Source organism: Lynx rufus, unplaced genomic scaffold (genome assembly GCF_022079265.1).
Source record: "Lynx rufus isolate CCGP_SWC_20201006 ecotype Redwood Valley unplaced genomic scaffold, mLynRuf1.p SCAF_36, whole genome shotgun sequence".
Lineage (NCBI taxonomy): Eukaryota > Metazoa > Chordata > Mammalia > Carnivora > Felidae > Lynx > Lynx rufus.
The window spans coordinates 1,168,407-1,229,430 of record NW_025814852.1 but is presented as its reverse complement, the minus strand read 5'-3'; the positions used below and the strand labels follow the sequence as shown (position 1 = coordinate 1,229,430).

The 61,024-nt window shown below is 60.9% G+C and overlaps 2 protein-coding genes across 2 annotated transcripts; both read right to left on the bottom strand.

The window, feature by feature from the left end:
* Nucleotides 1-441: 441 nt before the first annotated feature.
* On the bottom strand, nt 442-3,887 carry LOC124522412 (beta-lactoglobulin-1). The gene is made up of 7 exons (XM_047093852.1): nt 3,792-3,887; nt 3,354-3,493; nt 2,982-3,055; nt 2,022-2,132; nt 1,336-1,440; nt 1,092-1,108; nt 442-611 (listed from the first exon to the last, which is right to left on the bottom strand). The coding sequence occupies exons 1-6, from the start codon at nt 3,885-3,887 to the stop codon at nt 1,092-1,094; spliced, it is 543 nt and encodes a 180-aa protein (XP_046949808.1). The 3' UTR covers nt 442-611.
* Nucleotides 3,888-7,860: 3,973 nt separating this feature from the next.
* On the bottom strand, nt 7,861-22,345 carry LOC124522321 (major allergen Can f 1-like). Its single transcript, XM_047093692.1, has 7 exons — nt 22,256-22,345; nt 21,840-21,970; nt 21,335-21,405; nt 20,747-20,857; nt 19,926-20,024; nt 19,718-19,744; nt 7,861-8,047 (listed from the first exon to the last, which is right to left on the bottom strand). Exons 1-7 carry the CDS (start codon nt 22,343-22,345, stop codon nt 8,034-8,036), a joined length of 543 nt encoding a protein of 180 aa, XP_046949648.1. The 3' UTR covers nt 7,861-8,033.
* Nucleotides 22,346-61,024: the final 38,679 nt, after the last annotated feature.

The window sequence follows — 61,024 nt, the reverse complement described above, 5'->3', positions numbered from 1 at the left end:
AGACAAATCTCTTACGATTCTTTTAATAAAATTTCTCTTGATCTGTGGTGGTCATTGATTGTTCTGGAGTTTGTGGGTTTTCCCAGCTGTTTCTGACAGGTGAGCTAACTGAACGGGTGCAGCCTCACCCCGCCCTCACCGTGGGGCACAGGCACCTTTATTTTCCTCACTTTAATGCTTTCTTTCTAACTTGAGTTGATTGTAGATTCATTTATTTTAGCTTCTTTTACCTAACTACCGTAAGGATTAAGGACGCCTCCTGGCCCATCGATTCTGATACTTTGCGCGTATTTGACAAATTTTGCACAAGCAGGTTCTCCTGTTTTGTTGGTGAGAAACCTGGGCCCCCCCCCAGATGCTGCCCGGGTCCCACCCGGGGCCCCCAGAAGTGCCAGCAGAGCCCGTGTCCCCACACACTCCCAATGACACACTTCGAGGAGCAGAGGTCATGCGGCTTTATTTAGAATCCTCAGAGAGCAGGTGCCCGGCCCCCAAGCACAGGGACCAGGAAGGAGGAAGGGGACGGGCGGGACCAGGTCTCTGGCTTCCTCTTTGAGAGGACAAGGAGACGTCTGCCTTCTGGAGGAGGGGACCGAAAGGTCTGCTTGCTCCTGTGTGGGAGGTGAGCAACGAGGTCACGAGCACAGACGAAGGCAGAGCAGCGTGCTGTTGGGGACAGGGGACCGGGTGGGGCCAAGGACATCCCCCTTAGTAATGTGGCACCAGGCCTGCAACTTCTCAGCCTTCAATGCCACCCAGCCACGACCCAACCCCCTCCCTGCCCAGTTCCCCCCCACCTCCTTCAAACAACAACCTGATCCCCAAAGAAAGCACGAGGTCCCAGAGTGGGGCACATGCCTGGACCTAAGAGGCTCTAGGACAGAGCCGGGCACTTGACTGGCATTGCCAGCCCGGCCCCCGCGGTCAGCAGGAGAGACGCCGGGTTCCAGCCATTCCCGCAGAGGGGCCAGGGCCCGACGGAGGGGAGCTGGGGGTCCCCCGGGACGCCCCCCACCCGTGCACGTGCCCAGGACGTGGGGGCAGGGCTGCTACGTTACCCCAGGAGGCGGGTCGGGCAGGAGCTCACCTACCTAGACGCGGCACTGCTCTGCGGGAGGAGAGAGAGCCGGGGGGAGAGGTCACAGGTCGCCGGGGCAGCCCTGGGCCCAGAGGGGTGGGAGGGGGGCCCCGCCCCAGGGGCTCTGCACCCCCTCCCCCGGGGGCCCGGGGAATGGGGGCCACCGTGGGAGACGGACGCGCCCCGGGCTCATGGCTGTCCGACGGGTGAGCCGCACGCAGGGTGAGAGCAGGGACGCGGGGTGTGGAGGCGGTCACCTGCCACCTGGGTCGGGTCAAAGAAGAGGTGGACGTGCACGGGCAGAGTCTGGAGGGCTCTGTCGAATTTCTCCATGACCTCGTTGTCGGCCTTCAGGGTCCTGGCTGTGGGGGGCGGTGGGTCAGTCCCTGGGCCGCGGGGCTTTGACGGCCTCGGGGAGCCCCGTCCAGGGAGCCAGAGCAGGAAGGACACACTGGCGTCCTGAGGTCAGCCCCGGGGGTGGCCTCCGGGGCTCAGCCCCCCTGCCCTCCAGGGTCCCCGCCCCGCCCTCCCAGGACGGCGCCGGGGGCCCTGCAGGGACACGAGGCCAGGACCCACGTCCCCGGGCGGCTGGGGCTCGCCCGCAGGGCTGATGTGCTGGCCAAGGACGCGTCTCTAACCGCACACAAAGCGCTTCATTCAGGCAAAGCGGCCACGTCTCAGCCTCCTGCTACCAGATCTTACCGGCTTGCGTTCCGGTCAGAACTTGACAGTTTTAATGGTGCTTTTGTGGAACATCACCCCCAACCAAAGCTTCTACCTAGCAGTCATCCTCGGGCCGAGGCAGGAACACTAAGCCCAGCCCCTCGGCCTGGATCCTGGATCCCCGATTCCCGAGGCAATGTCAGGGGACTTGGCCCCCACCGGGGGTCCTCAGCCTCCCCCCCCCCACGCAGGGGGACCCCGGGCCTGCTCAGTGACGTACTCAGGCACTGGCACACGAGGTTCTGCCCGGGGGCGTCGGTGTTCTCCAGGCAGAAGAACAGGTAGTTCTCATAGTCGGTGTCCAGCACGATGACCTCGTTCTCATCCAGATCTGGGGAGAGGAGAAGAGCCAAAAGGGAGACAGAGTCCTGTCCAGCAGGAGCCCCCTACGGGTGTGGTTCCTTGTCCTGCAGCCCCCAGGGTGCTGCCCACGTGCAAGCGTGGCCATCGGCAGCAGGAAGTGGAAAGTGGGGAGCACAGAGCCGGGTGTGTCCCCTAGGCCAGGCGTGTCATGGGTCAGGTGGCGGGGACAGAACAGTCAGATGCGCACATAGCGGTCGGAGCTGTGCCCGGGGCTGTGAGCAGGAGAGCTCCTGACCAAGCACTCAGGCTTGGCAGGGAGGGGCCGGAGGTCGGGGTGAGGTGGGGGTGAGGCATGAAGGAAGGAGAGAGAGGAGGAGGGTCAGGGTGGCCCAGAGCAAATCTTCAGCGTGAGAAAAATAGAATTTGCTGACCGAAAACCCACAAGAAGTTTCTGTGCCTCCTTTGTTTAAATTTTAGCACTTAGCTCTCCATTTGTGGCTTTTTACAATTCACAAAGGCCTCTAAATGTTGCAGTTAGTAATAAAGAATTCGGTAGAAGATCCTTAAACCTGCCCTCCCCCCCCCGCCCCCCACTCCAGCGGAGTCCAGGAACTCAGCTGTGCACTGACCGCAGTCGTGGGGCCGGAAACTCCCTGCCCCGGTTCTGTGGTCAGGCTGGGTAACCAGGCCTGAAAGGCTCATGGCTCGGGGCGTGGACAGGCCCACGGGTCAGCACCCCACCGGCCACTCCAGGCAGCCCCGAGAGTGGGACGGGACCGGCACTCTCCCACCTCATCCCCGCCTGCAAGGACAGGCACCACCCAGGGACAGTTGTGACCAGCCTTGCAACTCGCACCCGGCCCTCGGGGACACTTACAGTTGATGTTGAACTTGGCCGCACACTCCGTTTTCTCTGCTAAGACCTTCTTCTCAACACACCTGTTGTCCTCCCTAAAAGGTGGTAACACTGAACTTGAGTTGTCCTCTCTGTGATCCCTCATGGCAGGAACCGCCCAGGCCCCCAGGGCCCCAGCCCCCAGCTGACCGGCCGGCCTCCACGCGGGCCTCTCTGCGCACTGACCTGCGGCCACCCTGTGTGGTCGGCCCGTCGGCCCGGAGCCCTGGGCGGGGGCTCCGAGGCCACCGGGAACCACCCACACGGAGCCAGCTCCCGTCAGGACCCTGCCCGCCCGCCCGCCCTGGGCCCAGGCCCTCGCCGGCCCCCAGCCCGGGGGCCTCGGTCACCCACCATTTGCGCAGAATGATCTCCAGGTTGTCCCGGGGCGTGGGTCTCAGCTCCTGGATGTACACTCTCAGAGGGGCGGTCTCCGAGTCCAGGAGGGAGATGTCGCTGGCCGCCATGGCCATGGAGTGCCACGTCCCAGCCACCTGGGGAGGGGGCCTGAGCTGCCATCGGGAGCGGGGAGGCGGCCCCGGCCCCACAGCGGGCTCTCCCTCCCACCCCGGCCGGGGCCCGGTCTAAGTGGGGTGGCAGCCAGTGAGCTCTGGGCGACCCCCCCCCCCCGCCACCGACCAGACGCCCCGCTGGGAGAGGGGGTGGGGGGGGAGAGGGGGAGGAGAAGGGGCTCCCAGCCTCCTGGCTTCCACCCACACTCTTAAGAGGCCGAGGCCCCGCCCCCCGCCCACCCTGCAGCTCACCGCCCCACCCCCCCAGCCGTCCTCAGACCTTCTGCAGGTCTAGGCCTTCCATGGTCAGGGGGACGGTGGCGGCCTGGAGGCCACACACGAGGGCCAGGCCCAGGGCGAGCGGGAGGCACTTCATGGCTGCGGCTGTGGTGGCGCTGAGCTCCCGGGACTGAGGAAGGCCAGGCCGCGGGCTCGGGCCCTTATACGGGGGCCGGGGGCCTGCGAGCCATGTGGTTCCCCGAATCCCCCGTGGCTCATCCCCAGGCCCTCAGGGGGCTTCCTCCACCTGCACAATGGGAGGCCTTCTTCCTGCGGAGCGAGCGGGAACGGGACGGTCCCTGTGTCCCTGGAGGGTTCCTGGTAGGCCCCCGAGGGGGGAGGGTCCGGGGTGTGGGTCCAGGCTGGTCGCCAGTATCGCGAACACTTCCTGGGTCGTGCTCTCTGAGGACAGCTGAGCCTGCCGCCTCTGTGCTCCCCAGCTCTGTGCCATTTGGCAGCCGGGACCCAGGCAGCACCCCCATTGGGAACCCGGGGTCACCACGCTGTGTCCAAACGACCTTGACAACTTCACCCTGGAACGACCTCCCTTTTGTGTCCCCAGCAGCATCTGGGTGACTGTAGCCCGCACAGAGGCTTGTCAGTGGGCACAACCACGGAGACGGGTCTCCCTGCCCCCGGTCACCCACTCAGCTACCAGGAAGGAGATTCTAATGCAGATACGACCCCAGTGTCTTCTCTGTAAGACAGAAGGATGACCCTAGAGCTTGTGCATTTTGGGGGAAGCAGTTCTGGACCTAGAGGGGGCTCCCTGAAATCTCTTGGAGAACTTTTCAAGACGGTGCTAGTCCTGGGCCCATCCAGACCCACTGAAGCAGGGACGGCCCCGCCTTGCCCGTGTGCGGGACGACCCCCAGATGTGGATACGGGTTTGGACGGCCACTGAGGCGTGCTCACGCGTGGTAACTGCCACGTGTGGTCACAGCACATTGCTTTGTTTATAATACCATGCTAGCAGAGTGCAGACTCTTCTCATTACAGAGGCCAAGGAGGCATGTCTGGGGTTGGCCCTGGAATGTTCCGCCAGAGACAGAAGGAAAGTGACAGGTCTGTCTGTGGAGCCCGGACAGCTGTGAAGCTGAGTGTAGGGTCCAAGGGGCTCACCCGCCACCCAGTCTTCGCACACGTGAGTGTTTGCAACATTTTAAATAAAAACGCAACCCACGATCACTCCTACGTGACCGGCGGGTGAGTATTCACTGCAAGGACGGAGTCCCCAGATCAAAATGGATTCCGGTCCCCAGGGTCCTGTCACTTCTCACTCTGGTCCCTGAGCTCTGGCAGCTCCAAACCCCTTCCCTGATCCCTGGTTCTGGCCAACCCCATCTCCGCACAGCCACCCCGGCCCCCGTGTCCCCACCCGGTGGCTCAGCTCACGCAGGAGGGTGCCCTCTGCACACCAGACAAGGCGGCTCAGGAGGCGACTCTGTGCGCAGGGACCTGGGCCAGCCCGGGGACCCGAGGCAGGAGCTGTTCTCAAGTTTAAAGGGGGGGCTTTGCCAAGGGCGACAATTCAGCCCGAGATGCAGCCCTGGGCCTCTGGGGGGGTGTGTGCCCGTGTGTGTGTGTGCCTGCCGGGAGCCAGAGCAGTGGGTAGCTCACCTCAGTGACCCCTGTGGCCACAGTCCAGCGTCCGGAGGCCCAGGGCAGCCTGCTGACCGGGCTCTTGCGAGGGTGGGGCTGGGGGCGTCCCCGCCTGCCCGCCGCCCCCGTTCCCGCACATTCTCAAGCCTGATTATCCGGATCCAGTGAATTCTGTGAGCTGCAGTCATCTGATTGAATTTAACTTCCGCCTCGGTTACCTGGCTTGTTCCTGGCGTCTGTGCTCAATCACCCCGATCGGCCCAGATACAGGACGAACGTGGCCCCCACGGCGGCTGCACCCCACGGTCTGTACCAGAGCCGGCGTCCGGGGCCGGGGCTGTCAGGACACAGGGAAATAAAACGTGAAGGGCGACGGAAAGCCTGCAAACCTCACCTGACCCAGAACAACCGCCCGCAGGGGCTCCCACGAGTCCACACACGCGCGTGGTCACAGCAGCGCCGGCCACACCCGCGGACACACGCCACGGCGGGGGGAGCCTCGGAAACGTCACGGTGCGCCACGTGCGAGAAGCCAGACAAGAGAGGCCGCCCGCGGAATGATTCCTCTCCTACGAAGGTCGGGGACAGAGCGCAGATCCAGGGTGTCGGGGCTCGGGGAGGGGGGCTGGGGCCTCCTTCGGGGCGATGAACACATTCTGTGACCAGAGACAGGTGGTGGCTGCACAGCATCGTGAGTGTCCCAAATGCCACTGGATTGTTCATTTCCATGGCTCATTTTACGTTGTGTGACTGTCACCTCAATAAAAGACCAAGGACGAAATCCATCTGTCTGGACTTGCGAGATGGAGTGGCAGGTGCACTGGGGCAGTGATGGAGAATTTTCCAGAATTCTCCAGAATTTTCCAGAACGGAGCGCAGACATCAGTGCTCAGGCCAGGTGTAAGAGGAGGACTCTGCCTCCGAGCAGCCGCTGCTGAGGACCAGCAGGAGGAGCCGTAGGTGCAGGGCGTCTGCCGGGGGCTGGAGGGAAGGAGTGGGTCAGGGAACAGGCGGGCCCCACAGGAAGTGCAGTTTACAGGACTCAGTGAAGATCTCACTGTTCCGCCCCCTCTCACCGGTGACTGTCCTCCCCGGGACACTCCTGGGTCTGGGCCTCCCTGCAAACCACTGTCCAGCCTTCAGGCAGGGCCGGGTCATTGGGGAGGGAATGGTGCTCGGGCAGGTGCCGGGCTTGGCTTTCCAGAAAGGAAAATGCCTCCAACGGGGTGTCTGCCTCCTCCCCCACCGGGGACCCAGAGACCAGGCTACCGGGCTCCACCGGGGCCCCCCAGGAGCTGGGCACGGGCCCCCCACCTCCTTGTTCTCCAGCTAGAGGGAGGCCTCCTGGGACTGTCACCTGTCAGACCTTACACCGCCACCCTGAGTCTCAGCCCCAGACCATTACAGACACTGGGCCCCCGGCCCCGGCTCCCTGGAGCCCCTTCTCTGGGCCTTGGTGCAGCCACGTCAGAAGGACCAGCTGCTTAGGGACAGGTCAGCACCAGGTAGATAAATGGTGACAGGCCTGGAACCCCAGGACAGGAGCGTGTGGCTGGGGCGGCATCCAAGGGGTCTCCCTGCCAGGTACCCAGCTTGAGGGCCTCGTGTCTTTGCAGGGAAAGCAGGGTAAGGAGCATTGTCATGACAGAAAGCCAGACATGCGAGGCCAAGGCCAGTGAGGCCGGGCCCTCAGGCACTGCTTCTGGACGCAGCAGGGACCCCTGCCCCGTGTTTCCTGCCTGGGCCCCCGCAGTCTGCATTTGGGGCCGGCTGTGTCCCGGAGAGGCCCAGGGATGCCCGCGACGTAGGAAGCTGCACTGACCCTGCGTGGACGGAGCTGCCCTCATCTCCCCACCTCCAGGGGAGCCGGGCCGGCTTCACCCTCCCGCCAGGAGAAGGGAGACGCTGACCCCCACGGCTGTGTGTCAGGCCTCTGGATGCAAAGCTGCCCAGTGACTTTGGGAGCCCGCAGGGTTGGCTCCAGGGCGTTCAGACAGCGGCTCCCTCCCGGCCAGCCGCGTCCAGCCAGGCCGGAGGGAGGGGGCAGGAGCAGAGGGGGCCCCGGCTGGGCTTCCAGTGTCCGGCTGCCCCCATCTGTGGCCCGGGGCAAACTCCTGCCCGCCCTCACTCCTGCCCGGTCTCCAACCAGTGGGGAGCTGGGGGGCCAGGAGATCCCCCCTGCGTGTGTCCCCGCATCTGAAGCCTGTCACCCTCACACCCCTGTCCCCCAACCTCAGGACCACCCAGGACCTGAGCTTTGTGGCGTCGGCCCCGCGGGAAGCCCCCACAGGACCCTTGGGCAGAGCCGCACCCCCACCCCTCCGCCCACACCCCCACGCCCCTTGGGCCGCCGCACCACCGCCGAGAACCAGGACGTCCGGTGCCCTCCCGTCCTCCCTGGCCTGGCTTGGCCGCCCTCCCTGACCCCAGCCCACGCGAGGGGCCCCACACACAGGCACGGTCAGCAGTGATTGCAGAAGCTCTTTATGTGGGGACAGGAGAGGGGTGGGACAGGGAGGGGGGAGGGGAGGGCGGCAGGGGGGCGGGGCGAGCCCAGGCCCGGTGGGCAGGGGTTCCTTCCATGTCCTGCAGGACAGAGGGTCCTGGTGGTGCCGCCCCGGGACTGCAGTGGATACGTTCCTCACGCCTCCGGCTCTGGAAGGAGGGGGTGTCAGTGAGGCCGGGGGGGGGGAAAGGCCTGGGGGGGCACTGTGGGGTGCAGGTGTGGGCCCATGGCGGGGGCCTCTGTGGGGTACAGGTGCAGGTTTGGGGGGGGGCCACTGTGGGGTACAAGTGTGGGTTCACAGGGGCGCCGCTGCAGAGCCAGTCTGAGCAGAGGGGGAGGGTCCTTCTGCCATCTGCCCCCAGCCAAAGCTCTGTGTGCACGAGGGGCTGGGCCACGGTGGGACCTCAAAAGTAGCCCCATTTCGTCCTCATCCGGCTGTGCTCCCGGCAGATCTGGGGGCCTCGGGCGGGTCACGGCACCTCTGGCTCCAGTATTAGTGAGCCGTGTGACAGAGATCCTGGTGACAGGGCAGCAGAGGGGATGCGGGAGGAGGGGAAAGCGACAGCTTGCCCTGGATCAGGGTGGCCTGGCAGCTGTCTCTGGGTGGGCCGGGTGTGATCAGACCCTGGGCCCCTGGCCTCGACTGCCGCATATGAAGCCAGTGGACAGAGAAAGAGAAGGAGTCCCTCAGTGTCCCTGAGTGACACCTGGGGACAGATATCCGAGGCGACGAGCAGGTCCCAGAGGGGGCTCTCAGGGCAGAGAAGGCTCTGCCCATACCGGGTCCCTCTTGTCTTCAGGTTGGGGTGCCCCTGGGGTACCCGACATCCCATCGAATACAGGATTTTCTCCAGGGGTCACTCACCCCAATCACAAGTGGGGGCGCAGCTCTCTGTGGAAACGAAGGAGACCGAATGGGAAGGTGCCCTGGCCGAGGGCCCCGACCCCAGCACCGCTCACGCTCACGCAACAAAGACCCAAGAGCGGGGCCCCTGGCGCCCCTGAGACACGTCACTGCACTGATGTCTCCCCCAAGGAGCGGTCCGGGTGGGGACCCAGGGGACACGGGCCGGGCCATCCTCTCACCCGTCTGGACGGGCTTGAAGACGCTCTCCTGCGGCAATCCCTTGCGCTGTGAGAATTTCTTAAATGCTTCCAGAACTTCCGGGGGGACGCCAGGACTTCTACCTGCGGTGGGGTGAGCGGGCGAGCCGAGGTGTCAGGGGGCACAACCCGGGAGCAGTCGGGGTGGGGGTGGCGGGAAACATACCCACGAGCTTGGCTGTGCTGAACCTCTGCCCCTGGAAACGCCCTTCGCTGTAAAACATGAGGTGGCCCTTCACGGGTGTCCCCTCGGGCGTCCCTCCACGTGCAGGTGGCTCACGCCCCACACCGCGAAAGGTCGCAGGGTGGGGCACGTTGGCGGAGGCCCCCTGGGCTCCACCCCAGACCTGAGCCCCAGGAGTGGGGTCCCCAGCACCAGGGACTCAAGTCCCAAGTCCTGGGCACAGGACTTGACCCAGGGCCACGGGGGAGGGGGAAGGCCTGGAGGGCGTGAGGCACCGCCTCCCCCCTACACCCTGCAGGTTCTGTATTCGCCGGGCACAGCGGTTTTCTCCAGGACAGACTCCACTGTGTGGCACCGGCCGCTGGTCTTGGAGGGCAGGAGTCAGGTGGGCAAGGGCTCGATGTCCACTCCTGTTTGGGGGGACGCACCAGTCCTCTACTCCTGCCCTGCCTGGGGCCCTTCTACCTCCAGACTTAGGTGGGCGTTAGTGTCACCCGACGCGCACAGCAGGGCAGGAGGGCCCCGAGTGGGGACTAAGGCCACGGGAAGGAGAGGCCACTCGCTTGTGCGTCAAGGAGACGTCACGTAGCCGCTGCCCAGCACCGAGAACGGCACAGGGGTCACCTCGGCCATTGGGAAGCCCGCCTCCGACACGAGAGCGTTAAAGTACCACTTTCCCGAGGTCTGAAAGACGTGTGCCCTCTGCAGGCGCTGCCGCACGCGTGGCCAGCCCCCCCCCCGACGGCGACACCCCCATAATTCCACCTACGGGCCCCAGCAGACACAAAACCAGCACCCGGCCGCTCGTCCCCCGGCCCATCTGAGGCCGCCCAGGGGTCCCCTGCCCACCACCCCCCCCCGGGGCTCCCAGTCCCTTCCAGATTCTAGCGCGTCTCCTCGGCCACACCCTCATCTCCGAGGGTGCTGAGGACGAAACGGAGGTCCTTTTGGCCCTGACACTTCCTGCTCCTCTGACCATAGCCTGGGGAGGGTCACGGCTGCCAGACAAGCCTGTCTCTGGGGCTCGGGGAGGGCCGGGGTGTAGAGGCTGGGTCCCGGGGACTTGGCGCAGACCCCCTGCGACCCACCGCCAGCTGGCAGGGAGAGCCTATCGTCTGGGATGACAGCTCATTAAGTCTTCAGGCCCCCGTGTTCTCCCGGGTCACCTATTCCCAGTGGCGGTCGGTAGCAGGGGGTCTGTACTTCAGAGCAGGAGGTCCCTGAATGGGCGGGGACCCACTGTCAGTATCGGAGCCTCCGGTGGGACATGAGTGGGGCGGCTCCTCATCCCCAGGCCCCCTCCCCACGGCTCACCTGGCTCCGCCCGGGCCTGCCCGCGCCACCTTGGTGGTCCCCTGGACCTGCTGTTCCTGGATCCGCCACATCCCTCCCTGGTCGTCCCATAAGGGCCCTGTTCTGGGCCTCAGGCTCAGCTTCAACGACGCCTCCTTGGGGAGGCCCCCAGACACGCTCTGGGAACGCCCCCCTCCCTCCCCGCACATCATGTTCCTGCTTGATCTGCTGTAGGACACTTGTTCGTTTCCTGGGTTCTCAGGAGCGACAGAAACGTGGTCACCAAGCCTGGGTGGCCAGAAGTCTGAGATCGAGGTGTGGCAGGGCTGAGCCCCCACCCCCACCCCGCCTCGTCCTGTCCCCCGAGGCTCCGGGGGTGGGGGGTCGTCCCTGCCGCCTCTCCCGGCTCCCGGACGCCCCAGCTGTGTGCCCTTCGTTCCATGTCTTCTGTCCCCAGTCCCCGTCTTCTCTCCTCTGGACGCCAGCCCTCGGTGCGCAGCCCTCGGTCCAGGATGACCTCGTCTCACGGTCTGTGACATAATCGATCGCATCTGCAAAGACCCTGCGTCTGAATCAGCCCCCAGGCGGGCGTATCTGCTGGGGCCCCATCCAGAATGCGTGCGCCCCCCTCTCCAGAATGACCCTGCACGCCTTCTCATTTGTTGCCAGCTTCTCCTGGAAGGAGTAGGCTGCCTGAGAGCGGGGCCTCGGTTCCCCTGCTCACGGCCACCTGCCCAGAGTGGCCCTGCCCTTCCCCCGGCAGCCTCAGCCTTGCCTGCTGCCCACCGTCTCCGTTTCACACTGGCCGGGTGGGAGGCGCGGGCCCCAGAGCCCGCACCCAGCGGCCGAGCCCCCGCTTCCCTCTGAGTAAGGACCCCCGTGCTCTTTTTCCAGGACCACAGCAGGTCCTGGGCGGGAGCGTCTGTCCTGGGGCCCGGAGCTGGCCTCGGCAGGAGGCCAGGGCCGCAGCGGGTATAGCGGACCCCACAGAGGAGACCTTGTGCCTTTGTGCACGAGCTGCGCCTCCCCCACACGTCCTCAGTGACCCCTGGGTGATGGAACTGAACGTGTCACTTGTCATTCCCCCAGTAATTACCCCGGAAAGGTGCTCTTGAGCAGAGCGCTGCCTTCCAGGGGTGGGGAAGGGGCGGGCCCAGTGCCCTTTTAGACCAGAGACCCGGAGGCAGGTCCAGGCCTTGAGAAAGGCTCCCCTGTTCCCTGCTGTGCTGACCTTCTTCCAGGGGCGGGCCCTTCCAGGTCTCAGAGAAGACAGGGCTCCCCGGACCTCTTGACGCCCCAGCTCTGTGGAGACGCTGGTGCTGTCCATCCTGACAAGGAGCCAGGACACCGGGGCACCGGTGGGGGGGCGTGGGGCGGCCTGTGTCCACAGCCCTGCTGAGGCTTGCAGACTCCGGGGTGCTGAGGGGCGCCGGCAGGCCACGGCAGGGTGTGGACCCAGCCCTCAAGGCAGATAAGATGTCACCTGATGCCACGTTCCATTTGCAGGTGTCATGTGGGTGTGAGAAGGGACACACACCAACGGAGCAAAACAGAGAACCAGGCACAGGGCCACACCTCAGGGCCTGTGGGCTGTTCGACAAAGGTGCTGAACAATGGAACATCCACAGGCAAACAAAGGAGCCTTGACGTCAGCCTCACGCCCTCCTTTGCAAAACCAGCTCAGTTGTCATGGGCCTCATGTAGCAATTTAGGAGAAATTTGCATGATTTGGAGTCAGGTGAATCGGCCTGAAGCATGTCAGAAAGGCAGATTAGCGAACTGGAGGTCATCAAAATGCAAGATTTCTGCTCTGCAAATTCCACTGTCAAGAGAATTCTTTATTTTTTTTATTAAAAAAAAATTTTTTAATGTTTATTTATTTTTGAGAGAGACAGAGACAGAATGCGAGTGGGTTAGGGTCAGAGAGAGAGGGAGACACAGAATCTGAAACGGGCTCCAGGCTCCGAGCTGTCAGCACAGAGCCCGACGCGGGGCTCCAACTCACGGACCGCGAGATCATGACCTGAGCCGAAGTCGGACGCTCAACCGACTGAGCCACCCAGGCGCCCCTCAAGAGAATTCTTTAAAATAAAGCTGCACCCTGGGAGAAGTGTTTGCAGATTTCATAATCCCCGCCCCCCAAAAAACCCACATGGAGCACTCCAAGCCTCAACAGTAACAAAGTGAATGACCCAATAAAAATGAGCAAAACGCTGGAACAGACGCTTCCCCAAAGAGGACATCCAGACGGCAAAGGGCCGTGGGAGTGAAGGTGAGGGTTGCCGGCCCTGAGGTGACAGCAACTCATACCGTCCGCAGCACGGGATGCCGAGTGGCAGAGAGGATGGCCGAGAGCAGGACCCTGGTCCACAGCTGCTCCGGGGAACAGCTCGGCGATTTCTCACAGATCGGAATGTACCCTTAGCCTTACGTACGACCCGGTGACCTCTCCCAGGTCTGCACGTAAAAGAGAAGAGAACACAGAGTCACACGTCTGCGGATGCGCATGACAGCTCCAGCCATAATTGCTAAGAACCAGACACGCCCCACAGGCCTTCACCTTGAGCGGCTCGAACAGACCCCGGGCCGCCCGTGCGATGGACTGGCACGACGAACTGAGTCATGTGTGGACCAAGTGGACAGCTCTGTGGGTGGCAACGGCAGCCAGGCTCACGGGCGCCGTGCCGTGTGGTTCCGTTTCCGTGACATTCTAGAAAAGGCAAAGCTCCTGGTGTGGAGGAGGGGTGAGTGGTTGCAGGGGTCGGGGACCCAGCAGGAGGGAGGTTTTGCGGGGAGTTTCAGGGGACAGAGCTGCTCTACGTCCTGAACTTGGCTACGCGGGTCTCCACGTGAGTTAATGTTCACAGAACCGTACTTAAAAATGCTACGGGTTGAGGTGGGGAGCAAACACCCACCCGCCCCCGGCCCCGCCGGGGAGCGCGCTCCCTTACCGCTTTCTGGGCCAACACCCGAAGGCACAGCATTTCCAGCTGGTTTTCTTCCTCCAGCCCCTTGGGAGGTGAGTCCTCTGGAATCGGTTTTCCCAGGGTCTCCGCGTGTGTGCGTGTGCTTGCCCAGAAGACAGGTGGGGCCACCTTGTCAGTAGAAGACGGGGCACCGGTGTCTCGGCACCGAGTGACACAGTCCCTCGGATGACTCTGCTTGCTTGTTGGGACACAGCACCCGTCGGAAGCTAGGTTTTGGGAACCCAGCTTGACCGGAAATGTGGGACCGGCGGCCGTCTGGCTGCAGCTTTCAGAAAGGGGACGTCGAACTTTGGAGCTCTGGTTCCGTGAGGGCCTTGGCCTCATGTTCATTCTCAAAGCGTCCGGGTGGAGGTGCAGGAAAACCGGACCCCCGTGCGACAGCGTGGGCTGCGGGATTGCATCAGCAGCTGAATTCAGACCCTGCCAAGTCCTGTGCAAGGGGGGGCATAAGGAGGGGACGGGCCCTCGACCCCCGATTGGGACACCGATGAAGTCCAGTTAGCGTGAGGACCGCGGCCCTCCCTCCCGCCCCCTGGTCCTCCCCGAGCACGATCAGCCCCTCTGCCCTTGCCCGGGGGCACCCGACTTCCTGCCCTTGGACACCCTCTGCCGAGGCGCCGTGCAGGAATGGACTCGGAAGGGGTCACCCCGAGAGAGCTGCCTTCTGTGCTGAATGGAGCGGAACTCATCGGTCTGCGTGCACGGGCCAGGGTCAGGACTTCGCGGGGCGGCTCGGGCAGCTGGGGGCAGCTTCAAAGCCCGGCTGGGAACTGCTTCGTGCTCTCGTTCGGAGAGGCTGAGATCCCAGAACTGCTCTGAGCGTGAAAGAGAGAAAGGGTCCTGTGCCTGTCACTCGGGGTGATCGGGAGACAGAGACTACACGGCCGTTTGAACAAAGCGTCACGTGAGGAGTTAGTGACTGGTGGCAGGGCTCGGGCACTAACGGCAGCAAGAACCACACAGACATCAGAGAGGAGGCCCGGGACCCTGCCCGGGGCCGACTTCGCTGGAGGGGAAAGACATTCGTGGGGCTTGGGGCCGGCGGGCCAGGGTCCCCGTGGAATCCCTGTAAAGCCGCCAGTGGGTGAACTCCACTGGGCATCCTGCTTACGGGCCAAGCATCTCGAGACAGAAGAGGAGCGGGGAGAAGGCAGCCCCCCAAGCTGGGCGCCCCCTCCCCCGCCCTCTGCCCACGGGCCGGGTGCTTGGGCCCCACACAGGAGGGGAGCCGGACAAGCTGTGGGCCCTGTGGCCACAAGGGCTCCCGCTGCCGTCCTGCTTCCGGGTTCCCTTCTCTCTCCAGGCCGCTTGCCTGCAGGGCCAGCCCCACCCGTGTCTCTGGGGGGCCAAGCCCCCGGGTCTGAGCCCTTCCCAGGCCTTGGTGACTATGGTTGTCTTGTCATGACGGTCCCCAGCAGGGGAGCCGCCAGGGCACCCCCGGCCCAGACGCGCCCCTTCCCGCTCTCCCGGGTGCAACGAGCCTGCCCGCTCACCGTGGTCAGGGTCAGCACTGCCACCAAGTAGCCTGGAGACGAGAAGATTGTACAGCCGCGGAGGCGTCCGAGGCCGTGACCCGGGGCCGAGTGTGTCTGAGTGTGGAAGGCGGGCGTGGGGGCCGGCCACGATGCCGGGGCCCCGCTCATCTTGCCCCGGGCCCGTCCTTCCTGGGCACAGAGGCTGGGCTCTCCCTGGGGCAGGAGCACACCCGCAGCAGCCCAAGGCACAGCAGCACGGCCCCCCACTCGGGCCCTGGGTCAGCCCAGCCTGGTGGGGGGACGAGCTGCCAGTGAGGTGTGCGGGTCTGACGCCACGGAATCCCCGCCTGGGACACTCACGTTCTGTCCTCTCCTCGTGGTGACCGTGTACAAAGCCCATCAGATTTCCCAGACCGCGGGAACATCCGCTCCCAGGGCAGAGCAAGGATTTGGGGACTCTGGCCGTTTCTCAGCTCACACGCACCAGCTTCTCTTGGGATTATCCAATGCAGTTCCTTTACCAAATGGTGGTACCCCCCACCTCCCACCTGCCCGCCAGCTCAGGGAGCGTTATTTACTCTGGACGGAGCCCCGAGACCACTCTCTGAGGGCACCGAGAGGCGCGGAAGTCACAGCACTCGCTCCCCATTCTCTCTGCTCTCTCTCAGCCCCGCGGAGCAGGTGCGGTGCTCACAGAAGCCCCGCCCTCCTCCTGGCTTGAAGAACCAGGGGACAGAGTCCTGGGCAATTCCGGCTGCTGGAAAGGGAAGGGAGAAATCCTCGAAAGAAGGCAGCCAAGAGCGAGAGCCCCAAGTGCTGCACGTGAGCTGTCTGAATCTCAGGCTCACCCTACGACGGGAACGGGCAAGGCAGACTCCGTGCCGCCCAGCTAGGGCCGAAAGAAGAACCTGCCACCATGCAGGGGAGGCAGACTGTGCAGTTTGGGTTCAGACAGGGGAGGCGCCTGTTTGCAAGGGCAAAGTCCACACTCTTCCGAGGAGCTCCACCAAATCCAGAATTTGTACGATACGTTCCCCAAATCCAGGAGGCAACCCGAAATTACTCAGCAGACGAGGAAACGGGAAAATACAACCCATTCTGCTTTCTTTATTTACTTTGAGGGAGAGATTGAGAGAACACAAGCGTGTGAGAGTGGGGGAGGGGCAGGGAGAGGGGAGGACAAAGTCCCAGTCAGTCTCCACACCGTCGGCCCAGAGCCCAACGCGGGGCTCGGTCCCACGAACCGCGAGATCAGGACCTGAGCCAAGATCGAGTGTCAGACGTGTAACCTACTGAGCCACCGGGCGCCCCAAATACAACCCATTCTAAAGAGAAAGGCTCGAGGTACACGGGGCTTGCGGACCAGGAGGCTGAGGCCGTGCTCTAAGGACACGTAAGGCTGCAGGGGAAAGCGTGCTGCTGAACCACGCAAACACAGGCGAGCCCGGCGGGAGATGGGGGCCCCTAACACCAAACGTTCCAATAGCTGACGTGGAAACGCACTGGCCAAGGCCGACGGAGGGACACAGGAGCCGCGGAGAACTTGAGTCCGCGTCAGGAAGAATAAGGCAACCCTGGGAGTAGAGAGAAAAAAATATGGAAAACCAGAACAGTCTCGGGGGGCCAGTGTCCAGCCCGAGTGTAATCACCTTCCAGGAGGGGTGGGGCGGGCTGGGCCGAGAGTCGGTAGAAGAAAAAATACTTGGAAAGTGCCCAGATTTTCTTAAAAGCCATGAGGGACGGATACAGAAGGTCAGGGACCCCCAAGGGAGGGACACTGGGAAGCCTCAAACCCAAATGCGATATCGGAGAAGGCCGTGGCGTTTTACCGGGAAGCCCCCGGGGCCGGAAGACGTGGGCCAATGTCTGTAAAGTGTTGAAGGAAGGAGCCCACCAGAATCCTGTCTGCTGGAAATACCCTTCCTGAACAAAAGCAAAACTGTAGTCGCTGAGGATTGGGGGCGACAGAGCGGCCGGCAGGGCAGGGACTGCCTGGTGGGGGGAGTCAGCGTCACGGCGGTGGGGGGGGAGGAGTCAAGGGGAAACCTGCTGTCCCCTCCCAACCCCTTGTGACATCCCACCATTTGGGTGAGACACGCAGGTCAACGGGCACCTACGGGGATCCGGGGACAACGGGCTGTCCGGGGGCAAGGTTTCCAGCTCCAAGCAGGTGCCCAAGGTCACGTGTCTTGCAGCCCCAGGCAACCCCGTTCACAAGCTGAGAGGCCCGCAGCAGTGGAAATGCAACCAGAACGGGGACGGTGTTCGGGGCCCCTGTGGCTCCCCGGGCCCCTCGGAAGCCCTGAGACCCGGCCGCTGGTTTTCTTCTTTCTTCACCACCAGTCTGAGGGACACCCCCTCTTCCAAAATGCCCCTCCCCACGTGACGCGGTGCCCAGGACAGAGCTCGGAGGTCTTGCTGAGGCTCTGGCCGTGCTGAGGATGGCTCTGGTCTGATCCCAGGCAGAGGAAGGTCCCGTGCGAGCGACACCGTGTGCTGTGGGCCGAGGTCCTTATGCCTGGGGCCTGGGCAGAGGCGCTGACCGGCCCGTCAGCCGGGCCAGTCTGAGGACGCAGGCCTGGGACCATCTCCAGGAGCCTGGTGGCCGTCCCTCCAAGCCAGAGCCTTGGCCAGGAGCTGCGTCGGCAGCACGTCCTCTGTCCCCACGGGGGGGTGTCCCCAGGGACACACAGTGTCCTAAATTGATGTCCTCCCCAAACACCCCAGGGACAAGGAACTGGTCCCCATGGTGTGTCTGGTGTTGCCCAGGAAGCAGGAGGAAGCGGAGGGACTGAGCCACGGAAACAACGCGAGCGGTGCCCTGAGGGGCGCTCTGAGGGACAGAGGGCTGGACAGTCAGGACACCGCACACCCCCAGGTGGTCCTCGGGGCTCCGAGCCGGCTCCCGAGGCCCCACGGGTGCGGTAAAGCAGAGAAACTGCCCGAGACCCCTGTGCGCCTGCCACATGTGACCTCGGAGCTGGGCTGCTGGGTCTGGAGCTGGGCGTCGAGAGCAGCGGCTACAAGGAGGCCCTCGGATGGCGTGCACACCCCGGGGCCCCCGGTCCTGCCAGCGCCCATCCGCAGGGAGCCCCAGCAGCCGGCTTGGCCCACCCGACGTGCAGCACGCGAGTGGCCCGGCAGCTCCAGCCCTGGTTCCCGGCCCCGGGCGAAGCCCCTGCCTGGCCCCGCTGGCCGTGCTCTGTGTTCAGAGCTGAGTAGCCACTGCCCTTCTCATGTCCGAGTGTCGTTGTGTCTCATTCTGTGGTGTGGTGTCCTCGAGGAATCTTTAAATCTTATAAAGCACCGGGAGCCCTGAAGGTGTCTGAGTCTGTACTTCTGCTCCCGGGACCTGACAAGCTTCCAGGCCCCAGGGGACCGTGGGAGGTCAGGTGTGGCAGCCTAAGAAGCAGGGGCTGGCCCGCTGGCCCTGACGAGGTTCAGGCCCCAGCCGCACCCCTGCTCTGAGCTGCTGTCCCCCCGGCCCCCGCTGCCCCGTGCAGGCTGCCCGGATACAGGACCAATGCCCACCTGGGGCAGACGCTCCCCTTTGTTCTGAGCCTGACGAGTCTCACTCGTGCAGCCCCGTGGACCGGGACCTCCCCCACCCCCAACCTCAGGACCAGCCAGGACCTGAGCTTTGTGGCGTCGGCCCCGCGGGAAGCCCCCACAGGACCCTTGGGCAGAGCCGCACCCCCACCCCTCCGCCCACACCCCCACGCCCCTTGGGCCGCCGCACCACCGCCGAGAACCAGGACGTCCGGTGCCCTCCCGTCCTCCCTGGCCTGGCTTGGCCGCCCTCCCTGACCCCAGCCCACGCGAGGGGCCCCACACACAGGCACGGTCAGCAGTGATTGCAGAAGCTCTTTATGTGGGGACAGGAGAGGGGTGGGACAGGGAGGGGGGAGGGGAGGGCGGCAGGGGGGCGGGGCGAGCCCAGGCCCGGTGGGCAGGGGTTCCTTCCATGTCCTGCAGGACAGAGGGTCCTGGTGGTGCCGCCCCGGGGCTGCAGTGGATACGTTCCTCACGCCTCCGGCTCTGGAAGGGGGGGTGTCAGTGAGGCCGGGGGGGAAGGCCTGGGGGGAGGCACTGTGGGGTGCAGGTGTGGGCCCATGGCGGGGGCCTCTGTGGGGTACAGGTGCAGGTTTGGGGGGGGGGCCACTGTGGGGTACAAGTGTGGGCCCACAGGGGGCTCCAGCCATTGGGCCTGAACAATCAGAAGGGGCAGCTTCCCAGGGGCTGTCCCCAAGGCTCCCAGGCCACGTGTGAACATGTGACAAGCCAGCTTCAGTCCAAGGATGGGGGAGAGCAAAGGAGGAACCAGGAAGACGTCTGGATCCTGACTCTGCCAGCCCCTGGGCAGGTGACCCTGAGGCAAGTCCCTAAAACTCCAGGGAGAGACCCAGGAAAGCTGAAGTATCCTGCACATGGCTTCCATATCTCTGAACCTTTTAAACAAGTCATTGGGTAAACAGAGTCACCGTGACTGTTTAGGGGCGAGGAGGGATTTCGCACCTGCTGGCCAGCGCACGGGCATGTCGGGAGGTATGTCTCCTGCCCACTCTCTGGAAAGGACTTCCTAAGTGCCCAGGGGCTCACCCGATGAGACTGAATGTGCAGGCGATGCCCACGTGCCAGGATGACTCCAGGGGCAGGGAGTCCCCTTGCCTGGCCTGGGAGGGGGGATCCAGGGTGGGGGGCAGACCAGATGGCCTCTTGAGATCCCCCCACCAACAAGGTGGTTTTCGCAGGCGTCCTCTGCAGCCACTCACTTACCCTGATCTGTCCCGGGAGGGCAGGTGTCTGTGGACGGAAGGAAACACACGTGATTCAGAAGATGGCAAGGAGTCGGTCAGTGCCCCAGGCCCCTCACCGGCCAAGGTTTCGGACCACCCCGGAGAGAGCCAAGCCAAAACGAGACGCAGTGTGTCCCCATCCACCGTGCGGGCGAGTGGGCAGCACCGGGCAAAGCCGCCCTTCCTACCGCTTTGTTTGGGGGAGAAGATCTCCTGGTTGAATCCTTTGGCTCTTAAGAACTCCCGAAAATTCTCCAAGGCCTCCTCGTTGCTCTCGCGGTCTCTTCCTGTGAGTGAAACCAGGAGATCCGAGGGTGAGGGGCCCGACTCGGAGGCACTGCTGTGTCTACCCCAGCCTGGGCGGAGGGAGGCCCCACACCCGTGTGGGGGCTGGACCGGAGGGCCCTCGGCCGGGGGGAGAGTGTGGCTGGAAAGGCAGAGCCGGGAGGAAGCAGACACAGGCTTCACAAACACCCTGGGGATCCCCCCACCCCGGCCTCTGGACCCTCCCGCCACAGAGGAAGCACACGGCCTCTCTGGTCCTGGAGCCCAGGCCGTCCCGCGGCACTGACATTCTGCAGCTCTGGGCCACAGGGAGCTCTCGGGAGACCCTCTCAGGGCCTCTTGTAACCAGGCAGGGGTGGTGCCGACCTCCCGATGCCTCCTTGAGCCACCTGTCCAGGAATGAAGGCTGGCAGCTGGCCTTTCCTTCCCGGGCAGACCCCCTTGAGCACAGAGCTCTTCTCCCCACCCCCCCGGAGACACCCCCCCCCCCCACCACCGGAAGCGGAGCTGTCCCCATGCACAGCGGGGCCTGCCCCGTGACATTTGTGACACTCGAGTTCCTGTGCTCTGGGTTTCCACTGCAGAGACCCAGGCTGGGACCCAGAAGCCCAAACTCTGGGGATGGGGATAAATGCTGCCCTTCCGGAAAAGCAGCCCTAAGGCGGCGGCTCCTCCCAGGAGAAGGAAGGGGAAGGCGGGCAGCGCCTGGATGCGTGAGCCTCACCCACAAGCTTTGCCATTCGGGCCTGCTCCCCCTGGATCTCGCCCTCACAGTAGAGAATGTAGTGGTCCTTCACCTCTGTCGGCTCGATGTACACGACACGCTTGCCCCCGTCTGCGGGAGGACAGCGCACACGTCGGGGAGAAGCCACGTGGCTCTCCGGAAAGAGGCGCTCACCCGGGTCCAGCTTAGCAGAACCCCCGGCCTCCATGCGCTCCGGGCTCCCCCCCAGGTCCCTCCCCACTGGCCCGAGCCCCTGCACACCGGGTCACGGAGAAGTCTCGGGCTGTGGGGCTGGAAGAGGTTGGGGCGTGGGGAGCTCAGCCCTTACCCCTGACGTGGGCACAGCCATAATGGGAACGTTCTGGACAGGCCAGTCCCCCCGGGGGCAGATCTGTCACACCCAGTGCTTGGGGGCTGGTGTTCATATATGTGAGGCACACTGACTGATGAGAGGAGACGGCAGGCATTTAGGGGTCAGATAGGAACGGGGCTTCTCAGGCCGGGAGTCCCCATTGGAATCACGTCACTGCCCCGTCTCCCGGGGCTGGGGGGGGGGGCGCACCGCCCGGTGGAAGCTCCAGGACTCACAGGCCATGTATTTGTTGGGCTCAGAGGTTTTCTCCAGGATCAGTTCCACCTCCTTGCACTGACCATTTATCCTGGAACACAGAAGCCACGTGGGGAGCTGCGGTGGGTGTGGCCTCTCTCCAGGGCCCCCGTGATGCCCTGGGTCTGAGGCCGGCCGACTGGGCAGCTGCCATCTGCCACCCCAAGTCTCGGCCGGGCCCCCAGTGCCACGTGGGGCAGCTCCCTGGGGCTCCCCCAGGGGAGGGGATGTGGGCGTCTCACCCCTAATCAGCCAGCGCTGCCCCTCAAAGCCCACGGGGTCCCATCTGGGGCTTCTCTCCCCTCCCTGGTGCCCCCCCCCAGTGAGGCACTTCCCACGGCAGGGTCCCCCCAAAGCTGCCCCGTGCTGAGTGTGAGGAAGACAAGAGTGTGGCCTGTGCCCGCCGCACCCAGATACTGGCTCGCGGTGCGTGTGCACGTGGGGGGTTGCTGAGGGAGGTCACGGGCCGCCACAGCTGACACTCACAGCAAGGTGGTCTCGGCTTTCAGGTTGCCCCCCTCCAGAACCGTGAGGGTCATGGGAGTCACCAACTCCGGCTTCTTCCAGGATGTCTCTCGGTCTGTGATCATGGCCTTCAGGTACCATTTTCCTGACATCTGCAGAAGGTGCCCTCTCTTCAGGACACAGGCCAACCACCCCCCCAGGGCCCCCCTCCCCCTCTGCGGGCCCAGGCCCTCCCGACCCCCGGGGCTGGAGGCACACGGCAATTCCGAGCCCACCACCCTCCCCAGCCGGCGCCCAGCACCCGGGTGCCAGCTGCCAGCCTCCACAGGTGCCCTCCACCCTGGGGGTCCTCAGGGGCAGGGGTCAGTGCCTGGGCCTGAAACGTCTCACGCCTCCCTGCGCCCCCTCCAGCCCACCCTGCCCCGTCCGAGCCTCACGGCCATCGTGTCCTCGCCCGAGGCCGGGGGATCCTGGGCCTGGAGGACGGTGATGAGGCCGAGGCCGATGGCCAGGAGCAGGGCCTTCATATCTAGGGGTACGTGCTCACGGCTGCCGACAGGTGCTCACTGGGGCTCCGAAAGGCTGTCCCGGCCCTTTGCGCAGCCACACTTTATACTCTTCGGCCCAGGTCCCCCGGGAGGCTTGGCACGGACAGTCTACCGCTCCCAGCCATCAACCGTGGCCAATTCTGCAGTGAAGCGGATAAAACATCGTTATTGTAGGACTGAACAACTCTGGGTGACCGCCATGGACCCGTCAGGTCTGCGCCACGGGCCAGAGACACAGTGGCAGATGCTATCAGGAAGGGAAGCGAGCCTGGCTGGCGTGCTGGCCGCCAGAGAGAGGACGCAGGCTTGGTCTCACAGACCCTCCTGTATCCCGGGCAGGCTACCCGACCCCAAATTCAGCATCGAGAAGGAAGGATCCGGCGTGTGGGAACGACTCAAAGGGGTCGTCCACCCTCCTGGCAAGATGTGTGCGTGGACACCGTGCACGGAGCGGTGACAGACGAGACGCGGAAGGGGAGAACCACGACGGGCAGGCGGAAATGGGGATGTGTGTGATGTGCACACGCACACGTGCAAACGTGACATCGGGAGCCCGGAGAACGCAGAGGCGGCCCGCGAGGCCGCCGGGGACACACCGCCTCTGGTCTGGCCACGTCACATCCGACTCCCCCACCGCGTCACGGCAGAGCAGGACAGACCAGACACCCTTTCAGGCGAAAAGCGTTCGTGGGGACGCAAGGGGAACCAGCACAAAACAGCTGAAGAAGCAGTCGACCGAGAAGGCACGACCGTCGCGAGCTTGAGGACAGGCTGGGCCAAAACCCAAAAGGCCAAGCAGCCGCAGGAACCCGCGGTCACACGGGGGACGTCACACCCCTCCGCTGGAGCAGAGGCTCGCAGGGGTGAGAGGCTGTGCGCGCAAAGCAGATTCCAGAGCAAGACGATAGAAGCCCGTCTCACGGCCGAAGAATCTCGCTCCGGAAGAGCCGCAGAGTGTCCACGTGCGGGTCAAGCGGCAAATTTCAAGAAGCAATACAAAGAGCGTGCTCTTTGTGGCCGCAAAGCCGCGAGGGCCCGCGGTGAACAGAGTGGCAGAGAGAGAAAATCCACACTTAAGAATCTTCCCAAACAGCTCGTGGTTTGAAGAGGAAATCACAAGAAAAGTGTAGCGTATTTAGAAAGACTTCAGACAGGTTGGGTGTCGAGTCGTGTCCCATGCTGTGGCCCCCACATTCTTCTGCTGAATTCCTAGCCCCTCCATGATGCTGTCAGGAGGCGGGGCTCCTGGGGCGAGTGGGTCCTTGAGGGTGGGGTCCCCAGATATAGGATCGGAGCCCTTGCGGAGAGACCCCAGGGGGCTGCCTCACCCCGTGCGTCGGGTGGGGACACAGTGACAAGATGGCCCTCACCAGACACCGCACCTGTTGACATGGTGATCTCAGACTTCCGGCCTCAAAACTCTTGAGAAAGCAACGTCTGGTGCTTTTGCTATAGCAGCCTGCGTGGACAAAGACAGGGCAGCTAAAGACATCCAGAGAGAAACGTCTAGAGCATTGGGTGGGTTTCTTAAACAACAACAAAACAATGAAAATAAATGAGCTAAGCATGTGAGTCAAGAAATAAGAAAGATAGCCTAAAGAAATTAAAATCTAAACAATTATGAAGAGCAGAAATTAACGAACTAGAATATTTTTTTAATGTTTATTTTTGAGAGAGAAAAAAAAAGAGAGGCAGACAGAGTGTGAGCAGGGGAGGGGCAGAGAGAGAGAGGGAGACACAGAATCCGAAGGAGGCTCCAGACTCCAAGCTGTCAGCACAGAGCCCGACGCGGGGCTCGAACCCACGAGCCGTGAGATCGTGACCTGAGCTGAAGTCACCGGACTGAGCTACCAAGGTGCCCCTAGAATATTTTTAAACTGGAGAAAACCAGGGGCGCCTGGGTGGCGCAGTCGGTTAAACGTCCGACTTCAGCCAGGTCACGATCTCGCGGTCCGTGAATTCGAGCCCCGCGTCGGGCTCTGGGCTGATGATGGCCCAGAGCCTGGAGCCTGCTTCCGATTCTGTGTCTCCCTCTCTCTTTGCCCCTCCCCCGTTCATGCTCTGTCTCTCTCTGTCCCAAAAATAAATAAACGTTGAAAAAAAAAAATTTAAACTGGAGAAAACCAATAGTGGTCAAGCTGGCTGTGGGGAAAAATGCATTAAAATAGACTCCTAGCAAGGCTGATGGAAAAAATCAGAAAAGCAATGAAATCAAGGAAATGAGATCGAGGAAAAGCTCGAGCCGTGCTGAGGATGAGCGGTTGGAAGGAGCGCCTGGCGGTCCTGGCGGTCTCTGAGGAGCCGCGGCCGTTTGGAGACCCGGGTGCTGTCACAGGGCTGCACCCACAGACCAAGCAGATGGTGTGGCCGGCCCAGGAACAGCCCTGAGCAGGAGCGGAAATGCAGACGTGCCTTGCAGGTGACAAGAACATCTGCGGGGGTGGGGGGGAGGCGCGTTGGATAAACGGATCCCACCGTGTGGAACAGGTGCGAACGCTGATGTCCCTGCCTCACGCCACACACACGTCGTTCCCTACAGACCGTGAGGCGCCATATGAAAAACAAAGCTTTGGAGACCCGAAAAGAGAGGGAGAGGTCCTAACAGAGGCTGTGAAAGGCAAGCCAGGCAGGAGGAAAACGTCTGCAGCGTGTACAGATGGGAGGTTTAAGCGGGGTCCACTGGGAGCTCCTGCAAAGGAATCAGAGAAAAGAGCAGCGGCGGGGGACAAAGTGGGCGGTGGACAGAAGAGGCAGCGGGGTGCGGGGCGCTCGGCGTCACCGCAGGGCGGGACGGAAAGGAGATCCCTCCGCAGAGCCCCACCCGAGGATAGGTGCCCCTAGCACGTGGCGTGCGGAATTCTCATCCACGGCCACGGGGTGTGAGCCCCCAAGGGAGAACCACAGGCAGTCCCCGGCAGACAAGCGTGCCCTGGGCCCCCGCGGTTCTGCTCGTACAGACCCTGAAACGTCCCTGCGGACCCCTCCCATGCGCAGGTGAACTGCTCCCTGGTCGTGAGAGTTTGTAAATTTGCTGAAGCTTCTCAGTGGTGTGGGAGGGGGCCACGGGCAGTCTGGGGCTCAGTGGGACGGTGTGACGGTCACTGGAGTGTAGAGCTACTCTCTGCTGGCTCCCCCTTGTGGCCTTGGCTTTCAGGAACCCCCCCCCCACTGCCCTCTGTGCCGATGCCGCTGGGGTCCCCACGCGGGTGTGTGGGCTGCAGGTCACCGCACGCGGAGAGCGAAGGGAGAGAAAGGCCGCTCTGCGCGAAGCCGGGGGACCAGTCTGCGTCCCGTGCTTCCGCGCCCCGCTGCGGACACTTGTAAACGGCGGTCGGTTCCCGTCGAGGGCCGGTCTAAACGCAAGCCCTTCTCTGTCTGAAGCCACAGGGTGATGCCACACACTTTTATGCTGTTTGGACGGTAATCACACGAAGCAGAATTGATTGGGATTCTGGTCAAGGCACCAAATCCCGACGGGGGTAACAAACGTGTCACGTTGGAAGTCGCGTGTCTTCTGTGCCCCAGCCACCAGCAATGACAAATGAATTCTGGTGCCCCATACTAGAGCGGAGCCTGAATTTTCTTCCTGCTGCAGGAAACAGTAGAAAGTCAACATCACGGGAAGCGGCTAGAAGACTCGGGACAATGACGTTTTCTGGAGATGTGCACGTAGTAACTACTCAAATGTCATGGTTCTCCTTGGATTTGGTGATATGTGCGGCATGTAGCTTTGTAATTTTTATTTTATTTATTTTATTTAAAAAAATGTTTATTTTGAGAGAGAGAGAGGACGTGAGTGTGAGCCGGGGAGGGGCAGACAGAGGAGAGAGAGAGCCCCCAGGTTCTACACTGTCATCACTTAGTGCGACGCGGGGCTCGATCTCATGGCCGTGAGATCACGACCTGAGCCAAAATCAAGAATCTGGATGCTGGGAATGCAAGCTGGGGCAGCCGCTCTGGAAAACAGTCTGGAGGCTCCTCAAAAGACTAAAAATAGAACTACCGTATGACCCAGCAATTGCCTTACTAGGTATTTATCCAAGGGACACAGGTGTGCTGTTTCGAAGGGACACATGCACCCCCATGTTTATAGCAGCGCTATCGACAATAGCCAAAGTCTGGAAAGAGCCCACATGTCCATCGATGGATGAATGGATAAAGAAGATGTGGTCTATAGATACAGTGGAGTATTACTCGGCAATCAAAAAGAACGAAATCTTGCCATTTGCAACTACGTGGATGGAACTGGAGGGTATTACGCTAAGTGAAATTAGTCAGAGAAAGACAAAAATCATATGACTTCACTCATATGGGGACTTTAAGAGACAAAACAGACGAACACAAGGGAAGGGAAGCAAAAATAATATAAAAACAGGGAGGGGGACCAAACAGAAGAGACTCATAAATATGGAGAACAAACAGAGGGTTATGGGAAGGGTTGGGGGGGGGGCTAAACGGGTAAGGGACACCAGGGAATCCACTCCTGAAATCATTGTTGCACTCTATGCTAACTAACTTGGATGTAAATTTTAAAAAATAAAAAATAAAAATAAAAAAGAGCTTGGATGCTCAGCCGTCGGGTCCACCCAGGCGCCCTGGTACTCAGCTGTTTCGGTGTGCAATTTTGTGGATTTTTTTCCTCGCTCCAACTAAATATTTACTTTCCTATCTAGTTCAGGTTAATAATTTGTATTGTTTTTGCTCTATGTCCAGCGCGGGTCGGCCTGTCTCCATCTGACCCCCGCCCACCCCACCCCCGGCCTGTGCCGTCCCAAAGCCCAGCGCGGCCGCCCTGTCCTCGGGACGAAGGGGCCGGGGCCACCGTCCGTGCAGGACCGCGTGTCACGGTTGATGGTGCCGAGGGGGCCCCGTCACCAGGTCAGCTCGGCTCCCTCCTCCCCCATTGGCTGGCTCACGCGCTCCTTCGGGACTGGGTTCAAAAGGAAGCTTGGACTTAGCCCAGCTGACCCAGTGGCAGCCATTTGGCACGAGGCGAGCCACACTTGACCTCAGGGCCCGGGAGCAGCGAGGCAGCCAGAGGGCCCAGCGGTGCCAGGGCGGCTTCCAGGAAAGGTCACGCCGTGTTTCTGTTCCAGCTCTTTCTCTACCTTGAGCTCCTGCAAGGTCCCCGGCTTCTCTGAACACAGGACCCCTTTGTACCACTAGTTTGCTCTGTGTTATGGTGAATGTCACACAAACAGTGTGTCCTCCTGTCTTGGCTGCTAGGTCAGTGCCAGTGGCCATGGCCCCCAGGGGAGGCTTGGCCAACCTTTCTGGGCCGCTGCCCCGGCGCGAGGAGCCTCTCGGGGGCTCCTCACACCCTCCTCCCGGGAGGCAGATCCCAGGGAATGGGACCCGAAGGCAGGCCTCTCCCAGTCGGTGTCGGGGAGCCGCATCGGGCCCCCCCCCCCCCGGTGTGCTCAGCACGGGGGTCGTGCCCAATCGGCCTTGGCCGGCCCAGGGGGGTGCAGGGGCCTCATTACGGACATGCTGACCTCTCAGCCGGGCTTCTTCCGGGGGACTGGACGCCTCACTCTGCAGCTGGGGCCAGTTCTGAGCAGGGGGCTTGAAGGCCGGTAACTGTCCCTGTGCCACAGATGACAGGCTGTGCGCTTTCCCTCACCGACTAGGAGGAGCAGAGAGGAAGGGCTCACTAGCAGGGGCCGCTGAGGAGGGAACAGAATGAAACCGGCCCTGTTTGCCCCCCGGGGAATCTGGCCCCCACCCTCCACCCTGAAGTTCTCCCGCCTCGCCTCCCCGGCAGTCCCCAGCCCACCCCAGCTGAAGTTGTCGCAGGCGGGGCCTTGAGACCAGCGCCGAGGGAGGGAGGCCCTGTCCCCGCGCCCTCCCCCTGCTGCCGGCAGGCCGGCTCACAGGTGCCATCGGCCTTGACCTCGGAGAGGCCTTGAGTCTTGTCCCCCTTCACGGAAGGCGTGGAGGGGCCGGGGGTGGGAAGGGAGCCAACTCCTCAGAGGCTGGTGCGCGCTGGGGCTTGTGCGTGACCGAGGGGCCGCCTCCCGCGGCAGGCTCACCCGGGGGTGCTCTGGGGAGGGGGGTCTACAACACCGTGCCCTTTGACACGCTCCCATTTCTCCCCTTTTCTGGTTTTCTCAACCCTTGTTTGCAATTGCCTACGGGATGGCCCTACCAGACTCCGAGTACTAATAGAAAGACTACCCTGGGGGGTGGGGGAGCTGAACAAGGGAGAGTCTAACTCCTACTTTTAAATTTTCAGCCTCTTCTGAGTTCTGTGCGGTTGGCTGTTGAATAACGCAGGGGTTGGGGTACCCAACCCCACCTCCTGGGCAGTTGAAAATCCACATAAAACTTTTGACCTCCCCCCAAAACTGAACTGCTCATAGCCCGCTGGTGACTGGAAGCCGTACTGATCACACAAACAGTCGACTGACTCATAGTTGGCCCGTTCTGTGAACACACGCTGTGTTCTTACCGTAAAGGGAGCCGCAGAAGAGAAACGTCAGAGGAAGATCAAAAGGAAGAGAAAATACATTTACGGCGCTGGCCTGTATTTCCTGAAAAAAATCCCGGGTCGCAAGTGGACCCACGCAATTCCAACTCGTGTCGTTCAAGGGTCAGCTGTATAATCAGAATCTTTTTTAAAAGGCTGTTTACATTAAATATAAGCCGATATATTTGTATTGTAATTTTATGCTTTTCAGAAAACATGTAAATTGTCTATAATCTCACCACCACCCCCCAAAGAACATTCCCCAGGGATTTTAACAGGGTTGCCATTAGGAATGAGGTTGAATTTGGGGATAATCCAATTATTGCCACGGTTTCCCCCCTATTCGTTTGCTCCCCATTTGGTCTGCGGCCACCATGTCCCTTGGGGCCGTTGGGCATTTCCTTGTGGGTGCCGAACACATCTTTTCAGGTTCTCCTAGGCATCAGGGGGACCAGTGTGACGGGCTGACAGTGTCCCTGGGCTGCTGGGCCCACAGGAGCCCTGTTAGTGCCGGAAGTCAGGGGCTCAAGGAAGCCTTTGGTGGCACCGTGGCGGTGACCCAGCAACCGTTCCCGGCCTCCACCCTCCCTGCTCCCCATGGACCGGTATCCTCATGGATGCTGACCACCCTTCACGGTGAGTCTGGCTATCTAACCGCGACCCCATCCTCCGGTCGGTGACGGCTCTGGAACGAGCCGGGAGACACGGGAAGAGACAAACCAAGGACAAACCAAGAGACAAACCAAGGAGAGCCGCAACAGGAACCCCATCAGGATGAGCCAAGCTCGTGGGCCCTTGAGTAGAGACATGGAGAGTTCCCAGACCCTGAGTGACCCCACGGAAGCCCGCCCCGAAGCTTGGACTCCAGCCACATGAGCCGACACACGGCCAGATTGAGCCGGCGGTGGGAGGCAAAGCACAGCACCTGGTGTGGGTGCTGCGGTCAGGACAGCCCTGCCGTGGATGGCACAGTGAGGGTGCTCTACCGGGAGAGGTGCGGGCGACGGCGGGCGCAAGCGTCGGGGGACAGGCAGGTGCTGGGCAGCGAGAGGTCGGCAGCGGTGACACGGGGGGGGGGGGGGCCCGCACAGGCCACCATCACTGCTGATCTCCAGCAACAAGGAAGGAGGCACCGGGACAAAGCAACAGGATGTATCTCTAAACCCATAGCAGCTGACCTTTAAGACTCCAGAGACGGACCGTGCCCGTCTCAAAAGTCCTCACTCTCAAACAATTATGCGGTCTGCCGTGCATGTGGAAAAGCCAACATCAATATCCGCGTGCGCGAGGCTCCAGCTGGCTTGGCCGTTGCGCGGGGAAGTGAAGCCGGCGCCTGGCTCGTGGCCCCCGGCACTGACCGCCTGGCGGCAGGGCCAGGCGGACCCGGTGACTTCCAAGGGTCAGCCCACCGTCACCCGCCTTGCTGTAGGTTGGACAGAGCAAGCGTGTCTGCTTTCTCTGTTCTGATTTTGTTCTGTTTGGGGAAGCGGGGGACGCTGCGGGTTTCAGCGGAAACCATCCCAGAACTAGGCTGGTCTGGTGACCTTGCTGTGACTCCCGAGTGACTCGGCTCGCCTTCAACCCTGCCCCAGGTGCCAGCAGTGCGGACATTCCCATCGAACTGCTGGGTTAGATTGGAAATGTTTCTCAGTTCTCTCTTCTTCCTCCGCCTCCGTCAAGGGACAGAACGGCTTCCAGGTCACGCTGCCTTTGAACAGCTTTGTCGGCACGTACGTCACATCTGCTAGAGTTCATCGTGTTAACTGGACAATTCGGGATTTTTGCTCTATTTCAGGCTTGCGCAGACTTCGGCAAAATCTACTTTTAGAACATTCCCACCTCCCCAACAAGGTCCCTCATAATTCCCAACATCAATTCCCAACCCCACCCCTGCCCCTGGAAGCCAGCCCTGTGGATTTTTCTCTTCTGGACATTTCATACAAGGGGACCCATATAATACGTGGCCTTGCACTCAGTATCATGTGTTCGGGATACATCCCCGTGGTAGTGGGGCCGGTGTTTTGGTCTTTTTCACAGCTGAATGATATAATATTCCATCATACGGGCAGACCACGTTCTGTTTGTCCATTCCCCACCTGCTGCGCATCTGGGTCGTTTCACCTTGGGGCTCGGCGAGGGATGCTGTGTCCGCATCTGCGTAAAGGTCTCCGTGCGGACGTACGGCTCCAGCTCTGTGGGGTACATGCCTAGGAGAGGGCTCCTGGGTCATCCAGCAGCGCTATGAAATTATTTGAGAAACTGACAGGGTGTTTTCCATGGTGGCCGCACTTTCACATTCCCACTCGAAACGGGCGATGGCCTCATGTTCCCGACATCCGTGACAACACCTGTTTTTGCCCATTTTCTCGGCTGATGCCGTTCTAGTGGGTGTAAGGGGGTGTTTGTTGTGCTTCGATGTGTATTTCCCTGATGACTAGTGGCGCTGAGTCACTTCCACGGGACTTTGGCCACTCGTGCATTTTCTGTGGTGAAACGCATATACAGATCTTCTACTCGTTTTTTAAGCTGAGTTTTCATTTTTAGGGCTTGTCCTCTTCCTCCTCCTCCTCTTCCTCTATTATTTCATTACTCAAGAGTTCTTTCTACATTTTGGAAACGATGGTGTTTTTGAATCACAAAAGTTTTTAATTTTGATGAAGTCCAATCTGTCTTGTTTTAAATGGATCGTGCTCTTGGTGTATATCTAAGAAATCTGGCTAGCCCAAGCTCATGAAGATTTTCTCCTGTGTTTTCTTCTTGAAATTTTATAGCTTTAGCTCTTGCATTTAGATTTATGCTCTATCTTAAGTTAGTTTTTTCATATGTTGTGCAGTGCAAGCTTAAATTAATCTTTTTGCAAGTGGTTTCACCATTATCGCAGCAGAATTAGTAGGAGATGTTCCCTTTCACCAATGAGTTGCCCTGGCACCTTGTCAGGATCAATTAGACAAAAATAGTTGGGCTTCTTTCCATGTTCTCCGATATAGTCCATCAATCTATATGTCTATCCTTTATTTTTTTTAATTTTTTTTAACATGTATTTATTTTTTTGAGACAGAGAGAGACAGAGCATGAACGGGGGAGGGTCAGAGAGAGAGGGAGACACAGAATCCGAAACAGGCTCCAGGCTCCGAGCTGTCGGCACAGAGCCCGAGGCGGGGCTCGAACTCACAGGCCGTGAGATCATGACCTGAGCTGAAGTCGAACGCTCAACCGACCGAGCCACCCAGGCACCCCAACAATACTTTTTAATTGAGAAGTATAGGACCTCCAACACTGTTCTTTTTCAAGATTGTTTTCACTACCTGGATCCCTTGCAATTCCATATAAATTTTAAGATCAGCTGGTATCTTTCCCAAAAAACCCCACCAAAATCCCATTGGGATTTTCTCAGTGATTGAATTGAATCTATATATTGATTCGGGGGGATTCGCCATCCTGACAATACTGACTCTTCCAATCCACGGGCATGGAACATCCCTCCGTCTACGTACAACATCTGAGCTCTCTGAGCAATGGCTTATAGGTCAGCCCACAAGCCTTGCACTTCTTCATTAAATTTATGCTAAGCGTGTTACTCTTTTGGGGAGTATTGTGACTCTAATTGTCTTCTTGCTTTCGTTACGGACTGTCCAACGCTAGTACACAGAAACACAATGGATGACACTGCAAACTCATTTATTGATTTTTATAGTTTCTTGTTGTCGATTCCCAAGATCTTCTACAGAGAGAACCAGTCGTTTGTGGAGAAAGACCATTTCGCTTCTTCCTCTCCAACTGGGAGCTTAAGTGTCTTTTCTCATTTTTGGTTTTGGTTGTGGTGCTTATTATTCATTTTTTTTTGTCAGAGTGAACCGGAGAGAACCTTCATGAATTTGGAAGACCCTGGTGTTGAATGCATGGACATTTATAATTATTTTATCTTCTTGAAGAATCAAGTCTCCATTTGCTATGGCATATCCCTCTTGGTGTCTAGTAATATTTCTCTTGTCTTAAAGTCTATTTTTCTAAATTTGATAGACCTTCTCCAGCTGTCATGGTCACTGTTCACATGGTGTCTCTTTCTCCATCGTGCTATTTTCACCTCCTTGTGTCTTCAATCTGAAGCATTTCTCTTGTAGATCATGGAGCTGGATGGCGTTTTCCATCCAGTCTGACAGTGTCTGTCTTTTGATTGAAATGTTTAATCCATTTACATTTAGTGGAACTCTAGATAAGGTTGGATTTATGTCTGCCCTCCACTATCTGTTTTCTATAGGTCTCATGTCGCTTACAGTCTTCTTTTGTATTAAATAGATACTTGTCTCTTCCCTCTCTCTTCCTCCTCTTCTGTTGGACTGTGAGTAAGGCTATGCTGCCTGATTGAGTTCCACGGCCTGAAGGCTCTGCTCCTATTCCTTCATTTTTTCTGCTCTTCAGATCGGATGGTTTCTCTTGGTCTCCCTTCACAGTTTGCCGAATGTGTGGGATACTTTCTCAGCCATCTCAGATATACTGTTGAGCTCTCCCAGAAAATCTTCCACACAAGTGACAGTACTTTTCAACTCCAGAGTTTCCATTGCATTTTTTTTTTATAATTTCCGTGTCTTGGGGAACCTGGGTGGCTCAGTCGGTTGAGTGTCTGACTTCGGCTCGGGTCATCATCTTGCCGTCTGTGAGTTCGAGCCCCATGTTGGGCTCTGTGCTGACAGCTCGGAGCCTGGAGCCTGCTTCAGATTCTGTGTCTCCCTCTTTCTGCCTCTCCCCTGCTCATGCTCTGGCTCTCTCTATGTCAAAAATAAATAAACATGCAAAAAAATTTTATAATTTCCATGTCTTTATTTTCTCTATTCCATAAGTCATTATCCACATACATTCCTGTAGTTTCTGTAAATTTTTTTTAATGTTTACTTATATTTTTGAGAGAGAGAGAGAGAGAGAGAGAGAGAGACAGCACGAGCAGGGGAGGGGCAGAGAGAGAGGGAGACACTGAATGAGAAGCAGGCTCCGGGCTCCGAGCCGTCGGCACAGAGCCCGACGCGGGGCTCGAACCCACGAACCACGAGATCATGACCGGAGCCGAAGTCAGACGTTTAATCAACTGAGTCACCCAGACATCCCTTTCCTTTAGTTCTTTAAACATGGTTTACATTAATTCTGTTTTTACTTTGAATTCTGGCTTCCTAGTTGTTGGCAAGTTCTTGCCCAGAGGTTGGGCCCAAACACCTGAAGTCAGGAAGGCTCCTGTTTCTTGCCAGTGGATCTGGGTGTGGTTTGGAAACACATTCAAAGTTCTGGCCATTTACAAATCTACCCTTGACGTACCTCTTTCCCAACCTTCTCGTGTCTCCTCTGCACGTGTGCAAGGCCTCACGCTGAGCTGGGAGGGAGGAGACGGCTAGAACCCACTCTGGTCTTTCCTGAGCAGGCTGTTCTATTGTTTGATCGAACCTCAGGCAGCTGTAAGTGGATCTCCACATCGGCTGCCACTGAGATGGTCACCGTTTCCGGAAATTCTCGCGGGCTGGGCTTCCCCACCTGTGCACACCGGACGCTCTCCCTCTTCCTGCCTGGCGTTCCGATGCCCCTCAGTGCTCGTGAGCCTCGGGTGTCTTCCTGGAACCCTGAGCTGGATGTTCTCTGGCAGCCCGTCCAGTGAGCCTTGCTCTCTGGGAGGAGCAATTGTTGAAAACCTCAGTGCATCCTGCCACCCGAGCTGGCTCGCTCTAGGAAGGTGTGAGAGGCCGAGGCCGTCACCTCGGCCATCTGAGGACTCCAGGCCGTGGGACTGTGGCCCGGAGCGGAGCCGGTCGGAAGGGGGTGCGGCAAAGCACGGAGGCAGGTCTCCAGAAAGCTGTCCAGGGTCCTCGGCATCCTGCCCCTTTTGAATCAAAGCCCTGATCTTTAAAATGCCAGCGACGTCACAACGTGGGCCAGAAACACAAACATCTCTGGGCATCCACCACCACCTGAAATGTTGTCCATTTGGTAACTTGAGGTGGGTGGAAAGAATGGGGGCAAGGCCTTGAAGAGGGTGGTCCCTGGCCCAGACTTTGTGTTTGGGGGTAAACGCCATGCAGACAGGCCTTTGCTGAGCCTGAGGAGGGGACAGGTATAGGGACCCCAGCTGCAGGCACAGCTGTCCCGATGATGCCCCCTCAGGGCACCCGAGTCCACCTGCCCCTATGAGAGCACGGGCGACGCTCCGCTCTGCCTGAGGGCTCTGTCCTGCCCCAGGGGCACCTCCTCTCCTGCCAGCTGGGGGCAGCCTGCCACCTGGGAGCGCAGGTACCCCGAATGCCCTGGGGACAGGGCCGGTCTGGGTAGGACACCGTCTCCCAGCGGACTTGAGCGCCAGGCCGCCACGGTGCTCCCTCTCCTCTTCCGGGCTGCGTGGCCCCAGGTCCTCCCCTGCCAGGGACCACCCTCTGTCCAGGCTCCACACGCTGGCACTTGGGGCAGGTCGTCTGGACCTTCTGGACTCGTGCTTCCTTGTCGGGAACGTGGGCAGAGGCCTCCCTCCCAGACTCACCAGAGGGGACATGGCCAGGAACATTCAGACCCTGCAAAGGAAGATGCCACGTGGGGGACCCCGTAGGGTCGTGCTCACTGAAGAGGTCACAGTGCTCGGCACATGGCAGGCACCTGAGATCCCCGGCTGAATTAGGGAAGGAGGGAGGGAGTGAAACCACAGAAACGGGGTCCACACCAGGTCCAGTCAGAGGGCGTCACAGCTCGGGCCCTGGAAGGGGGCACGGGACACGTCCGTCTGTCCCTCCAGCGCTGACCTTCCTCCACGTGGGACCGGTTGACCTCCTGGATCGTCTCCACCTCCTCCACAAACAACGCTGAGTGTTCCCAGACGGGGGACAGCGGGCAGGGGCCAAGGAGGGACTTCCGGAATCCTGTGCCCTGGGGGACTCTGGGACAGCCTTCCAGGTGGCCCTTTTATGTCCTCCAGGCACCAGGCCACGATTCCACCTCATCTCTCAGGGAATGCGCCAACCCATCTAGAAGGCCCGTTACGTCCCCATGTCACAGATGGGGACACCGAGGCTAATAGCACAGCCTGGGTCACTAGTAAGATGACCTGGGTCAGGAAGCCCATCTCCTTGACTTTGGATTGTCCTACCCGCAGGCGTGCATCTTGGCGTCCTGGGGCTCAGGGTCCCTCTTCCTGGGGGACCCAGCCACCCGCCGAGGGCCCCCCTGAACTCAGGGGAGCAGAGCTGACCAACCTGCTTGGGGCCCGGCATGGGGGCTGGGGAAGGGCCGACCGGGGCTCTGTGGGCTCTCCCAGTACTGGGCCAGCCGGTCCCCTGCAGGACGAGGACTTCTCGCTGGGGATCGGCTTGGGCCTCTGCTTCCTCACGTTGTCACCTGGGCTGCCGGTCCCCAGACCAGAAACCTGCCCCTCTGAAGGCGACCAGCGCTGCCTCCCCCGGGTCTCACTTGCCCGAGTCCCTCCCCGGGACCCCCCGCATCTCTGACGCCTGCTCCCATGGGGGTCGCCTCCCCTTGGACTGGGACGGGTCTGGCCTCCGTCCCTGGGAACGCACTGGCTTTGGCGCATTTTTTGACCCAGAGGCCTGTGAACCTTCTGGCCCTGGGTCATGAGGGATGCTCTCCCCTCTGTGGTGTGACCGTCCGGCCTTCTGCATCTCCCGGTTTCTGTTTGGGCCACCGGAGGACCAGCCGTGTCCTCTCTGGTGTCAGGCTGTGGTGTCACGGCACAAACAGGGGTCTCCACCCCGAGACCATTGTCACTGAAGGGGCCTCTTTTTCCCACCTAATCTTTAATCCATTATGATTTCAATATCAAAGGAGAAAAAGTCTATTTCAAACGACCACAAAGTACAAAAATGAATCTGTCTTGTCTGAAAAGTCGGTGCGGACCCAAAGGTATCTCTGGCGAGATTCCACTTGAAGGAAACCTCCAGAGTAGGTAACGGAACACGGAGAGAAAGCAGACTGGGGGTTCCCAGGGGCTGGAGGGGGCACGAAAGGGGAGTGGGGCTCTGGGTACACAGTGACCCTTGGGGATCGAGATATTCTGCAGCAAAATTCTGTGGCGCGGTTCACAGCGTCGTGAGCATGCCCCGTGCTCAGGAATTGCACAACGTAAAATAAAGAAATTTTTATTGAAGATTAATGTGGATTTTAAACATACCATGAACCAATAATGTACCAGCTAAAAAGTAGAGGAGAGAAAGGATAAGGGAGAAGAGGAACAGTCATTCTGGTGGAGGGGCCGGGGACTGGAACTGGAGCAACAATTAGAAACACAATAAACACCCCTCGAAGGCCTTTGGGCCCTTGATTTGTGGCCGGAATCCATAAGGGAACAAGGGCGGTGGCAGGAACGGTGTCGGGAGCAGAAGCAGGGCCCAGCTGACTCTGCTCAGGTGCCCGCTGTCCCCGCACAGGTCCCAGGTCACCTGCTGGCTCTCCGGCCCCTGCAGGAGTCGCTCCAGGCACCTCCCCTGCCCGCAGAGACGCCGAGGCCCCCGATGCCCTTGGGTCGGGCTCTGGAGCCGCACCGGCTTCTGCTCCTGCCCCGGACTCTTGAGAAGGAAACAGAGAGATGGTTGCAGCGGCTCCGAGGCCTCAGGGTGAGAGGAGGGAAGGTCCCCCCCCCACCCAGCGATGGCCTCTCGAGGAGCCTTTGCAGAGACACAACTCACCCCGGAGCCTCCCCGAGAAGCCGCGGCCAGGAAGCCACACCAGGACCTCTGCCCCCTGCAGTCCGCAGGCCGGGGCTCTCAGTCTCTGCTCCTGGCCCCACACCAGCCCCCGGGCGCTCCTCCCTGGGTGGCCCAGCACCGCCCGGGCCCCGTGAACACACATCTCCCACCCCAGCCTTCTCACCCTCGGGCTCTGGCTCCGGGGGCTCCGGGTCCTGATCCCACGACCCGTGAACCAGGACCCTGTGGGGGGGCCGGGGCGGTGAAGGAGGCGTTCCCAGGTCACCTCCAGGCTCTGCTTCCGAAGACCTCCCTGCAGCCACTCTTTCCCTCGGTCCAGGGTGGCTCTCTTGGCCGACAGGGCACAGGTACAACTCTGTAGGGCAGGTGTATCGGGACTCGGCCAGACGTTTCCCGATTTCATCGGCTGATTTCTGTAAAGACAGTGACCCGCAGCCGTCCCGGAGACATCACAGCCGTGCCCGGCCATCCTCAGTGTCCTTCCCCCTCTCCACCTGTGGCTCCCAGATTGGACACAGACCTGAGTGTGCACAGCCCTGCCCCTGGGACACAGTGACATCCACCTACAGGGCTCGGGATGAACGTCGGGAAGAGAGGGCCACCCCGGCACACCCTGTCCCTCCCAACCAGCCTTGACGGGGGTGTGAGCCTGACCCGCCCACCAGGCATCTGACCCCTTCATCAGCCTGCACCTGCTCGGGTGGGCCCTCCACACACGACCCCTCCTTCCACACAGACATACACACACAGACACACACACACACGGGGGGGGGGGGCACATGGGGCCGCACAAGTCAGATCAGAGCGGTGTCGGGCTTGACTGGATGTCTCTGGGTCTCCCTGTGTTACCTTTGGTTCCCTGGGAGCTAGAGACCTGAGGCGTCCTGTGCATGACCTGACCCACTGTCTCCAGGGTCGGGAAGCGTCACGGCCGCGGGCTCCCCTGAGCCGGCAGCCGCGGGACACGGGCACACAACAGGAGAACATGTTCGTCAGGCAAAGGTGTCCCAACGAATGAGCCCAGTCGGGCGCTGTCTCCAGAACGTGGGTGCCTGGTGACCCGGGTTCTGAGTTCAATTGGGCTCTGTGACCAGGGAGGTGAGGTCACTTCCTGGGGTCCCCTTACCCGGCTTCCTGCTCCTACAAGAGCCCCTCCCAGGCTGCAAAGGGCTCCCCTCCACCCCATGCCCTGTCCCTACAGTGACACCAACACAGCCCAGACACGTCCCCGCGAGGCCCGGTGGAGCCGGTGCCGCGGCTTTGGGGCCACAGAGCTGGGTTCAGACCTGGGTTTTCCTCCTGACCAGTGCTGAGACCCTGCATTGTGCCTCTCGGGGCCCCCGGTCACGTGTCTGCACAGTGGGGTCCTTGTGGCATCTACTTGTAGGGGCGTCATCAGGGAGCCACCTGTAGACACATCCCGTGCCTGCTATCCCGTGAGGCTCATGGGCACACGTGGCCGTGGAAGGATGAGGAAGGGGTGGGCCTGACACAGAACACAGGAGAGGACAGAGTGGAGTCTCCTTGAGGTCATGGCCTTCTGCTCAGCCCAGACCCTGGTGTGTGCCGACCCCTAGGGCACCTGGACCCCAGCTGCCGGCCGGGCTCGGGGACGGACACCAGAATGTGTCCCTGTGTCCTGTAGCTCTACACAACTCACCCTGTCCCTCCCAGTCACCCTTGACCTGGGGTGTGGACGTGACCCTCCCTTCAGCCTGCTTCTGCTCTGGGTGGCTTCCCCCCCACGTCCCATCCTTACACACACACACAGCCTCACACACACTCACAGACACAGGGAGGCTCGTGCGACTCACCAGTCGGATCAGGGCCGTGTCAGGCTAGACCGGCCAGTCCTGGGCCTCCCAGTGTCACCTTTGCGTCCCTCCGGGCACGTGACCAGAGGCTTCGGGGGTGAGACCGGACCCACCGTCTGCAAGTGGGAAAAGGCTCTCCCTGTGGGCTTTCCTGAGACCACAGCCTCGAGATATCAGGACACAGCATGAGAACACGTTGCGCATTCGAAGGTCTCCAACCACGGGAGCTGAGTGGCGTGCTTCTCTAGAATGGGGGTGCCTGTGATACACACGGGGGCATCTTGGGGATCCCCTGGCCATCGGCCTGGCGTGGCTCCCCTCCTGGGCATGTTCCCTGGAGACAATGTCCCCGCCCCACACCTCTTCTCTCCCCCAACGCCTGTCACCTCCAGGGTCCACTCATCCTTTGACCCCCACGCGGGTGGTTAGTTACTGGGGGGCGGGGGACTGTGTTTCCATGCAATTGCGTGGACCTGTGCCCACTCGGGGATGCCCAGAGGAAAGGACCCCACACGGGATGGGTTCGGTGGTCCTCCAGGATCTTAGAGGCTCTCATTCCCTCGAAAACCCCCTGGGAAAGTGAAGCCCTGGCCTAGGAGCCCGAAACCTCCCCCAGCCCCTCTAGGCTCTGCTCACCCGGTGGGTCCCCGGCCAGTCCCTGCCTCTCCTGGCCTCAGGTTCCCGACTGTTCCATGAGCGCTTGGAGGAGGAGCTTCACCAGTCCGGCTAGAGTGGCCCCTGGCTCCCACCTTCGGGCAGGATGTGGCGGGGGAGCCTTGGGGGCGGGGAGGTGCTCCCACCAAAGGTCGAGGCAGGTGGAGCCTGCGCAGGTGCGCCGGGACCATGGGACTGCGCGCACGGGACCACCTGGCGGCAGGAGCCCACGACACCTGGGGTCGCACGTATCCCATCTCCACCGCCCGCTCAGTGACCCTCATATCCTCTTAGGCCTGGGGCCACGGCCACTCCACCCAGGCAGGGCGGCTGGACGCAGCGAGTATGGAGACCCGGGTCAAGAGGGAAACGAGACAGACCCCCACCCTGCTGACCTGGCCCCCACACTCCACTCCGCTGTTCATCCGGGCGTCTGGCTGAGCAGGGGGAGGGGGAGGTGGACACCAGTCTGGGCAGGGAGAGGTCAGGCCGCCTTTCCTTCCTCCCCACCCCCTCCCCCTGCCTTCCTGAGAGCCCCCTCTCCCCACAAGCTCCCCCACTTCGGACACCTTCACCTCCCTGCTTTCATCCCCCACACACCCACCGGAGGTCGGAGCCGCCGACCCAATCTCAAAAAGAGCACCGAGGTCCCAGAAGCTGGCATAGAGCTTGCGTGTCACAGGACTCAGATGTGGCCCCGCTGTGAGTGTGAGCCCGGGTCGCTCTGACCCGAAGCGTGGGTTTTCGCAGGACCCTGAGGAGGTGACCTCCGAAGCCAGCCTTAGAGATGAGGGTGTTCTGGATGGGAGTCATGGAGCGGGGCGGTGGTAGCAGGGGGCTCGAGGGGCAGGGATGGTGGGCTCCCTGGGGGAGGAAAACACTAGGGAGGGGGGAGGGGAACACCCTGGGGAGGGCATCTGGCCCAGTTCACTCGGGGCTCGGACGTCAGGTAAGGAGTCGGGGGTCACCGCAGCTTGCCAGTTGCAGGGGACATGACCAGGCAGTGTCGTCAGAGCCACGGCATCCTAGATGTGGAGGGAGCTCGCGGGCTTGGTATTTGCCCCCAGGCAAGCATGGATTTCCAGGCCCCGGCCTGGGAGGATGATGTTGCCTCAGTCTCCTCCTCTGTAGAGCAGAGCAGGTCGTCGCCTCCTCCCGGGGCTGGATTCCCCGGCAGGTCCACAGATGGTCTCCTGTCAGAGGAGTTGTTCAAGTGAGTTCTGTACCCGGAGGGGTCTCAGAGAGGGGACCAAGGGACGTGCCCCCTGCCAGCTCGGCGGATGCTCTCGTCCAAGCTGCTGATCCTCACGTCCAGGCCTGCAGCGGTGATGCGGTGTCGCCCGCCGGCTGGGGGACAGGGGCAGTGAGGAGCTGTGCTTGCGGACCCTGAAACACAGAGCTCGTGAGCGCCCAAGGCTGCCCCGGGGCATGTGGAGGGTGAGGCTGAGCTGACGCCTGACGTCTCTGGGAAGGACCAGGAGGAGAGCCCGTGCCCTGGGGTCTCCGGGAGGGACCAGGAGGACAGCCAGGGCCCTGGGGTCTCCGGGAGGGACTGGGAGGACAGCCAGGGCCCTGGGGTCTCCGGGAGGGACCAGGAGGACAGCCAGGGCCCTGGGGTCTCCGGGAGGTATGGGGAGGACAGCCCGGGCCCTGGGGTCTCCGGGAGGGACGGGGAGGACAGCCCGGGCCCTGGGGTCTCCGGGAGGGACCGGGAGGACAGCCAGGGCCCTGGGGTCTCCGGGAGGGACCGGGAGGACAGCCAGAGCCCTGGGGTCTCCGGGAGGGACAGGGAGGACAGCCCGGGCCCTGGGGTCTCCGGGAGAGACCGGGAGGACAGCCAGGGCCCTGGGGTCTCCGGGAGGGACCGGGAGGACAGCCAGGGCCCTGGGGTCTCCGGGAGGGACCGGGAGGGCATCCTGGGCCCTGGGGTCTCTGGGGGTGAATGGGAGGACAGTCCAGGCCCAGGAGTCTCCGGGAGGGGCTGGGAGTATAGCCCGGGCCCTGTGGTCTCTGGGAGGGACCGGGAGGACATCCTGGGTCCTGGGGTCTCTGGGGGTGAATGGGAGGACAGCGTGGGCCCTGGGGTCTCTGGGGGGACCAGGAGGACATCCCAGGCCCAGGAGTCTCCGGGGAGACCGGGAGGACAGTCCAGGCCCTGGGGTCCTTGGGTGGGGACCGGGAGGACAGCCCGGGCGTTGGGGTCTCCAGGAGGGACTGGGAGGGCATCCCGGGCCCTGGGGTCCCTTGGAGGAACCGGGAGGACAGCCTGGGCCCTGAGGCCTCTGGGGGTGAATGGGAGGACAGCGCGGGCCCTGGGGTCTCTGAGAGGGACTGGGAGGACAGCACGGGCCCTGGGGACTCTGGCAGGGACTGGGCTCCAAATTGAGACTCACAAGTTGCCGAAGCAAGTTCCTGCCGAGTCTTCAATGAAACCGCCTTTCAGTGTACATGGTGAATTTGGGGGCTCACACATTCAAGGGCAGAGTCATGTCTACAGTCAATATAACCCGCTGACCCCCTACCCCCGCCAGGGAAATAGTCACGGGGAAGAGCTCTCTGGGCTGGGGGAGCCTCCTCCCATTTCTCCTGGCCTGGGGGGACCCCAGAGAACGTCTCCATTGTTCTCTTTCCCTCCAAGGGAGGAGCTGCCCCGAGCACCCCTGCACCCTGGGTGTCCCCGCCCCCGGGTCCCCACTGCTGAGAAAGAGGCCACAGGGACCTGTGTCAGGAGTCTGGTCGGCCACTGCTCCTGGGGCCATGCCAGGCCCTGGTGGCTGCATGGAAAGGCTGGATGGCTTTGGGGCGGGGCCTCACTGGCGTCCCCTCCCCCCTTCCCCACTGAGGTCTGCGATCCGGGTCCTGTACGGGTGCTCCATCCGTCACCGGTACCCGCCTTGTTCCTGCCATGGGAGTGATCGCTCTGCATCACCCATTTCACAGAGCAGGAGAGTGAGGCCCAGAGAAGGGAGGCAGGTGTTTCTGGGCACAGGGCTGGTCAGCAGAGAGCTGGAAAACCACCTCCGGAGCCCCCGCCAACCCGGCAGGGACCGCCCGGGCCGAGGGCGAGCCTTCCCCTTCTGCCTGGCCACTCATTCTTCCCAGACCTTGACGGTGGCCTGTTCCTCTTGGCCACAGATATTGCTGCCCGACAAGGAGGGAGTCCAGCTGGTAGGACAGGTCTAGCTACAGGACACAGGGACACCTGTGAGCTACCAGGAGCCACATTGTGGTCTCTGTCCCCGAGCCCGCCCGGCTGCTAGGGTCCAGGTGCCCTAGGGGGCAGCACACACCAGGGTCTGGGCTGAGCAGGAGGCCATGACCTCAAGGAGCCTCCACTCGGCCCTCTCCTGGCTCCTGCCCGGTCTCACCTGTCCTCCCTGAGGGGCTCCAGGGCCCGGATCCAGGCCCCTGATGGCTGCTCGGGCTCCAGCCGGGAAAGATGTAGAGCCTCTGGAGCAGCTGGTCTTGTCGGGGCTGGAGGGAGGGCCGGCCACCGCCGGGGCCTCAGCTGGGGAGGATGAGGCCCTCTTGGGGTGAGGAAGAGGCCAGGACCTGGTCCCGGGGTCACGTCTCATGTATACAAAGGGCTGAAATCACTGAGTGCCTGGGGGATGGCCAGTTATGGTAGCCCCCTGACACTTGGTCATCCTGGAGGTGGCTCCCGGCCTCCCCGGGCAGCTTGCCACCCTCTGACTGCTCACAGGGCTGCAGCCAGGCACAGGCTGGACCCGTGTCCAACGTCCTGCCAGGAAGACAAGACGGAAGGAGGAAAGGAGAAGGGCAAGGGGAGGACCGACTTCTCCCTGCCCTGAGTCGGCCTCCACTGCTGCCTCCAGGAGCCCTGGCCCAGCCATGCCCCAGGGTCCATGCACCTGGACCCCGGGGTGGAGTCTGCGGTCCAGGCCAGCTGGGTGGGGTGGGTGTAGTCACTGGCCATCGTGTCCCCAGATGTCCAACCCACCTGGCCTCGCACCCTGAGGTCTGCCTGGCAGGGGCGGGCGTGTTCTGAGGCTCAGGAGAGGTTTGGTTCCCAGAGCAGTTGGCAGAGGTGGGAACGTGGGTGACCAGCCAGGTGGGGAGCGGTTGCAGTCATGCACATCACCGGTCCGTCTGGATCATCTACAGGTGCTGAGTGCAGGTCCCTGGCCACACCTGGCCTCCGCACGACCCATCCGGCCCTATGGAGGGAAGCCTGTGTACCTGGGGCACCTCCCATCCACCTACCCCCGGGGGCGAGCCTGGGCCACGGCCACGCTGATGCACTTCCCCGTCTGACCCTCAGGGAGAGGGGGGACACTGAGGTCAGGAGAGGCAAGGACTGTCCTAGGACAAGTGAGGTGTGCAGAGTCCAAGGAGCAGGGCTGGTCTCCAATCCTAGGCCAGCCTCTACCCCCACATGGGGTTCTCCCTGGGAATAAGAGCTCCTGAGATGCTCGGGGGTCCCTATGCACCCCATCCGTGTGAGGCTGTGACCTCTGGGCATCTCCAGAAAGGCACGTGCACACACACACACACACACACACACACACACACACACATATTCTGACTGTCCCACTGGAGATCAGAGGGGAGTCCACACTGGGAGGGGGTGGGTAATAGGGGGAAAGAAGAGAAAGGCTGGAGGCAGTGGGGCCATGGGGCAGGGACATCAGGATTCCTGGCAATAGCCCGGGACCCACCACATAGGGAGGGGATATGTGCCGGCTGAGGGTCAGGGGGTCCCCAAGTGTCCGGGGGGATTGCCAGGAACTAGGGAGGACGGGGTCTGGGGTCCTGTGTCCACCACGCTGGACCCCTGGAGCTAGGAAGTGTGGACGGGGCTACGGCACAGAAGGACTCAGCCTCCTCCTCCTAAACTGGGCTGCGTCGACAGTGTCCCAAGGGTCCCACGGGCTCATAGACGACTCTGTGTCCTGGGACCTTCATCCCTGGCCCTCTGTTCTCCCCTCCTGGGAAAATGCTTCCTACTCCCTCAAGGTCCTTCTGAGCAGAGGGCAGCCTGGGGGCTTGGAGGACCGAGGAACTGGGTTGGCAGCACGTGGCCGAGCAGAAGCCCCTGGTGTGGGGACCGAGGTCAAGACCCTCCTTGATGGAGCCTCGGGTCCTCATTAGGAAGTGGTTCCCCAGGCAGAGCCCTGGCTGGGCTGAGGAGGCCTCATGAGGGAGCTGAGCACCGGGCCTGGGGAGGGACACGGGCCACAAGGGAGGCTTCTGAGGGTTGTCACCTGGGCCCTGGAGCACACAGGCCCTGCTCCCGCGAGACACACAGAGACAGAGTCCGAGGCAGAGAAAAGGAATGGACCCACAAGAGAAGAAACCAGAAATTCCATGAATCGGCCCAGAAATGACACCCGGTCATCATATTCTAGCCCTTAGAACCTGGTCACACGGTCCGTCCACCCGGGAGGGGAGGGGGTGACAGAGGCACGTGGGACCAGGAATCGGGAAGGCGGGGAGCCACAGTGGGGACCGCCCAGCACGTAGGCCCAGACCAGGCTCTGGGACCTGAGCCCAAATGTAATGGGGCCCCTGGAGTGCATGTCCGGAGGGCACAGTGTCGGAACGAGTTCACCTCCACCTTCCCCCGGGCCTGGGACCCAGGCAGGAAAGGTGGCTGTGCCTGGACCCGGAACAGACCCAGGCCCGCGTGAGTGTGTTCCGTGCCAGGCCCACCCCTTCCTCGTCCTTCCACGATCACATGTGCCCACGAGCCTCATGGGATAGCAGGCACGGGACGTGTCTACAGGTGGCGCCCCTACAAGTAGATGCCACAAGGACCCCAGTGTGCAGACGGCGAGACCGGGGGGCCCCGGGAGGCACAGGGTCTGTGCGGGGTCCCAGCACTGGTCAGGAGGTAAACCCAGGTCTGAACCCAGCTCTGTGGCCCCAAAGCCGCGGCCGCGGCTGCACCAGGCCTCGCGGGGATGTGTCTGGGCTGTGTTGGTGTCACTGTAGGGACAGGGCATGGGGTGGAGGGGAGCCCTTTGCAGCCTGGGAGGGGCTCTTGTCGGAGCAGGAAGCCGGGTAAGGGGACCCCAGGAAGTGACCTCACCTCCCTGGTAACAGAGCCCAACAGAACTCGGAACCCGGGTCACCAGGCACCCACGTTCTGGAGACAGCGCCCGACTGGGCTCATTCGTTGGGACACCTTTGCCTGACGAACATGTTCTCCTGTTGTGTGCCCGTGTCCCGCGGCTGCCGGCTCAGGGGAGCCCGTGGCCACGAAGCTTCCCGGCCCTGGAGACACTGGGTCAGGTCATGCACAGGACGCCTCAGGTCTCTAGATCGCAGGGACCCAAAGGTAACACAGGGAGACCCAGAGACAGCCAGTCCAGCCCGACACTGCTCTGATCTGACCTGTGCGGCCCCACGTCCCCTCCCGTGTGTGCATGTGTGTGTGTGTGTATGTGTGTGTGTGGAAGGAGGGATCGTGTGTGGAGGGCCCACCCGAGCAGGTGCAGGTGGATGAAGGGGTCAGATGCCTGGTGGGCAGGTCATGCTCACACCCCAGGTCAAAGCTGGCTAGGAGGGACAGGGTGTGCCGGGGTGGCCCTCTTGTCCCCAACGTTCATCCCGAGCCCTGTAGGTGGATGTCACTGTGCTCCGGGTGCAGGTCTGTGCACACTCAGGTCTGTGTCCGATCTGAGAGCTGCAGGGGGAGAGGGCGGAAGGACACTGAGGATGGCCGGGCGGGGCTGTGATGTCTCCGGGCCGTCCGCGGGTAACTGTCTTCACAGAAATCAACCGATGAAATCGGGAAACGATTGGCGGAATCCGGATTCACCCGCCCTACAGAGTTGTGTGTGTGCCCCGTCGCCCAGGAGGGCCACGCTGGACCCGTGGAGAGAGTGGCTGAAGTGAGGTTTTGGGAAGCAGGGCCTGGAGTTGGCCTGGGAAGGCCTCCTCCAGCGCCCCGGCCCCGCCGTAAGGTCTTCGTTCACCGGTCCTGGGACCAGTACTTGGAGTCCCCGGAGTCAGAGCCCGAGGGTGAGAAGGCTGGGGGAGGGCGATGGGGGTGCACGGGGCCCGGGTGGTGCTGGGCCACCCTGGGAGGAGCCCCCGCGGGCTGGTGTGGGGCCAGGAGCGGACTGAGAGCCCCGGGCTGCGGACTGCAGGGGGCAGAGGTCCTCGTGTGGGTTCCTGGCCGCGGCTTCTCGGGGAGGCTCCGGGGTGAGTTGTGTCTCTGCCAAGGCCCCTGGAGAGGCCGGCGCTGGGTGGGGTGGGGGACCTTCCCTCCTCTCACCCTGAGGCCTTGGAGCCGCTGCAACCATCTCTCTGTTTCCTTCTCAAGAGTCCGGGGCAGGAGCAAAAGCCGGGTCGGCCCCAGAGCCCGGCCCAAAGGCATCAGGGGCCTCGGCGTATCTGCAGGCAGGCGAGGTATCTGGAGCGACCCCTGCAGGGGCCCGGGAGCCAGCAGGGGACCTGGGACCTGTGCGGGGACAGCGGGCACCTGAGCAGAGTCAGCTGGGTCCTGCTTCTGCTGGTTCCACTGTTCCCGCTTTTGCTCCCAACACTGCTCCTGCCATCGCCCTTCTCCCCGCCCCTGCCACTGTCCTTGATCCCGCATGGATGTCGGCCAAAAACCAAGGGGTTGAAGACCTATACAGGGTGCTTTTTTTATCGTATTTTATTTTTTGTTTATTATATTTTATTTCAAATTCATTCTCCAATCCCTGACCCCGACCCCCCACCAAAATGTCTCTTCCTCTTCTCCCTTATCCTTTTTCTCTTCTATTTTTTAGCTGTTATGGTATTTGTTCATTAGTTATAATCTATATTAATCTTCAATAAAATGTTTTATTTATTTTACGTTGCGCAATTCCTGAGCACTGGGTACGCTCACAACGCTGTGAACCGCGCCACAGAATTTTGCTGCAGAATATCTCGATCCCCAAGGGTCACCGTGTACCCAGAGCCCTCACTCCCCTTTCGTGCCCCCGCCAGCCCCTGGGAACCCCCAGTCTGCTTTCTCTCCGTGTTCTGTTACCTAGTCTGGAGGTTTCCTTCAAGTGGAATCTCGCCAGAGATACCTCTGGGTCCGCACCGACTTTTCAGATGGGACAGATTCATTTTTGTACTTTGTGGTCCTTTGAAATAGACTTTTTCTCGTTTGGTATTGAAATCACAATGGATTAAGGGATTAGGTGGGAATATGGAGGCCCCTTCAGTGACAATGGGCACAGTCTCGGGGTGGAGACCCCTGTGCGTGCCGTGACACCACAGCCTGAAGCCAGACAGGACACGGCGGGTCCTCCCGTGGCCCAAATAGAAACCGGGAGATGCAGAAGGCCGGATGGTCACACCACAGAGGGGAGAGCATCCCTCACGACCCAGGGCCAGAAAGGTTCACAGGTCTCTGGGCCAAATAATGCGCCAAAGCCAGTGCGTTCCCCGGGATGGAGGCCAGACCCGTCCCAGTCCAAGAGGAGGCGACCCCCACGGGAGCAGGCGTCAGAGATGCGGGTCGTCCCGGGGTGGGACTCGGGCAAGTGAGACCCGAGGGAGGCAGCGGTGGTCACCTTCAGCCGGGCAGGTTTCTGGTCTAGGGACCGGCAGCCCAGGTGACAACGTGAGGAAGCTGAGGCCCCAGCCGATCCTCAGCGAGAAGTCCTTGTCCTGCAGGGGACCGGCTGGCCCAGTACTGGGAGAGCCCCCAGAGCCCTGGTCGGCCCTTCCCCAGCCCCATGTGGGGCCCCAGGCAGGTTGGTCAGCTCTGCTCCCCTGATTCAGTGGGTAGGGGCCCTCGGCGGGTGGTGGGATCCCCCAGGAGGAGGGACCCCGAGCCCCAGGACGCCAAGATGCACGCCTGCGGGTAGGACAATTCAAAGTCAAGGAGATGGGCTTCCTGACCCAGCTCGTCTTACTAGTGACTCAGGCTGTGCTATTAGCCTCGGTGTCCCCATCTGTGACATGGGGACGTAACGGGCCTTCTAGATGGGTTGGCGCATTCCCTGAGACATGAGGTGGAATCGTGGCCTGGTGCCTGGAGGACATAAAGGGCCACCTGGAAGGCTGTCCCAGAGTCCCCCAGGGCACAGGATTCAGGAAGCCCCTCTTTGGCCCCTGCCCGCTGTCCCCCTTCTGGGAACACTCAGCGTTGTTTGCGGAGGAGGTGGAGAAGATCCAGGAGGTCAGCAGGTCCCACGTGGAGGAAGGTCAGCGCTGGAGGGACAGAAGGACGTGTCCCGTGCCCCCTTCCAGGGCCCGAGTTGTGACGCCCTCTGACCGGACCTCTGACCTGACCTGGTGTGGACCCCACTTCTATGGTTTCCCTCCCTCCTTCCTTCCCTTCCTCCTTCCCTAATTCAGCTGGGGAACTCAGGTGCCTGCTGTGTGCTGAGCACCGTGACCTCTCCAGTGAGCACGACCCTACGGGGTCCCCCACGTGGCATCTTCCTTTGCAGGGTCTGAATGTTCCTGGCCGTGTCCCCTCTGGTGAGTCTGGGAGGGAGGCCTCTGCCCATGTTCCCGGCAAGGAAACATGAGTCCAGAAGGTCCAGACGACCTGCCCCAAGTGCCAGCGTGTGGAGCCTGGACAGAGGGTGGTCCCTGAGCAGAGGAGGACTTGGGCCCACGCAGCCCGGAGGAGGAGGGGGAGCACCGTGGCGGCCTGGAACTCAGGGCTTCTGGGAGACGGTGTCCTAACCAGACTGGCTCTGTCCCCAGCGCCGTCGGGGTACCCGCGCTCCCTGGGGCACGTGGCCCTGGCTGGCAGGAGAGGAGGTGCCTCTGGGGCAGGACAGAGCCCTCAGGCAGAGCGGAGGGTCGCAAGTGCTCCCCAAGGGGCAGGTGGACTCGGGCGCCCTGAGGTGGCATCACCGGGACAGCGGTGCCTGCGGCTGGGGTCCCCATACCTGTCCCCTCCTCGGGCCCAGCAAAGGCCCGTCTGCATGGCGTTTACCCCCAAACACAAAGTCTGGGCCAGGAACCACCCTCTTCAAGGCCTTGCCCCCATTCTCTCTGCCCACCTCAAGTTACAAAAATGGACAATAGTTCAGGTGGTGGTGGATGCCCAGAGATGTTTGTCTTTCTTTTTTTTTTTTTTTTTTTTATTTTTTTTTTCAACGTTTATTTATTTTTGGGACAGAGAGAGACAGAGCATGAACGGGGGAGGGGCAGAGAGAGAGGGAGACACAGAATCGGAAATAGGCTCCAGGCTCTGAGCCATCAGCCCAGAGCCCGATGCAGGGCTCGAACTCACGGACCGCGAGATCGTGACCTGGCTGAAGTCAGACGCTTAACCGACTGCGCCACCCAGGCGCCCCTGTCTTTCTGACCCAGGTTGTGACGTCGCTGTGTCCGGCCGGCCGTGGAGTCGCGGAGAAGCAGGTGGAACATCTGGCAGCCACCAGGACCCGGCCCTGCAGGGGGCGGGGCTTGGCTCCAGTGGAAGGTTGGCGACCCGCCCACCGTTCAGTTCTGCAGCCCCCGCTCGCCGAGCCTCATCATTGCTGCTCCGTGAAGCTGCTACTGTTTGCTTTTCGGGGCTGTGACTTGTCTGAACCGCGTGAGGTCTGTTTCCTTTGTTGTGTGTGGCCCCTGGAGTCTCTGTGCGGCCAACTCAGGGGTCACTCAGCGGCCGGGCAGAGAGGTCGCCCGCGTCTCTAAGTTATAGAGAGGAGGTTCCCACAACCTTGCCCTCGGGTTCGAATACTGTTGGAGCGGCTCAGAGAACTCAGACAAGCCTGTCACCTCCTAGATCACCCGTTTGTCACACAGGACAGCACTCGGGACCAGCCGGGCGGAAGGGATGGGGAGCACAGGGCAAGGTGGAGCGGAGGCTCGGAGCCCCCCTCCTCCCTGCCCATCATCTGTGCTTCCTGACCGATCGGGTCCTTCCTCCCAGCTCATCTCGTAACGCCAGCCAAAGACCCTGAGGGCAGCCAAACTAACCCTCAAGCAACAGGGACGGACGTCCCTGACGCCAGCAAGACCCCGCGGGATTGACCCCAAGACAGCGATCGGCCCGACCTTCACTGTCCACCTCAAGTACCCATGACCATTGTCCTAGATTGTCCTCATGTAAAATCCTAGAAAACAAATAAAACTTCACAAGGGGGGGGCACCTGTCATGATCTCGCAGCTTGTGAGATCGAGTCCCACATCAGGCTCTGTACTAACAGCTCCGAGCCTGGATCCTGCTTCCGATTCTGTGTCTCCCTCTCTCTGCCCCTCCCCTGCTCGTACTCTGTCTCTCCTGTCTCAAAAATAAATAAACATTAAAAAAATTAAAAAAAAGAAAGAAAAAGAGAGAGAGAGAACCACCACCAGGACTGTCTGCAGCACCTTGAGATGTCAGCCCCCCGTCTTCCCAGCGCCGGCCTCACCGAAATGGATCCTTTCTTGAGTCACCACCCTTTCCTGTGTCTCTCTGCCCTTGGCTTTTGTCAGCGGTGAGTGGCCGAACCTGGTCTGTTGGGACCCTTGAAGCCAGTGCCCAGCACACTCGGGCCCCGTGACAGTAACCGAGCATGTCACACTCTCTGCTATCTCCACGTGTTCACCAGTCGGATGGGCGTTCGGGGAGGCTTCATTACACGGGCACGATTGATTGGATCACTGGTCACTGGGGACCGAACGCCGTCTCCGGACCCTCTCCCTCCCCGGAGGTGGGGGGAGGGGATGGAAAGTTCCAGCCATCTAATCGCAGGGTTGGCTCCCCCAGCAGCCAGCCTCCCCCCTCAGGTAGAGTCCAAAAGCCACCCATGAACACAGCGAAAGGCAGTGTCACGGTTTTCATCACTCAGGAAATTGGGGAAATCTGTGCCAGAAACAGGGGCGAAGACCAAATATATATTTACCGTGAAGCACAGTATCACGGTGCGTATTCAGTGGTGCACAACCGATGCCCAGATCTTTTGCATCTTGCAGAACTGGAACTCTATACCCGGTGGACAACAACTCCCGGTCTCCCTCTCCTGCCCAGCTCCCCAAAACCACCCTGCTCCTTCTGCTTCTGTGAGGCCGACCACTCTACATACCTCATCTCATAGAAGTGGAACCATGCAACGTTTGTGTTTTTGTGACTTGCTTAGTTCACTTAGCATCCTGTCCTCAAGGTTCACCCACATGGCAGGTGTCAGCAATTCCTTCCCGCTGAAGGCTGGGTGATGTACCAATGCACGTTCCTACCACATTTTGTTCATCCATCACCCACTGGTGGAGGTGGACACTGGGGGTGCTCCTGCCTCTTGGCTGCTGGGAATTGTGCTGCTGCAAACTTGGGTGTGCAAATAACTCTTCACAATCCTGCTTTCAATTCTTTGAATGTGTATCCAGAAGTGGAATGGCTGCATCCTATGGCGGTTCCATTTTTAATGTTTGAGGAAACACCACACTGCTTTCCAGAGCGGTGGCAGATTTTACCTTCCCACCAACAGGGCACGAGGGTTCTGATTTCTCCACATCCTCACCAATACTGGTTATTTTCTGGTTTTTCTCTTTGCTGTTTATAATAGTAGCCCCATCCTAGCCTGATCGGGGCTGGGGGGGAAGTAGAGTCAAATTGTTAAAATCAGGAATGAACATGGAGACATCACTACCAACCTTACAGAAATAAAGAGGATTATAAGACGATACCACAAAGAGTTTTCCACCAGCACATCAGACAGCCTAGATAAAACGGGTAAATTTCTGGGCGCCTGGGTGGCTCATTCATTAAGACTGACTTCGGCTCAGGTCACGATCTCACAATTTGTGTGTTCAAGTCCCACATCAGGTGAGCTCAAGCCCCACTTCAGGTAAAACACAAGTTCCAGTGAGCCCCACTTCTCCATCTCTCTCTCTCTCTCGCTCGCTCTAAAATTAAAAAAAAAACGATAAATTCCTAGAAATAAAAACACTACCAAAAGCAACTCAAGAATAAATAATAAATCTGAATAGACCTATAGTAAGAGATTGAATCAGGAATCAAAACCTTCGCAACAAAGAAAATCTCAGTGCCAGGATTCACTGCTGGTTAATTCTACCAACCATCTGACAAAGAATTAACACGACTTGTCCCCAAATTCCTCAAAAAGAGAGGAGGGGACACTTCCTAATGCATTCACCATTGTTATCTTCTCCCTGGGGGATATTGTTCTCGTGGTTTCCTTTAGGTATTTGTGCATATTTGAAATAGTTGGTTTTAAGTAAGTCTAGAGAGTCTAATGCATGAGCTTCCTCAGGAACGGTTTCCGTCAATTGCTTTGTTTTCAACGGTCTACGGCGTCCATGTTCTTGTTTCTTTGCACACCTCAAAAGTGTTTTTTAGTTGGGGTGCCTGGGTGGCTCAGTTGGTTAAGCATCCGACTTCAGCTCAGGTCACGATCTCATGATTTGTGAGTTTTGGCCCCGCATCAGGCTCTCTGCCGTCAGCACAGAGCCCACGTAGGATCCTCTGTCCCCCTCTCTCTCTGCCCCCCATTCATTCTTTCTCTCTCTCAAAATAAATAAATAAACTTTTTGTAAACAGTGTTTTGGGGGAGGCACCTGGGTAGGTCAGTCGGTTAAGCGTCTGACTTCAGCTCAGGTCATGATCTCATGGTTTGTGGCTTCGGGCCCCACGTCGGGCTCTGTGCTGACAGCTGGAGCCTAGAGCCTGCTTTGGATTCTGTGTCTCCCTCTCTCTCTGCCCCTCCCTACTTGCGCTCTGTCTCTGTCTCTGTCTCTCTGTCTCTCAAATAAACGTTAAAAAATTTTTAAATGTTTTTGTTGAAAATTGACATTTTGAATAGTATAATGTACAACTCAAATATCAGTCTTCCCCTCCAGGGTTTCCTGGCACAGCTCGCAGTAGTTGCTACTGTAGTGACTTTTCTGAACTAATTGTGTAAAATCTGTATGCCTTGTCGTGTGTGGTCACCGAAGTGTCTGTTCTGTGAATGTAGTGCTCATTGGGCAGACATTTCCTTAAACACGCGGAACCACCCCCCCCCCAAAGAAGAAAACAACCTCCAGTCTTTACAGATGGGGAGGAGATGGTCTGCAAAAATCAGGATACACCTTCCACACCACCCAGGCTGTTTACAACTCTGCCTTGACCTTTACTTCCTAATTGCAGAGTCTGACAGTCACCAGAGGGGAGAGCCGGGGCCCTTCTCAGGTCTTTCCTGAACATGCACCCAGCCCATGCACGCAAGCGTCCTAGAGGCTCAGGAATAATGGGCCAGAGGTTCTAGGTCCTTATTCCCTAAAGCTCCTCACCACTCGGCCTTTCTTCCAGTCGTTCTGCTCGGTTCAGCCATTGCCTTAGGCAGCCGAGACTAACATATGCCTTGAAATGTCTTGAACATTTAGTGCCCTCCGGTAGCCACCTCACCACTGGGAGAGTTGGTGGCCAGCAAGAAGTCACAGATGACACCAAGGGTCTGGACCTGGTGTCTCTCTCCTGACATGGGGACACCTGCGGGAGGAGCAGATACCTGACACGGACGGGTGGGCAGGGGAGGCCCGAGGCCCCCAGGGGTGTGTGTCTGGCATCTGGACTGAACAGTTCGGTTCGGATGGGGTGGGATCGGTGAGGCCCAAGGGACGGGGCCCCGGGGTCCTTCAGGCTGAGGAGGAAGATGAGGGGAGCACAGGGGACTGAGGAGGCTCAGGTTAGACAAGACAGAGCTGAGCAACTCCTCTGGGGGAAAAGTGGGTCAGGTCCAGGCTCACGGGGACAGACCTTGAGGCCACTGTGCTACGGGAAATAAGCCAGTCCCTAAAGGACCGATATTGGAGGACCCCGCTCATGACGGACCGAGAACAGTCAGATTCAGAGGGGTGGGAGGAGCAGTGGGTGCCGGGCCTGGGGAGGGGGATGGGTGTGGGAGGGTTAGGGTCTAGTGGGCAGACACAGAGTTTGGGGTGACGAGAAAGTCGTGAAGATGGACGGAGGGGACAGTTGCAGAACAGTGAATGTACCTATTGCCACTGAATTGTACACCTGAACATGGTTAACATTATCAAGGTTTAGGGGCGCCTGGGGGGCTCAGTCAGTTGAGTGTCCAACTTCGGCCCACAGTTCGTGGGTTCGAGCCCCGTGTCGGGCTCTGTGCTGACGGCTCGGAGCCTGGAGCCTGCTTCGGATGCTGTGTCTCCCTCTGTCTCTGCCCCTCCCCGCTAGCTCATGGTCTCTCTCTCTCTCAAAAATAAATAAACCTTAAAAAAAATTAAAAAATAAAAATAAAAAGCATCCGACATAAAATTGGAGCCGTTTACGGCGGCAAGTGACCCAGAAATTGTAACAGATGGCCAACGTCACGGAGAAATAGCAGTGGCAACGCGGACCGCCCTGTCCTTGATGTGAGAAGGGAGACGCGAGGCGGAGAGACTGCAGCACTCAGGCCTGGCCGGGGCCTCGAGGAAGCGCACAAGGCAGGTTTCCGGGACAACCCGCAATTCCCGTCATCCGCCAGAAACATTTTAGTGGCAGTGACAGGGCAAGCGTGACACCCACAACACCGCAGTGACTGAGGGAGGCCAGGGGGTGGGGGGGCTGTCCTGCCCCAGTGGGCGGTGGGCTGTGCCCCAGGCTGCCGGGAAGCCAGGCGCCAGCCAAGGGGGTCCTGATCCGGCCTCACCTTCACGTCCTGCCCGCGGCTGCAAGCGACCTTTCAACTCTGACCAGGAACCCAAAGAGCAAGGGGTCTTGCTGGAGCCGCGCCCCCCGGCAGGCCCCCGGTCAAGCCTAACTGTGCCCGTGCCCGATGCGGACGGCGCCGGGCCTCGGCGATGTCCCGCGACCGGACAGAGAAAGGGAGCGGCGACAGGCCATCCGCTCTGATGGCTGGGGTCAGGGTGGCACCCCTGACGGACACTAGGCCAGCCCGTCATCAGTCCCGGATGCCCCGGTGACTCTTGGGCACGGTCACATACCTCACCTTCTTCACGACGGCGGGCCAGCCCAGCAGTTGTTCGTCCCACAGGTACTCGGGGGACAGCACCTTGGTGGGCTTGTGGTCCAGCAGGTACCTGTTCAGGTGGCTCTCGTCATGCCACACGGCCTCGATGCCGTGGGCCCGGTCGACCACCGTGGCCTGGTGACAGGCCGACGTGAGCCGCAGAACCTCGGCCACCGACCCCCCGAAAAAGCCCCCCGCGTAGTAAAAGTCGCCCTCGTCCCTGGGGATGTGCGCCTGGGACTGCGGCCGGCGCTCGTAGGTGAAGGCCTCGCGGGCCGCCCCGTAGAAGCCGGGGTGCAGGGTGCCGAAGAGCGGGGACAGGATCTCCACGCCCACGTGGTCGCGGAACCTCACGTCCACGTCCGCGCACACCGGAGAGTCCACCTCGTGGAGGAAGCGCCGCCAGGAGAAGTTGCGGATCATCTCCACGCGGTGCACGGACACATCCTGCCGGCGCGAGTAGCTCCGGACCTCCAGGACCCCCACCTGCCTCCCTTCCCCGAGGGGCACGCGGGGCACATCCCCCGGCCGGTCGGTGAACACGTAGCAGGTGACCCTGTGTCCCACCATGAAGTGCTTCTCCGCCGTCTGCAGGAACAGCTCCAGGAAGGCCACGTATCTACAGGGACAGGGGACAGGGCGGGAGGAGGGTCGCTGCCAGAGGCTGGCGGCAGGAGCCCAAAGCCGGGGGCCGCGGACCTGTGCGCCTTATCGAGGAGGCAGACCCTGGGCTGCTTAAGGAACAGCCGCTGTTGGGGCGCCTGAGTGGCTCAGTCGGTTGAGCGTCCGACTTCAGCTCAGGTCACGATCTCACGGTTCGTGAGTTCGAGCCCCGCGTCAGGCTCTGGGCTGATGGCTCAGAGCCTGGAGCCTGCTTCCGATTCTGTGTCTCCCTCTCTCTCTGCCCCTCCCCCATTCATGCTCTGTCTCTCTCTGTCTCAAAAATAAATAAACATTAAAAAAAAATTTAAAAAAAAAAAAAAAAAAAAAAAAAGGAACAGCCGCTGTCCTGGCCTGTCCTGGGCGAGTGTGCCCGCGGCACCTCCCTAACCTCTGCCCCGGGGGACGGGGGACCACCAGCGCCCCATCTTACAAAGGGGAGCGAGCCTGAGGCGGAGGAGGCTGGAAACCCGTGCAGCCACGAGTCAGCATGCTGGAGCCAGCAGCGCACCCCCGTGCCGAGCTCCCCTGGCAGACCCCCTCCACCCGCAGGACCCGCCCCTGGCAAATCCCCTGCAGGTTCCCCCCTGCTGTGAGGGAGTCGAGACCCTCCGGGCACAGCTCTGGTCAACGTGCCCTCGCAGACTTCGCAGAACCTGCAGGGCCGGCCACCTGCCCCTCTTGGCTCAGTGGTCGGTCCCTGGCCCCCCAGGACTGTGTCTGCCCCTGCAGGGCCCTCCCTTGAAGGCTACTGGGCCCTCAGTCAACGGCGGGTATTCCGAGAAGGGGTCACCCCCGCATCTCCCCCAGATCAGGACTCAGGCCCAGCCTGTGGCCAGGGGAGGCCAAAGAGGGCCCCTGGAGGAAGAGGGGGCTTGCTCGGGCCCCAGCACTGAACCCGAGCGTGTAAGCTTCCGGGTCCAGGTCTGTATCTCCCCAACCCCAAGAGGTTGGAAGTCTTCTCCAACCGCCTCCCATGGCTGGTCCCTCTTCGAGGGGGCTCGCTGCTCCCCACCCTGCACACAGCAGCTCCCCCGTCATCGGGCAAGTGCGGTGAGCCCCTAGGTGACAGTGTTTTGAGCAGCCCCTAAGGCTACTTCCCGGTGCCTGGCCCAGAAACCCCTCCCACAGGGAAGGTGGGCACTCCGTGTCAATAGGGGACATGCACACACACACACACACACACACCCCTGCCCAGCCACCAGTCAGGTCACCAGGGGCAAGACCAGACCCAGCCGATGTGATCGCCCCTTGGGCATCTTTGGTGGAGAGAGAAGGACGGAGAATAATTGGTGGGCTCCAAATTCAGACTCAGAAGCTGCCGAAAGAAGTTCCCACCGAGTTTTCGGTGAAACTGCCTTTTAATGTATATGGTGAGTTTGGGGAGGTGTTCAGCAAGTTAGTGACGAGGGTGTTAGCACCTTGGGCTGGGGGTAAACCATCCTGAGATAAAACAACACGATGGGAGTGAGTCTGCAGGAAGATGCAGACCAGACATGTCCCAGTCCATGGGAGCAGGCGTCAGAGATGTGGGGCGTCCTGGGGAGGGACTCGGGCAAGTGAAACTCAAGGGACGCAGTGCTGGTCACCTTCAGACGGGCGGGTTTCTGGTCTGGGGACCGGCAGCCCAGGTGACAACGTGAGGAAGCACAGGCCCCAGCCGATCCCCAGCGAGAAGTGTGACCGGCACCCCTCTCTGGGACAACAGAGCCCAGACCCCACCCACGGCCGCAGGCGCGGACCCTCCCCCAGCAGGGCTCGTCCCAGGACCAGCGGAGAAACTCTGGTGCAGCGTGTGGGGTGAGGCGGGTGCCGGGTGTGTGCTCTTCCCGAACCAGCTTTCCCCGGGGCTGGGTGCTGGCCACTCAAGTCTCTTCCTCTGCATCCTGTGTCCCCACATCAGAATTTCCAAAGCGCCCAGGCCCTGGAACATGGGCCGCTTCTGAGTTTTCACTCCCAGCTTCCTCAAGGGATCAACCGTGTCCATAAATCTCTCCTTTTTCAGGACACAAGCCATCAAGTGGAGTTTCTGGGTCAAATTTTATATCACTTGTCAGGTACAAGCCTCGGCTTTCAGCCTCCACGGTCTCCTGGGCCACTGAGAGCCTTGCTTGGGAAAACGGGGGTGCAGAGCGTCCGGGACCATGATCTCCAGGAGGGATCGGGCAGGCGAGCTCTGAGTGGAGTGACCAGGGTACCTGGGGTGGCCGGCCCAGCAAGGACCGTCCTGACCCCAGCCCCATACCGCCCCCCACGACGGTGGCGGTTGACGAGGAAGGAGCGGACCTTCGTATGGGTAGTTCCACAGCTGGTGCTGGAGCTGCTCTGGCTCGAACGGGGGCTCTAATCCCGGAACTGGCCCCAGGGCTGAAGCTGGAGCTGGCCCCATCTCTGCAGCTGGGGCAAGAGGCGGTGCTGGACGTGGCTCCAGCTCTAGGGAAGGTGCTAGAGCCGCAGGCACCTCCAGAGAGGACCCAGACCTGCTTATGCAGCCGGATACAGCTCTGGAGCTGAAGCTAGAGCTTCTGCTGTAGACTCTGGCTCTGGCCCTGGCTCCCGAGTGGGTGCTGAAGCGGCTTCAGCTTTGGCCCTGGAACTGCAGCTGGCCGTGCAGCCAGTGCGAGCGACACAGCTGGTGCCAGAGTCCCGGGGGATCCAATCCCGGAACCGCTGCGGGAGCTGTCCATGGTGCTGGAGCTGCTGTGGTTCGGAGCTGGCTCTCGTCGCGGCTGCCATGCTGGACCCGGTGCCGGGGGCCCTGCTTGCATCGCCGGTCCTGGATGTGGCCCTCCGGCTGGTGGGGAAACCGGCGGGGGAGCTGGTCGGAGCCCCGGCGTTGGCTCCACCTGCGGAACCGGTGTCCGGGCGGACGCCGACACCAGAGCCGGCGCTGGAGCGGACACGGGCCGTGATGGAGCCGGTGCCAGAGCGGGACGTGGCTGGGATGTCGGCGCCGGAGCTGGTTCTTTGTCCGGAGGTGGCGTCGGCTCTGCGTCTACCACTGGTGCCCAAGGCAGCTTTCGCTCGGAGCTGGCGCAGCAGCTGGCACTTGCGGGGGCTTCTGCTCCGGATCCGGTATGAGAACTGCTGCTGTCGCAGGCTCTGGCCCTGAACTCGGCCCTGACTCTGGTTCTGGAGCCGATGCTGGAGCCGATGCTGGAGCTGGCTCTTCCTTGCAACCTGGCACCGGCGCTACATGGGGCTCGAGCAGCTTCTCACTCTAACGTGGGCACTGGAACGACCACCGGGGCTGACACTGCAGTTGGCGAGAGAGCAGCCGCCATCTCTGTAGGCAGCGCTACAGCCGGCATCGAGCCAGGGCTGGCTGGTGGGAGAACACCGACCCTGACCTTGGAGCTAAAGCTGGAGCGGCCTCGATCTCGGCAGTTGAATCAGTGCCGGACCTGGAGTTGACTCGAGCTGGCAAGTGGCTTGACCTCGGGCTCTGGAGCCGGTTCTGGCTCTGGTTCTGAGTTGGTGACGGAACCGGCTGTGGCAGTGGCTCAGACGCAGAGGCCGGGGCTCAGACTGACTCTGGGTCTGGAGCTTCGGCGGGAGCTGGCTGGCTCTGCAGGTCTCTCAAGCTCTTGAGCCGGTGCCGGAGCTGACTCTAGGGCGGGGTCTGGCGCTGAGGCCACTTCCGGTGCTGACGCTGGCTTTGGAGACGGTTCCAGCCCTAGAGATGCCCGTAGCTCTAGCCGTGCTGCCGGAAGCGATGAGGACCAGGTCTAGTTCAGTCCTGCCTTGTCCGTTGCTCTGGAAAGTACGTCGGTCCGACCCACACTCCAGAGCTGGCTGGTGCCGGACCTGGCAAGTCGGTTGATGACAGAGCTGCCTCTGTCTCTGCAGCCGGTGATACCGCGGGTGCCTGTGCTGGTTCCAGCCCTTCCGCTGGTCCTGGAGCCGGTGCTGGAGCTGGCTGTGGTTCCGGGGCTCTCACGTGAGCTGATGTTAGAACAACGGCTCTGGACTTGACACTGGATCAGGTGAGAGAGCCGGCCCGCGCTCCGTACCTGCCGCTCTATCTGCTGCTGGGCTTGTGCCGGAGATGGCTCTAACTCCGGATTCGGTACCAAAGAGCTGGCCCTGAAGTCGGTGCGAGCTTTGGAGCCGGGGTTGAGCCGGCCCCGTGGTCGGCACTGGTGCCGCAAGAGGACGAAAATTGGCCACGCGAGCGCCTTCCCACGTGCCTTTGCAAAACCAGAAAACGTTCCAGCGCCGCGCAGAGAAGCCCCAGCCCGAGGATCCACCCCAGGGCGTCTTCCTCACCTGTAGACCGTCTGCGTGAGTATCAAATACCTCTCTTTTCTTCCCTTCCTTGTCTTCTAATCGTGTAACATAAGATGCATTCATTAATAACGGCTCACTTCACATGATAGGATGTAAGTCACAGGATATCAAAGACAAGCGTGGACGTCCCCTGAGAGCTCAGCATCCTCCTCGGGGAGAGGGTTTGTATGGTTTGCAGTGTCCGTGGGACAGCTGTGCTACGTTAGGAGGGAGGATGA

Bases quoted from the DNA above. Each gene is read 5' to 3' on its own strand.
- LOC124522412 (XM_047093852.1), bottom strand. From the start codon at position 3,887: ATGAAGTGCCTCCCGCTCGCCCTGGGCCTGGCCCTCGTGTGTGGCCTC. The intron at 3,494-3,791 runs GTCTGAGGACGG...CCCCCTCCCCAG, and splicing joins AAGGCCTAGACCTGCAGAAG to GTGGCTGGGACGTGGCACTC. The intron at 1,441-2,021 runs GTACGTCACTGA...CGCCCCCCACAG, and splicing joins CCTCGTGTGCCAGTGCCTGA to CCAGGACCCTGAAGGCCGAC.
- LOC124522321 (XM_047093692.1), bottom strand. From the start codon at position 22,345: ATGAAGGCCCTGCTCCTGGCCATCGGCCTCGGCCTCATCACCGTCCTC. The intron at 21,971-22,255 runs GTGAGGCTCGGA...CACCTTCTGCAG, and splicing joins CGGGCGAGGACACGATGGCC to ATGTCAGGAAAATGGTACCT. The intron at 21,406-21,839 runs GTGAGTGTCAGC...TCTGTGTTCCAG, and splicing joins AAAGCCGAGACCACCTTGCT to GATAAATGGTCAGTGCAAGG.